The sequence below is a fragment of the Terrapene carolina genome, unplaced genomic scaffold, assembly GCF_002925995.2.
Source record: "Terrapene carolina triunguis isolate 2854851 unplaced genomic scaffold, T_m_triunguis-2.0 Scaffold58, whole genome shotgun sequence".
Taxonomy (NCBI): Eukaryota; Metazoa; Chordata; order Testudines; family Emydidae; genus Terrapene; species Terrapene triunguis.
Genome location: NW_020664409.1, coordinates 98,661,039 through 98,714,952, shown reverse-complemented (window position 1 = coordinate 98,714,952; position 53,914 = coordinate 98,661,039). Strand labels below are relative to the sequence as shown.

The window sequence follows — 53,914 nt, the reverse complement described above, 5'->3', positions numbered from 1 at the left end:
TAAATCAGACTAAAAGACGCCTAAGAGGTGACACTTGTTTACTATTTCATGAACTTAAACATTTTCAGATCGTTCACTGTTCCAAATCCAGAGATCGCCCTTATTCCATGCTTTAAACTGATGAGCCATGTGAGCAGGAGAATACAACCACTGCATCTTCTTCTATAAGAAATGTTTGTACCTACTTTCACTGCTATGCTGAATCTATATTAGCTTATGCCGATTCATAGCAAGTACTAAAAACTCCTGTCCTTAGCCTGCTCCCTTCACTCCCTTTGTCTATCTTCTGTGAACTAACAGCTCTCGCTAATAAAAGCAAAAACAGCAAAACAAAAATCACATAACACTCGTGTTCCGATGTAACCCTAATGCTGCCGTGAATCAAAAGTATGTCATCCAACTATTCACATTTCAAACAAGGCAAAAATATTTTCCCTGTTACTGAGTACAAATTTAACCCAGATATTTTAATAAAGAGAAGAATATACTAACTAATACAATACCAAAGAAGAAGAACATCACAACTGAGAATCACAGAGTAGTCTAGAGCAGTGGTTCTCAAACTTTTTTTTCGCGGACCACTTGAAAATTGCTGAGACCAGTTAATGATCTTCCCCTATTCCCTCCAAAGCCACCACCTCACCTTACATGTGCGTCTTCTCCAGGGTCCAGGCACCTAATTAGTGGGTTGCCTGCTCGGCTCCACTAATTAGGTGGGTCGCCCTTCATTCTCTAGTGTGTGGCTGTCCAGGCACGCACTTTAGAGGGAACTATCCGTGGACCACCTGAATGGAGCTCATGGACCACTGGTGGTCCGCAGACCACAGTTTGAGAACCTCTGGTCTATAGGCATAACAAGGGTTTCTGGTGCTCCTCTTTCAAAGCGTATGTTCACCCTAGTACCTGGTGGCAGAGGGCAAGTGCTAAGCTATCAGCTTAGTGATACAGCTGGCCAGTGCTTTTTGCAGAATTAAAAAACAGAAACCACCACCACCCACCATTTAAAAAAACTTCCCACAAAAAAAGTTTAGAAACTGAAGCTGAACATTTTGGGATTTTTGGAAAACAAAGAAATTTTTAGTTTTCCTCTCCTTCCCCCCTCTTTCTCTTATTGAGTGGCAACATGGGGAAAAAAAGAGGAAAAAAAGGGGGAAGTGTATGGAGAAAGATTGAGAGAGAGAGAGAGAGCAGAAAAATAGAAAACTGGAAAGCAATTTTTCAGTTTTGGGTGTTTCCCCAGTTTTCACTGAAAAAAAAAACAAAATATTTTTAAAGAAACAAACATTTTCATTTTGGTAAACAAGCCATTTTCTGTGCAAAAATGCTGGACAGAATTTTTCCATGACGTCTGATTAAATAAATGCGCTGACAAATAAGGGGGTGCTGGCCACCTGTGGCAGCACCCCCCCACACACACACCCTGCACCACACCCCCAATCCTGGCCCAAATGAGAAGGGGAGTGGGGGGGCGGGGCTGGAGAGTGAGCCCACCACACATTTACCTTGGGACTGGGCAGCAGTAGCTCCTGCTTCCCACAGGACTGGGCCTACCTCCCCACTCTGGGCCTTGGGACCTGGAACATCAGGTCTCAGTGCCATTCAGGGTTTGCCTGTCCTTCCCCCTGCATCAGGACAAAGGCACAACCAGGCCAAACCTGAGTGGCGCTGCACCAGGAGAGGGAAACTGAGCCCAGCCTCGTGGGGCAGGAGCCACCGCTGTGAAGTGAGTCATGGACAAAAGGGAAAGTCAAGGTCGCTGTGATCTATTTTCTGTTTCTTGAGAAACCTGCAGCCTTAATTATCAGTCACCAGCCTAGCTCGACTTCCATTACAAAGCTGAATATTTCCAGTAGGCTCCCAAAACAAGCCACCACCAGTAACCATGCTGCTGCGCTGGATGGAAACCCGAGCAGGAAGTGCCAGCATTCATACAGCTGTGGAAATGAGAGATTCTTATTATCATGATATCACTTTAGGGGGCTTTACTCTGCTGCTGGAAGCTCCTCGGTAGCACAATGGCACGTTTTTTGAAGAAAAAAAAAATGTTCTTTTTTTTTGGTCAAGAAATGTTGAAATAGAAATTTTTTAACCCGCTGTAGTCTTTACTCTCTTGCTTTCTCTCCATTGCCTAATTATTACTGATGTGGACCAGCTCCACAGCCCTTTTTACGTACCTTTTGGGCCATTCCAGCCTCCTCACATTAATATGTTGGACCAGATCATCAGCTGGTATAAGTCCATTGATGTCAACTGAACTATGCCAATTCACACCACTTGGCAAGGTGGCCCATTGTAAATCAAAGACACCTCTCTGGGCTGCTGATTTCAAACTGTGGCGCCATCTGCCTCCCTGAGGAAACAATTACTTTACTCCTAGCTCATTCAGACCACCCACAGAAGGTTTCCCTGACTCCTATTTTGCACATAGCCCAGAGCCTAATGACAAAAGGGGAATCACCATAGCGGTCCTTAAGCAGTTAATGTGAACTGACAAATTAAGGTGAAGACAAGAGAATGGTGTTATGAATCTTAGCTGTAACTGCCTCGGTAACATACAGCCTGGCAGAACGGTGTGGCTTGGCTTGGCTTGCTTGAAAGGGGTCAGCCTTTGCTTCAGTCCAGTCATTATGGTAGAACAAGTTGCAGTCAAGGATGCTTTGCTTTTGGTTCTCATGAGCCTCAGCCTCTACTTTGTTTTGCTACAGTGTCCCAGAAGAGTGCAGCTGTCTCTGAGGGTCATGGGTAGACAGGGAGTCTTCTAGTCTAGCTAGGTCTGATCCTTTATGGCCTTGTACATTGAGACCAAGGCCTTGAAATGACACTGTGACTGAACTGAGGGTGCGCAGTACAAGAGTAATGTGATCTTGACGGCTTGCCTCAAGAGACAAATTCTGCCACGTAGGCAAACTGGAACGCCTGGTGTTGTCAGCCTCAACCCCAGATACAGTGACTTATTAAAGTCCAAAATGGCAAAATATCCCAAACTTGCAACTAGCTTTCACTACAATTGTGCGTCTGAGATGAATAACCATTGTCCTTTGCCAATGGTGACTTTGAAGACTAACTGCAGTTGGTATTGCTACAAGGAGTACATATTAAACCAAGAGAAAACCTGGTCCAGAGCCCATTGCAATCAGTGGACACCTTTCTATTGATGCCCTTAAGCTTTGGATCAGCCCCACAGAGATCAGATAAAGGCAGGGTTTTCAACACTGGTGGGATGCCAAAGCTTGTAATGTTGTATAAGTTTTCAGTAGTCTTTCATCACTGGCCACTACCTCTTATTAAGTTATTAAAAGCCATAATCACATGACCCAGAGATTTGGTAGAAGAGGGAATACAGTGAAACAATTGTTATTTAATTACAGCAGCATATTAAGTCAGCGTGCAGCACAGTGGATGCACCTGTAGAAAGGCCTCTTAATATAGATCCTTTACATGTCCCGTGCTATATTATTAAGCTATGCAGTAGGTATACTGACCTGCAGAAATCTCATGAAAGGACTAATTAATAAATGTTGAAGTAGGGTTGATAAAGGAAGTGATCACATGGGTAAAGTACACGTCCAAGGGGGTATAAATCACTTACTACTGACTGTTGAAATCCATTTGTCCTCCATCCAACTACCCTTGAATAATATTCCTCAAGGTAAGTTCTTTTTCATATGCTCTTTATTGTTAAAGAATTGCACACAAAGAGAAAACTATTTAAGATAAAACTATTTAAGACAGTGAGGATGCAGAATAAAGAGCAGGCAAAATGATTTAGGATATTGTACTAAACCAGAAATATCCCCCATTATATTTATATCCATTCATCTTGGTAAAGCATTACAAGAGAATTTAGTAAATGTGAATGTCAGCATTATGCTGGTGTTAAGCATTATAAGCAGTATTTCGGGGAAAAGACCGCGAGGCGTAAATACATGTTTGCACATTGGTAATTAAATGTTCATTTGCTTATCTGAAAATCTTGTAATGTCTGATTTAGAAAATTAAAACCTAGGATAAACCACAGCTGGAGACAGCAACAGAGAGATTGATTTTTGGTCCCTTTCACATCAGCAAAACTCCATTGACTTCAGTGGAGTTACTTGTCTTTGATATTGCTGTTAGTCAGAGCAGACTCAGCCCTAGACCTACATACTGTATGATTTACATCAATATGAAAATATTTTACACGCTACATCAGTATATCTGTAAAAGCTACAATTAATGTTTGACTATCACGGGGGCAGTTCCTCTGGTGGTTTAAATGAAGTCAATGGAGTTTACACCTGCTGCAGATCTGGACTACTATACAATGTTTCATTATACATGTGCCATATTTAAAAGAAGTGTTTTGATTAAATATTCCTTAAAGACATTAAAATTTATTGCAGACTCAAAACAAAACAAACTTCAAGTTCACCATTTTGTTGCCAGTTATGGCTTCCCACTAACAGTATTTTGGAATAGTCCATTTACTCACCTCAAATGGTCCTGTAGCAAATATTGTTAATCAAGTTTAAATAGTCATTGTATCAATTAAGATGTTGGGATACCATGTGAGACTCAGCTTTGCTATAATATGTGCATTTCACAAGTGTTAGTGGGTAGCTGCATGTCACATCAGAATGAAATATGACCAGGCTACACAAGTAATTCAGTCACAGCAAATGACCCCCTATAACAAATGTCTTTTTACTCTTACATTTAAGACATAAACATCCTACATAACATTTTACTTAATTCACCAGGCAAATGTTTCTGCTGTGTGACTCTTTCCATTCTTTGGATTAAAACAATGATTGTAATTCTGCTGATGAATATGTTGATGGTATTATACAGTGGTAAGTGACTGCATATTTCTATGTCTATTTAACATTTACACCTAATACTGACCATTTCAAGTGGACTAGTTTTTGAAAAAAGTATTTGGATTGCCACCCGGTCTCATCACTAGAACATACTGAAAAAGGCATAATCATCAGATTAGTGATAAAATGTGTTTTTGCAGGATGTCAAAGACATTATAGCAATGCAAGAAAACTTTTAAATGGGTTTATAATGTAAACACAACACCAGTGTTTTACTCATTAGAAAAATCCTACAAACCAGTTACATAAAAGGGTTCCAAAATATCTATAAATGTTTTTTAGTCTTTGGATAAATCCATATTATCCAAATACTCGGGACCATTCAGACATACATAAATACAATGAGGTTCAGCTAAACCATCTTCCTGAGCTTTTATCATGGATGTGATTCTCTTCCTTTTCATACGATTGTTTTGTTCTTGTCACAATGTGTGGAAGGAGTTGCTCTGAAGTTAGAAAGAAGTACAGTAATAGAGCTCACATGAAGTCAAATTCTGCATTGACTTACTACACCGGCCTCATCTCTCGAATTTCAAAGGGGTTGTTATGGTGTGAATGTCAGTGGAGAATTGAACCAACACAAATCACAGAGGAGAACTATATTAATCAAGCTTAGCATTAAGAGCATAATATAACAATACCAGTCATCAAGAACACCATTGTGTTCTTTTTTCTAATGTCAGAGAATCTATATAATAAGATTCCAGGAGAGAGAGAGTGTGAGTGAGTGAGTGAGTGTGTGTGTGTGTGTCACTCTGAAGTTGGTCCTACAATGACTGAAGTGATGGAAACAGCTACAAGCGTGGTGCAGAGAACTTCTTGTTTAGACTATCACCAGGTTCAAGCATCACTAGATTCGCCGTCTGTTACCATCCCATTTTGAAGTTCTCAGCCATTTTGACTTGATAAGTTATCCCCATTTGACAGCACGGGGCTTTCAGCTACTAGTACAGAAATATCTGCTACAATGTTGGGTTTAGAAAGTCAGTGTGTATATCCAAAAAAAAAAGGTAAAAAAGACTTTGCGTATTGATCAAAATATACTGCTAAAATCTTTAAAATGCACCAGCCAATAAAAGCTCAAACCTGAGCGCCTAAGGTCAGGCACCCAGATAAAAACTGCCATTTAGTTGCTTAAAAATAAATTGGAATGTTTAGGACTGGGATTTCTACAGGAGCCTCAATTCAATATGAAATTCCAGGGTTGTTGAGCACCTAACTTCTTCTTGAGCGCCTTTGCAATCCCAGCCTAAACACCCAGTTTTGAACGTTTTAATTAAATAAGAACACAAGAGCTGCCATACTGTACGTCCAGTGTCCTATCTCCAGCAGTGGCCATACCAGAGCTTCAGGTGGAGTTTACAGAACAGAGCAATTTTGGAGTGATCCACTCCCAGCTCCTAGTAGTCAGAGGTTTAGGATCTCCCCAAGCCTGTGGTTGCATCCCTGACGGTTAGGATTGCCATCCCTCCAGGATTGACCTGGAGTCTCCCAGAATCGGCATGGATCTCCCGGTGACTATTGAAAGCAATCTGGAAGATTTTAATAGGATATTTTAAGAAAATGACATTACATCATGTTGGGAAAAATAATTTCCCAGAATAGCTTCAGTCAGAGTTGGCAACCCTACTGACCATCTTGGTTAATAGCCATTGCTGGACCTATCCTCCATGAACATAAGGGGTTGTTTTCTGAACCCAGTTATACTTTTGGCAGTCAGAACATTCCAGGACAAGGAATTCCATGGTTAGCTGTGTATTGTGTGAAAAAGTACTTCCTCTTGCTTGTATTAAACCTGCTGCCTATTCATTTCATTGACTAACCCCATGTTATTGTATTGTTGGAAAGAGTAAATAACACTTCTTTATTCACTTTTTCCACACCATTCATGATTGTATAGACCTCTGTCATATCCTCCCTTAGTCGTCTCTTTTTTGAGCTGAACAGTCCTGATCTTTTTAGTTTTTCCTTGTATGGAATCATTCCACCCCCTCGATCATCTTTGTTGCCTTTCTCTGATCCTTTTTCTGTTCCACTATATCCTTTTTGAGATGGGGCAACCAGAACATAGTGTGGGTGCACCATAGTGGCAATATGATATTTTCTGTCTTATTTTCTATCCCTTTCCTAATAGTTCCTAACATTCCATTAGCCTTTTTGACAGCTGCTGCGAATTGAGAAGAAGTTTTCAGAGCACTATCCAGGGTGACTCCAAGATCTCTTTCTTGGGTGGTAACAGCTAATTTAGACCCCATCTTTCTGTGCATCTGGGTGGGAGTGGGGTGGGATTATTTTTTCCAATGTACGGTACTTTGCATTTATCAATGTTAATTTTCATCACCCATTTTTTTTGCCCAGTCACCCACTTTTGTGAGATCCCTCTGTAATTCCTTGCAGTCTGCTTTAGCCATAACTATCTTGAATAATTTTGTATCATCTGCAAACTTTGCCACGTCACTGTTTACCCCCTTTTCCAGATCATTAAAGAATATGTTGAAGAGCACAAGTCCTAGTATAGATCCTTGGAGGACCCACCGTTCACCTCTCTCCACTGTGAAAACTGACCATTTATTCCTACCCTTTTTTCTATCTTCCATCCAGCTACTGATCCACGAAAGGAACTTTCCTCTTATCCCATGGCTACTTTCCTTAAGAATCTTTGGGGTGGGACTTTGTCAAGGCTTTCTGAAAAATCCAGGTCCATTTTGGCCTACAGCTTTTCTCGTTTTGGAAAAGATGATCAGCTTTGATTTATTCCCTTATTTGTTGAGCTCCATTTTCTGAGTGGGAGCTAGGTGGCTTTCAGAGAAGTTGCTGTAAGTTTGCTTGATGGACCTGGCTTGTTAAACTACTGAGTATATAAGCCCAACTGAGCTGTCTGCACCAAAAAGTTTAGGGTAATTTTGACATAATTGTGCTACATTCCTTGTGCCACATTAAGCAATTTGAAATAGCTGTGATTATAAACACACAAGCTGAGGGCACACGCTTTCTCATTGCTGGACTCTGTTAAGATTACACTTCTTGAAAGCATGATCAAAAGAGCAGCATCAATTATATGATCTGAATACCACCTCTGTCTTATAATAACAGCTGTAAGGGGGGAAGGAGGCCTGGCTTTATCACAGAACTTCCTGTGTGACAAAGGGCAAGTCTCTGAAGCTTTCTGTACCATCTATAAAATAGGACTGTTAATACCTGCTTCATGGGAGTGTTTTCAGGTTTAATTAATTAATATTTGTAAAGTGAACATTTCTTGGCTGGAAGGGAAGGTGCCATATACATGTGAAGTATTAGTATGAACACTCAAAGACATGATGTCAGCCATTTAAGTCAATGATTTATCCAGAGTCTTCTCTCATCTTTTGTTTTCCTAATAAACAAACTTTTTCTTTCTTTACATGAATCACATGTAAAGTCTGTAAGAGATTGTGAGAGTTACTTTTTCAAATAAAAAGCATCCATTTGCTTTGAGAGTATTTTTGAGCTCTTTTATTTACTTTTGCAAATGTCTGTACTTCTTACATTTTGTTCGGAAGAACATGTTTAGGAAATTGGAAATTATACAAAAACCTTGTGCAAATGCCAGTGGACACGCTGGTTCAGGAAATACTAGACATTTCGGAGTCATTCCCCAGACTTAAGAAGGGGAATACTTCCAGAACCAGGAATCCCTCTACAGATGGCAATCACTTTATATTCATGTGACTATATATTAGAACAAGCACGCATGCAGGAAGTGTTTGTGGTCCTATTGAAAGCAGTTTGCGTATTTGGAATTCATCTGATCAGGGTGCAGAAACTCCACTGTTTAACTTGTGAACAATCTCACAGCACAAATGTCAGGGAACAAAGAGTAAAGCAATGCTTGCAACAGGCAGTTCCTGAGTAACTGACAGGATAAACTATCTTTGCATTGGCCCAGATGTTGCAATGAATGAAGTCAATGGGATTCCATATGGGCACCTGCGTGGAGCTCATTATAGGATCAGTCAGAGCCTTCAACTATTCACTGAACAATTCAGAATAACTACATTCTGTGACACTGTAAGCTTTTTGGGGCAGGATTGTCCTCTACTACATGTTTGTTTAGCACACAGCATAATGGGGCCCCAACTCAGTGTGCTTCTAGGTGCTTCTGGAATAGACGTATTAAATAACAAAGTAGTAAAAAAATCACATTCTGCTTGGGAAAAGGGTTAACTTTTGTCAACTAAATTGTTGACTGCGAATCCTGTGCTCTCTTGTATGTACTAGGGAGAATGTGTGGGGAGCTCCTTTCCTTATATTTTGACTGTAAACCAGGTTCTCTCTTTTTGTTAACAAACATTGGCCTATTGATACTAACTGGAAATTGGAAATGTCATTACCGGTCATACAAAGAAAAGGAGTCAAATAATTACAGGGGGGCTGAGATTATTATATAACGTCTCCAGCAGGCTGCAGATATTCTTGTGCTAGTAATTTTATGCCAATTAAACTTGTTCAAAAGAATTAAGTCAGCTATGAAACATGCTTGAGCAATTGCCTCTGCTCTCCATGAGTTTAGGGCTATTGTTCTCGCTCTGCATAAATTCTTTGTTTTCAGATTCAGAATTATGGATTTGGTCTGGGCTGTACAAAGGACGATACAGCAGTTGGGTACCCATAATCCATTGACAGTCAATGGAAGTTGGGAATCAGACTCACTCTCTTAGACTCCTTGGAAAATGACGGCCTTAAAGTATTTGAGTGTGATTTTCAACAGGGCTTAAGTGACTTAGGAGCACAAGTCCCATTGAAAGTCAATGGGATAAGGTGCTTTTGAAAATTTTACCCACTGATCCTCAGCTGGTGCAAATCAGCAAAGACTACACCTGAACAATGCCGATTTGCACCGTCTGAGAATGTGGCCCAACATGTAATTAACAGTAACAACTTGACATGGCAAAAGGATTTTTATCGTTGTAAAGGGAGCACAGGGAGCAGCCTGCAAATCAATGATAGCTTTGCTTAACTGCAAGTCCGGGCCAAATCTGTTTATGCATGTGCAGTATTAAATGACACTCCTGCTAATGGGTTCAGATCATTTTAGTCAGTGATCTGAATTCCTTGTAGCTATCAAGGTGCTGCTTCTCTTTTCCTGCAAAGGTCACATTTTATAAGACGGACTTTTCTGTTTGGAGAAAAGCAGAGGCTACAAGCAGAATGACAATCTTGCTGGGTCACTGTTTACCCAAAAGCCTTTCACTGGGGCTCAGAGGAATACATGGAGCTCCTGGAGATTAGTGCAGAAATAAAAATAAGTGGCTCCAAGATTCTCCGATGCTACCTCCTCCCCAAGCACTTCTGAAATTTTTACCCATCCTTAAGGAAGCAAAAGAAACCCAAAACAAAAACACAAACTCTGCAAATTACTCACCACCAGGTGGAGAAATGCAAGAAGCAGCAGAACAAATCACCACCTTTTATCCCAATGCAGAATTTTGTGAACAGAAAAGTAAACGTGGGGAAATTTTACCTTGGCAGCTTCAAAGGGAGGCAGCAATAATCCAAATGAAGAAGCAGAAATAGCCGATGGGGGTAGACAATATAAATGAGATAAGCCAATCTTTGGGGTAGTGGCCTACCACAATGGGGCCCTGACCTGGTTGGAGTCTAGGCACAATAGCATTATAAATGGTGAATAATAATAATATGGACTTCAAAAAACTAAACAAATACGTGCCAATAACCAGTGCCTAGGCTCCCCAGTGAAGCAATCAGAAATACAGCAAACAAGAAATCTCTCAGATATCTCTTGCAACACACTATTAATATATTAATAGATTAGGTGACCTGTTCTGATAAGATACATTGCTAAACTGATAACTGTCTAATGGTGCTGCTTCCCTTGAGCCTGATATGGTTTGAGTTGAAGCCCTCAAGCACTGAGGGAGTTCCAATGAGAATGAAAGTTGGGACTGAATCTGAGGGAGCATTAGGAAAAGAATTCTGTATTTGAAAGGGCCATCCAAGCACAGAAGACACAGGAAAATAGGGGGTTTGAATTAGCAATGGAGCTTCAGTGCAGATTCTCCCTAACTGCAAATCAAACAAATGAAGGTCAGAGGGATTTCCGGACTAAATGGCACAATGGAAGAGGCCAGCTTGTCATAGCTCATGTGAGTACCCCCAGTAAGGGTAAGGTTCAGCAAAGCACTTAGTATGCGTGTAAGTCCACCCCTATTTAGCAAAGCACTTAAGCATGTGCATAACTACTTTAAAATCGAAGTCAACATGACTTAAGCATATGCTTTGTTGAATCAGTGCATTAATGGTGCTACCAGGGCACTCCGGTATCTGGCTATTCAATAAAATACGCACTCTCTGTCCTTATGAAGTGTATATATATTTTCTTTTTCTTTTCCATTTTAAAATTCTTTCTTCTTGAATATGTTTGGTGAGACAGGCGGACAAGAATCGGAGCCCCCAGCCCTTCCACCAGAGCTTCCACTTGCACCTCAAAGAATTCTGAGTAAGAATTTTTAAGCTTTCCTTGTTACAATATTTTCATGCATTAAGAGGAACCATGGTGCAACCTCTTTGGGCAAGGGACCCAGAAAGAATTTTCCAGTAGTGTTCACAGATCTGTCCCTCATTATACTGGACCTTTAGCAGAGGTTAAATAACCTCAGAGCCCTGAGTCACCTCTTGCTTGCACTTATCTTACCTTTATGTAAGTCCATTGACCTTGGTGGAGTTCCTCCTGATTAACATCAGTGTTAAGAGGAGGATCGGGTTCCTCTGTCAGATACTGCATCATTGGTGTTGCTGGAGCACAAATCAAAAGCTACAGAGCCAAAACCATCTCTCCTATAACCTAGGTGAGGTCCCTCAAGTTGACTAGAGAATAATTTGTACCACTGATCCCGAGTTTATTGTTGCAACAGGTTTATAGCTAATGAACTAGCTAGGAATTTACATTTGAAACTATAAAATCTTACCTGTTTCTCAAAAGAAAAGTGAGTCTGAAAACGGAGGGTAAGTGAACCTCCAAGTTTCATGGTCTTAACCATATCTTAACCATTGAGCCAAACAAACTTCTTTTTACATCTTAAGTAAGATGGGGTTTATTCTTATTCTCTGGGGTTTATTCTTATTCTTAAACCCCAGAGATTATAAAATGGGGGAATTTCTGATGGCTGTTTGGGGTCTGTGTAGTTGAAAGACAATCTCACTCCAGTCCCCAGCACACACATATTCACATAAAAAAAATCACAACCATAGCTGACATTTTTGGCAGTCTCAGAAGAAAGGATCGGATGAGTACAGAGAATGAAACATATCAGTTCTACTAGAGGTGTTCCTTCAGAGCTGGGTAACAATAGTGTAGTGCCCCTATCCACCTGGTTACCTCCTTTAACATTAAACTCCTTAGGGGTTTTGATGGACAGGCCTGGGTTCATCTGGATCCCGCCTCCAGCTCAGCAGGGTGTAACGTCCTTATTTTCTTCCCATAGGAATGTATTTAGCGATGCCTCCCGCCCCTCCTCGCTCCTCCTGGCAGGGTCATCAGGGCAGCTTTGAAGGAAAATTCTAAGCACAGGACAACGCCCACTTACTTGCCAGACAGTTGGAGGCTCCCACGAAATAACACAAGCGCACAGTATATTCAGGAGAGTAACTATATTAAACAGGAAGTAAATATAACATAATAGGGTAAACCACTGCTTTCAGGTGCCCATGCTGATAATACCCATGAATTTCCCCAGTCACGTGACCTGACAGAGCAAGGGTAAAATGTACTGTCCCGTTGTTACATGTACTTTGTAGGGGGCCTTCATGACCTGTGACAGCAATAGCTTCTGTGGAGCAATTAGTAACTTGGCAGACTTGGCTCAGCCCAAACGACTCACACACGAGTCCCTCCACAGGTTCGACAGGCAGCAGGTAATAAAATCCCCAAACCCCACCCCTGAGCATGAGGACACAGTTCAGAGAATAGGGGAGTCTTCCAAACAATTTCCCTAACTAAAGGATGGCGCACTCACAACTCCATGGATGATCCTCAGGTTCAGAGCTGGAGCTGAACTCCTCGGTCACTGCACTGCAGAGGGGCTGACAATCACAGTTGGCAGGCGTCCTCTTCATGCAGGAATCAGGCTGATTCTGTTCCCCGGGGGGCAGGAGGGTGCAAATTATAACAACCCTACTAAAATCCTAACTCTGATCTCCTGCCCTAGCGCTCGGATACAGTCACAGCAGGCTGGCAGGCCTGGGCTAGCAGCCCAGTACTTGCCACATGGTAACTGATTTATCTAGGGAGTTGGAGGGCTAACTCAGCTGGCTGGGTAGGGAGTTTTCCCAAGTCACCTTGAGCAGGAAAAGGACCGAGTTTAGGGATATTGCCTCCAGGCACCCGGATGCCAGTTCTCAGCGGGACCCTGCGTTGCAAGCTTGGGACTCACAAACACATCACACACCAAGTCCTTTCCTTTCTGTGGCTGGCTCCAGACTCCTCCAAAATGGCTTTTCCCTTCTCACAGGGCTCCCAGGAACAGGCATCTCACTTCCTATTGGTCAGGCTAGTTCTTCTTCCTGGGCTTTGACTTGTCAACCATTTGACTCTGCCCCGCTCCTTTCCCCCAGACACTGCCCCTGCTCTGAGCAGGTGGGCTGGTGGCCATCCACAGGGCCAGCTCCAGGCACCAGCTTGGCAAGCAGGTGCTTGGGGCGGCCACTCCGGAGAGGGGCGGCAGGTCCAGCTATTCGGGGGCAATTCGGCGGACGGTCCCTCACTCCTGCTGGGAGCGAAGGACCTTCCGCCGAATTGCTGCCGCAGATCGCGATCGCGGCTTTATTTATTTTTTTTTTGGCTGCTTGGGGCGGCCAAAACCCTGCAGCCGGCCCTGGCCATCCAGGTACACCTGCTATCCTCCCCGGAGCTGACAGGGCCCCTGTGCCTCGAAACAGTGTCTCTCCTCTCTCCCTCTTGGTTGCCTAGCAGACGTTGAGTCTGCCCTTGGCCCCCTTCCTCCCAGGGACAGACATGCCCTCTCCCTGAGTTACAAGCACACAGAGACCCAGGAACCAAGGTAAGTTCTTTGGGGGTGAGAATGAGAGAGAGCTGGGAGGGAAGCTTGCACAGCTGTTGCATATGCTATACTTCTTCGAGGGATGCATAGACTTCAGTATCCAGGGCCATCAACATAATTTTCAAATGGCTGTACCAAAACGAGTTAAAAGGCCTGAAAAACAGGTCTTCAGATATCTTTACAAAAGAATGCCTGCATACCTCCAAACCTGGCGACGCCATCACTGACCATTGTGTCATATACCTTGTGGAATTTTCTTAAAAACCCAGCTCCTGGAGTCAGGGGATTCTATAAGCATCTCATCTTTCAATTTGTCTGTTAAAAATTATGTTTCTAGCCCTCACAGCTGCAGAGAAAAGCGTGACAATAAGATCCTGAAAGGCTCAAAAACCAGGAGGCAAAAAAATAGATTCCCAAAGGTATTATTTATTAAAATCTCATGATTTGAGGGGGGCTTGTCTCATAATTTTTGAACGCTCAGGATTGGCTATACTGCAAGAGTAATATCATGCCTGCAGCTGCATTATGCCTCCCATTGAAATCAACATACTGAAATCAATGGGAGCGACATATGTTTATACAAAGGCAAACATTTTTCACCATTTTTATTATGCTTTTGGTTTAGACAATATCACGTTCTTCAGTGGGGTCTTTCAAAATGTGGACAGCGTTGCATTGTTTTTTGGTAAGTGCAGACTCATGGTTTGGTATTTTTGGCAGTAAAAATAGCATGGAATTTGTTTATAAAAAAAGAGCAGAAAAAAATCCTGAAATTACAGATTTCCTTTAAAGCTAATATCTAAGGATTAAATTGGCTGCAGTTCCTAAGGCCCCCAGAATGGCTGCTGCACTATGTCAGTCCTTAGACCAGAGGTCCCCACCCTCTGGGGCGTGTGGAGGAACGTTCGGGGTGGGGTGGGGGGGAGACAGAGGAATGTTCAGGGGCATGTGGCACGGCCCAGGCCAGCCCCCACGGATGGTGGGGAGGGAGTGCCACCCAGCCCAGCTCCACTCCCAGTTCTGCTTTGGCCCTGCCCCCAGCCGTGGCTCCGCACCTGTCCTCAGCCCCACCTCCAGCCTTGGCCCCTGGCTGCAGCTCCATTTCCAGTCCTGCTCCCAGCTACAGCCCTAGCCTTGGCCCCCTTACCCCACACTGGGGAGCCACACTGGGGAGCCACAGCCCCACTCCCAGCCCCGGGGAGGGGGACACAGATTGGGTAAGCGGGGGTGCGACCCTGAAAAGTTTGGGGACCTCTGCCTTAGACCCTGATCCTGCATTTGAATCCACGGAGGAGGACCCCAGCAGCTACAGTATCATCCAGGTCTTTCCCAGCTCTGACTATCATCCTCCTATGTCTATTCTCTCTTAGACTGCCTGGGTTCTCACTTCACTTGGCTACAGTCCATATTCACTAACTTCCCTGCACTGCTCCATTTCGTGAACAAAATGAGGTGTGTAACTGGACTTTGCCCCAGGGATTTCGAAGACTACGGCTGCTCTTGCCGGTTCGAGATGGAAGGGCTCCCTGTGGATGAAGTGGACAGGTGTGTTTTGTTCCTGGGAGATAGTTCTCCTGGGGTGGATGGGTACGAGTGGGGAGTAACAAAGTGTGGTGGGAGGTGCAATGTTGAACTCTTGCAGCGACAGTCTGAAAGTTAACACTTGGCTAAACTGCTTATGGTCATAACTAGGGGACCCTTAGCTTTACAAATGGATGATTGGCTCACATGCTAATATCCAAGTATCCAATCTGTGCTTACCTGTAACCGCTCATCCTCAACCAACAGTGTCTCCAGTGACCAACGAAACATAGGATATAACATCGGTTATCCTGGCCTCCTAAACGATCATTGTCCTTTGATGGTGCCATCCATTTCCCAGTCACCAGCAATAACAACAGCTACTTGGCAGCACAACCCTGGAACCACACAGAGCAGTAGCTTCCCGAAAGGCTGTTTTCAGTGGTCTAGGGATAATTTTAGAACTGGATAACCCCATCCCCTGGTTCTTCAGGCCTGGATAGTAACCCCACGTGTTGTGCGTCTCCCTTGCTGTCCACAGATATTGGGATTTATCATCCAAGCCTTTATTTCCCTGTATACTCTCAGCTGGCAAAATGTGGACCCCTCTGCCCCTGAAATTAAAAGCAGGTGTAGTCCACACCTCTACACCCATATTTCACTGTAACCCTGGCTGTGAAGCTGGGCTAAACTGGTTGCAAAAGGAAACCACTCCTGAGAGGCAGCGGATTCTCTCTATGTACATGCTCATTGTCATAGTACCTGACCATCTAAAGACATTCATAGGTTACAGACCATGGTAGCACAAAGCTATTCTCTTCATTTTACACCTGGGTAAACTGAGGCACGGTGTGATTAAGTGACTTACCTCAGATCACACAGGACATTTTTGGCAGTGTTGGGAACAGAACCATAAACTCCTGACTCCTAGCCCTGGGCTTTAGCCTCTGTCCCTGGTGGATGGATCCTTGAGGGTAATTCAGTCCGTGCTCTTCCTTACTAGGCCAGTAAGGTAAAATATAGGACAGGAGGCGTCAGTGCTGAGAGTCCTGTTTTCTCATGGTCACTTGAGTGGGGAACACCGGGAAAGAAATGCAACAAGGGCCAAGTCCTGCCCAGGCGTAGGTGGGGAAAGAAGGGATTTCATTTGCGAAGTGAGCAATGTTGTCATGGCTTAAAGAGGGTTAATGTAGATTTTTGCCTGGCGATGAATCCACTGCAATCCCATATCATCTGAAGGGGAGGAAAATGGAATTTTTATCTTCCCAGCTGCGAAAAGCCACACAAAGTCCTCGTGAATGGCTTGGCGAATTGCTCTCTGAATAAAGGTGCTGACACTCTGAAATCAGAGCTCGATCCAGTTCAATGAACTGAGAGCTGAAACAGCTCTACAGCTTAAACAGCCCCTCCTCACTTATCATTTTAATGAAAAGCTGCGTAAATACAGACGCCTGAGAAGCCGCGGGACAATCTATCAGTCTTTAGCCCGAGAAAGATTCACAGACACGGCCTTTTCAAGCAGATGGATTTGAAATGGGTTAGCAGCATCTCTCCCATCAGTACAAAACCCACTGTACGATATAGGAGATACAGATGTTTGCTTTTCCATATACATATACAAGCTACTGTTCAGATTTAGAGAACCTCTTTAAAGAGACACTGACACTGAAAACATCCTGCTAAAAGAAACAGTTCTGCCAGTGCCAAGATCTGTATTACGTAGAAGTTGGTGAGTTGCTGAAGTCCATTCTCCATCTAAATTCCTTAACTCCTGATCTTCTAGTCCGAGACTGGAAAGGTGAAGCAGAGAGCTCAAGAAACTTGCCCAAGGTCAAAGAGGCAATCAGTGGCAAAGCTGGCTTTAGAGTTAATGGGCCTGATCTCCATTCTATTACTCCAATTCTATATTAGTTCGATTGCATTGAACTTAATAGAGTTACACTGGTATTAAACTGGTGTGACCGAGGATCCTGAGATTCCAGCTGGGGTCATTAAAGTGAAGTAGTTAAATAATACTTTGCTGCTCACGGACAGCTTCCACCAAAGGATCCCAAAGCACTTTGCAAATATTCATGAATTTAGCTTTTCAGCACCCCTGTGAGGGAGGGAAGTAGCATCATCTCCACAGTCTGATTGAGCCAATTCAGTCTCGATGAATCTAGGCCTCAGTCTCTAAGGTACTTAAGTGCCTAAATCCCAGATTTAGGTGCCTAAGTGGCCTGGGATCTCTAAGAGATGTGGGGCTTAGCACAGTTCTGCTCATTGGCCAGCTCCCCGCCTCTACTGGCTTTTATGAATCACAGTCTAAGGTGCCTATCCATCTCCATTCATGGTACAGGAAGCCTAGGCGCCATGTGATGCTGAGCATCACAGCACTTAAGTACCTTTGTGAATCTAGGCCTGTGACATGCCAAAGGTCCTGCAGGTCACCTGTGGCGGAGCAAGGAATAGGAACCATTTCTCAATGGTCTCAGTCCAGCACAACACTTAATATTAAATTAAGTGCTTTGCTGGATCAGGATCTTAGTCCTGTATCTTAACCACAAAACCAAATCACCCTCCACTAGCTTTCCCTTCTCTGATGCTAAGCGGCAAACCCCTTAATGTTGCATGTTCAAATAATTCCACCAGCGAGAGAGAAATAAAGGACCAACTATGTAGGATGTTTCCTTATATCCCATGAAGGATTCCACCTATAAAGACCACACAGCGCTCTACTTTTACCCCCTTGCTCTTTCATTCTGCAACCTGCGCCTTTGATGCTGTCGGTCTGCAGGGCGGGGCTCTAGGTTTTGTACATGGTTTGAATTTACAGCACTCAGCATGGTCTGTATGCGTCCCAAACCTTGCCAAGAAGCTCCGGGGAGGATTTCCTCGACGTGTTACTGTAACAGGCAGTTCATCTTGGCGATCACAGGCTGTAGCCGGATCTTGGAAACTGGATATAATTGTAATTGTCAAGCTGAAGACTATGTCAAGGCTTTTCTATGGAATGCTGTCATTCCCATCTTCGTTTAATATCCCCCTGGTACAACGGTGATGCTCAAGTGCAGTCACACCATGGAAAGGTTCCAGCAGAGATAGCAGATGGCTACCAGTGAGTGGAAACAATAGACAGGTCAAACATTCACCATTTGTTAGAACAGATGCTTCCTTTTGTCCTCTGCCCCTTTTAGTGCTTGCTCGTATTTTAAAGACAGTTACACTATAATACAAAGGGTGGCTATCACTTGCTCCTGTTCTGTAGAGAACGTACATGGGATCAAACAGTTGGAGTCCACCCAGTGTGGACACAATCCAAGGCCTCCTAGGGGATCCCTGTTCAGAAGCAACCCCTGGGATTCTCATAGCCTCAGACATAAGAACGGCCATACTGGGTCAGACCAAAGGTCCATCCAGCCCAGTATCCTGTCTACTGACAGTGGCCAGTGCCGGGTGCCCCAGAGGGAGTGAACCTAACAGGTAATGATCTAGTGATCTCTCTCCTGCCATCCATCTCCACCCTCTGACAAACAGAGGGTAGGGACACCATTCCTTACCCATCCTGGCTAAAAGCCATTAATGGACTTAAAATCCATGAATTTATCAGACAAATCTTTTATACCAAGACAACAACATCCTAGGCACAGCCCATATTAGGAGCCCTCCTGCTTGCCTTGCTGCTGAGAGCCATGACAACGTCAGAAGATGGAGATTGTCTTTGCCTTCCCAGGCAGCACAGGGGCAACGGAACACACTTGGAATGGGGTAGAATGAAACAAACTGCTCACAGGGTACAACCATCCGTGGCCCAAGACAAACACCAGCCTATTCCATACACGTGGAGGAGGATATGGTGCTCATGTCACAGCCTTAATAATCCCTCCGAATACCTGTGGCAGAAAGATATGTCTGATTATCTGTTATGAGGAGGCAGAGGACCCAACATGCAGAGAGATTAAATGAATTCCCTAGTCCCATGAAGGAAGTCAGCCGTGTTCAAACACAGCAACTCCAAGTCTGGTGTCTTGCCCCAGGACAGTGGGAAAGAGGCTTGCACCTCCCTGAGTGATCTGGGGGGCTGCCAGGGGCTGGGGCTGCCCCCAGCACTGGGATGTCCTAACTTGAACTCTTTCTGCCATGGCTTTTGCAGGAGCCAAGAAATAGCTGGGGCATAGAAATGTCTCCTGTTGGCCCCTCTGGGCCAGGGAATCTGGAAAGAGGAACTAGCAGAGCCAGCTCTGTGCTTGGCAGGGAGACTCTCTGTGCCTTAGGGCTCCTTTGCACTGACACAGTGCAAGGGGGCTGCAGCAAAGTGGGGAGAGGCAGACAGATTCTCGCTGTGCTCAGTCTATTAGGCCTAGTCAGCCATGAGGGGGAAAAGGACCACACGCCCGTCCTCTAGGGGCCAGAGGAATGAATGCTCCTTACTGACAAACTAGTCAGAAAAAAAGGGACACCCCCTTTTCTCCCACAGCATCCTGTACACCCGCCTGCTGCCCAGTGCGTCACCACCCCAAAGGGGAGGCAGGCAGTGAAGTGAAAATGAAGGTGTGCATCCCCGGCATTCTTCTCGTTGTCTTTTTTGTTTCTGTGTTTCGTTTCTAAGCTGCTGTTTCCAGCACCGCAAATGCTATGAAGAAGCCGTGGAGCTGGAGTGCTCATGGGACCCTGCCAAGATATCTATGGACATCAGCTGTCTTACGAAAAACATTACCTGTGGTAAGGTTCAAAGGGGACTGCTGCCTGTTACCAGGGCTTTGTACTGATCGGGGAGAAGGGGAGTTGCTTTTGCATTTGTACAGCGCCTAGCACAATGGGGTCCTGGGGCCATGACAGGGGCTGCAATGATATAAATAATAAATAATAATAATTCCCATTAATTTACTGAGAGCCATGTATAGACCAGGAAGAAATCACCCATGATTGTCTTGTAGGTCTAGGTATATTTAATCCTGCCTCGGTGTGGAGGTATGGCCTAGATGGCCTCTCAAGTTCCCTTCAAGCCCTGGGTTACAGCTCTCTGGATTCCAGATGGAATGGCTGTTCTTGTCACGTACCGATGCTAGTCAGAGGTATCAATATTCAATTGGATGTAAAAACAAAAATCCAGGAACTGCTACAGGAAACCCGGTGCTGGGCATCCCCGATGGCAGGATCGCTCTCTTTGGAGGCCATTTAGCATCGTTTGGTGCATCTGTGCGGCTCACACATGTAGCTGACTGCCCAAGAATGTGGAATGACATGTTTTTAAAGCTCTGTTTGTCTTTATTGAACCTCAGCTAAGACTGTGAGGCACTCAGTTACTATGGCAACGGGGGTCCTGCCAAGTACCTAAGAGAGCAAATTTATTTTATGGCCAGAAGGGACCATTGTGACCATCTAGCCCAACCTTCTGCCTAGCACAGGCCATAAAAGTCCTCCCAATGACTCCTGCATCGAGCCCAATAACTTGTGGTTGAGCTGAAGCGTCACTTTGAGTGATGAGGAGCTTATCACGTCCATGATAAGGCATGGCGATAAATATTAGCATTTCATAACAGTGTCAGTGTATTGCATTGGTTGTCTTCATACGTGTTCGAAAAATACTTGGTAGTCTGGCCAATAGCATCAAGTGGAAGATATCCATTGTGAAAGCCGTATTAAATTATTATTAAATTGTGCAGTAGCACAAGTCAGGCACCTTCTAGAGCTGGTTTCCAGCTAAAGATCAGGCAGGACTGAACGGGAAGCCTCGGAGGTCACTTTAAAGAGGTTATTTAGACAAAGACACTGACGGGTCAGAAGGGACAGGGCATTGCGTGCGGTCCTTGGTGTCAGCTCCACTCGCTCACACAAGGAGTTTTATTTCACTTTATGGGAGTGCTGCACAGTTCCCCACACAAACTGGACCCAGCAAGGAAATAAGGAATTATGTCATTCAGCCTCCTAGCTACCCTCTGCTCATCATGCCCTTTGCTTAACCACAAACAATTCCCTTCGACCATCCAAGCCACAGCCCCATCTCATGCCAAACAACCAACAGGCAGCTTTCATTTCCACCAGAAATATAATACACCAGCTGAGAGGTGGTCTGATCAGCAAGACGTTAAAAGTGCTGATGAGCCCAGCGTGAACCAGGACTCCCAGCACTGATAATATTGGAGCTGCTCCGGTATTAGCAACCATGGAACAATTTTACAAAACACACAAATAAGCCACACCCTCCGAGTCTGTCAATCAGCATAGAGAAAAGCAGACATGCCAAACCCGTGAAAAAAACGCAGAAATTGGGCTCGTTTTTGGCTTAATTGGCTTGTAGCTTGTTTGGCTTGTTGCTTGTTGTAGCTTGTTGCTTTTTTTTGATTGGCTCCTGACAAGCAGGGGCAAGGGGTGGAGAGAGTCAGGGGTGCACAGTGGGCTCACCACAGTCCCAGACTGCACGCTGGGGGATCCAGTCACAAAGAGTGCTGGGGTTCTTACGGATTGGCTTGTTATGGCCTTGTTTTGAAATGGGATTAGCTTGACTTTTGGCTTATTGTGAAAGTCGGGGTTCTTATTTACCACGTGAAAGTTGGCAACTGTGGAGAAAAGGGGCACTGAAATGACTTTGTAAGGGGAGGGAGCTCCATTCAGCTCTGGTAAAATCTGAGCAGATGTTACCCTGATGTGCAGAAGTGATTTTTCACTCCTCTATATGGTTTCTATTTAAAACAATTTCCCATCAAGCACTAGTCCTCTGTAAAGCCCAGGGGCCAGATTTTGATTGCTGTTACACCAGTGTAAATGTAGAGTAGCTAACGCATTGATAGCGCCACTCTGGGTTAAGCTTGGTTGAACTAACAATCTGATCCCACAATCCTTTCTAGTCTCACACCAAAGCCATTTTTGCTTTAGCTCGGTCTTCAAAAAAGCACGTCACAATGGGGAAAGTGTTTTTCTCCGTCCCCCTTTACTGGAAAATGGCAAAGGTATTTTTGTTCAAACTGGAAAAAAAGAATTGCCCTTGCTTAGGGTGTCAGCCTGGAAATAAACATTCTTCTCAAAAGTGAATTTGTCAGAGTTCTCAGTGTGGGAAAACAGAAGGTTGTGATGGAAATTGTTTGGCAAACTGTACTGTAATGCAAAGCACGTTCTGTAATATCCCCTACAGTAAATACAATGAGAGCTGCACCAAGTACTATCCCTAGCCAGCAATAGCCAGTGGTAGAATGGAAAAACAACAACATTTACTTTAAATGTCACCATGAATTTCCCTAGGATAATTCAATCTTATTGTTTTGTAAAGCCGGAGTTTATTTATCCTTGGTACTTGCAGAAACACAGTATAGGTTTATGTTCTACAAAATGAAATGGAGCTGTCGATGGAAAGCCGGAGAGGCAAAGGCAGATGGTGGAAACAGATATTTCAATGGTACCTTGTCTGGATTTTTGTTTTTACTCCAGAGTCTGGGGATCCTTGTGAACGGCTTCTCTGCAATTGTGACAAAGCGGCTATTGAGTGTTTTGTCCATTCACACATTAACTCTTCCTTGAACGGCCTGGATGTCTCCTTCTGTCCAGGTCAGGTTACAGGTAATAATAAAGGGCCTGATCTACTGACCATTCAAGTCAATGGGAATCTTTCCATCGGCAGAAAGGGCACCAAATTGGATCCAAGGAGAATAGTGCTGCCGCTGGTGTCTCGGTTTCTTATGCTGCAGATGGCATCAGTGTCTGTCCTGTTCTCTGTTTCCTGAATCTTTTCCATTTACCATGACTCAGTGAATCCTAGTGGTAGGAGGGTGGGGATTAATTCAGGTGATTTGACTAGATGGCCAGATCTACAGAGCAAGTTTGTATGTGTATGGGGCCGGACTGACAGCCCTGAAGGCTGAAGTCCTCTCTTTGCTCACAGTAAAGGTAATTCATGGGTGAGAGGGGAGACAAGCTTCCCCACTCTGCTCAGCTTATGGGACCCCTCCCTGGCATGGCAGAGTGTAGGGTGTCAGTATGAGAGGGGTATTCATCTCCATTGCCATTCATTGACCTCTAAGGCTGCCCAAAGGGTGGCTAAGCTGGGCTATAATTTTATTGCTATGGACACTTGTTTAGTGAGATCCCCCAAACTCGTTTCAAATAGGTCATCGGACAGATTATGAGATGGCGACGACTTTTGGACACTCTGGCCTTGGGCTGGGTTTGAACTAACAGGGGCAGCTTCTCAGCCCAGCTCAGTGGCCATGTTTCCAAAAGTGCTTAGCAGCCTGTGTGTGTGCTTGCAGGAGTCTCAGGGAAGCACCGGAAACATTAGAGTGCCTAAAGGTTGCTACACTTAGCTCATTTCCACAGCCTTCTTTTTTCAATCTGCCAAGTACTTTACCAATATAAACTACTTAAGGTTCTTGGTAGAGTTACTCCTCCTAGAGCCCTGCAAAGCTGGCAAGTGCCATCCCTACTCTATAGACAGGGAAATGGAGGGTAAGTGACAGGCCCAAGAGCCAAGATGTGAGCATGGAAGAGGGAAGTTCACCTCTATTGAGAGAGACCCAAAGCAAAAAGCTCAGGGTTTGAATATAAAAATGGTTGTTTCAACACAATTCCATTTCACAAACCCGCTCAAAAGGTTTTGTTTTACAACTGCACCGAAAGAGCATTATTGTCCTGCCGACCGCTCTGCTTAGTACTGAGGTTAAAGATAGATTCTCTCGGAGGTCAGTGATCCCCCCGACTAGTTTGGGATTCAAAGGTTCCCAGTTATATATCTTGGTGGAACAGAGCCCGCATAAATCAAGAAATCTTTTCATTTGATGGTCACCATGATGAGGCTCCACTCACCACGCTGGTGCCTCCTACTGGTCGTCTTAGGAATTAGCTCCGCAAGTCGGTACACCCACTCCTAGTGGGGCCTCAGCCGCTGGGACTTCTGCTCCCGGACACATGTCACTCCAAGGAAGGCAGTGTTCTCCTCATGACACAGCCTCCGGTCATGTCAAGATCTGTGCTCCCCCCTTCCGGGGGCAAGTGCTGCAGTCCAACTGTCCCACCACTTCTCCAGTGATGACTGCAGCCAATTGTCTGGCCACTTCCCCAGTGGCCCCAGCACCCTCTTTGCCCTTGCCTCAGGGCCTCAGCATGCAAATCCCAGCAGCCAGCCAGGAGCTCTTCTCTAGCTCCCCCATCTCTGCTAGCAGCACTGCTCTGTCCAGGGAGTTAGCTTCTGTCTGCCTACTAGGCACCCAGTTCTCTCTCCTTTAGCTCCAGGGTGTAACTGCCCCTGCTCTGCCCTGTGGCTCTTCTTATATGGGCCTGCTGAGCCCTGATTGGCTGTTCCTCGCAGCTCCTCTCCTATTGGCTGCTTTCTGCATAGCCTCCCTAGGGCCCTATTAACTCCTTGCATGCCAGTGGCCCCATCATAGTCACTCATTTGGTTACCTTCCGGTATAGCTTCACTGTGTGTTTCAGACTTTGAAAAAAATGCTTCCTAACAGTATATCACCTATGATCTCTCTTCTTCTCAGAAACAACTAGCAAGAAAGGATTGACAACACTTCATATGGAGGGTATGTCCTGAGCTCTACAATCCTTTGCCTTTAACGTATTCAATTTATATCAGCTTATTGATCACAAAAAAAGCTAGTGCACACTTCAGCAGAGGGATTCTTTACAGAAAAGCAAAGTGCAACACCTCTGTAGCAAGATGCTAAAATACAACGGGGAAAGTTGTCAAATGTGCTTAAGGAGCCTAAGTCCGATTTTCAAAAGGTGACTCAGGCAGGTTCCTAAGTCACTTTTGTAAATGGGATTTAGACTTCTAAATCATTGAGTCACTGTCACAGGGTGACTGGCTCCTTTAAGAGGGAGTGGGGTCCAGTGCCCATGTGACTAGTTGTCTGCTGCCAAATGGGCTTCAGAGAAAGCACCTGGGCCTTATAAAGGGGTAAACGGCAGCTGAGAGAGAAGAGCTGCTGAAACGGTTTAGGACGGATATAGCTGAGAGCCCAATGCACACAGGCCCAAGTAAGGGCCCGTGAACCCCTGAACTCAAGAGGAGGGACTGACTCAGCAGAATTTGGGAAAGGCTGATAACTTTGCGGAGACAGACCAAGGAGGAGGGGCTATGCCCCATAGGAGTCTTGAGTGGAAGAGAGCTACTTTGGGTGTATTTCATATTAATAAACCAGTCCCCAAGAATGTTGCTTGTTATTAGACATAAAATCTCTGTGGATTATTCCGGGGAACCACTGCAGGAGAAATTGAGGAAGGCTGATGATGAGCCATACTTGGCCAGCAGGGGGCACTACAGGCAGGCATGCCCTTTGAGAGGTGCTTTGAAAATGTTACCCACAATGCTCATAATTTTAAGAGGTAGTTCTGTGCGTCCAACTATGGAAGAACATATTTATTAAAAAAAATATAGACTGGTTCAAATATCCAAATTCCCACGTGTGTGTGTGTGTGTGTGTGTGTGTGTGTGTGTGTGTGTGTGTGTGTATCTAATATACATATTCAAACACCACTGTTTTAAAACAGGCTGCCTCCCACATGTTAAAGATAGCAATGATAAAAGGATCGGATTCATGCCATTTTACATGCACACTCTTCTAACTATAACATCTTAGGCCCTGATTCAGCAAGATACTTAAGCAAGTGCCTAATTTTAAGCATGCTCATGTGTTAAAGGTAATGATGTTCTTAAGTACCTTGTTGAATTGGAGCCTTAAAGAATAATGATCATGAAGGAGTTTCAGTAAATGTTTTCAACTGAAAGCTCTGTCGGGCAGGGCCTGGACTTTGTTCATGTTGTACAGCACTGACTACAGGGTAGTGTCAGCACTGAACCAATAGTACAGCAATAATGAACTGAAATAAATCAGGTTCCACTTGCACCAGTATTGCTAATGACTGTAGTCATGTTACACTCAGTTGATGCCTCTTGAATTGCCCATGAGCTGATTGTGTTTTTATGGCTAGTGCATTGCTTTGAAATGAGACCTCCTTTATTTTTGCAGAGCTTCTTTACCACCGGGGTGATAAACCACTGCTGACAACTACTTCCATGACAGAAGGTTTGTGCATTGACTCTGCAGAAGAAACATTTCCAACAAATTTCAGAACCAGTGAAATAAATAATCCAGGGAAAAGACTGAAATATGCTCTGAGTTAACCAAAAGGGCTAATATAAAAGAACCTACTATTGGTCCTGTGAGCCAATACAAGACTAAGTCCCAGAGTATAGTGTTTTGGATTTGTAGGTGCCCTCTGCTGGGAGGACTCAGTTTAATATTTATACACAATACAACACACAATGACAGTCTCCAGCCAGAATCGTTTCAATGCACTGGAATGTGCCACGTGTCATTCTGACGTCCAGGATCAAATCGTGAAGTCACTGCTTAGCTTTTACTCGAGGAAATTAGTCAATGACGTCAACGGGAGACTTGCCTTAATAAGGACTTCAGGCTTTGACTCATAGTGAAGTCATTGCATTGTAGGGTGACCAGACGTGCCAATTTTATAGGAACAGTCCCGATTTTTTTGGTTCTTTTTCTTATATAGGCTCCTATTACCCCCACCCCCGTCCCGATTTTTCACACTCGCTGTCTGGTCACCCTATTGCATTGAGATGGGGGAGGGGACAAAAAAGATTTCACTGTAAGAGGACTTCAACTTTAGAGTGAGCCAGTAGAACAGACTGCTCCTTGAACAGACCTTTCAAGGGAATGGGTCCAATCTACGTAAATCTGTGGGGTTGTGTGCAGGGTTTTACCTCTGCCCTCCATGCAGAGAACGTATGCTGGGCTGTTGCGGGGGAAATCTAACGCTCACCTTAGAGAAACGCAGAAGAGAAGCCAGATTAATGTATTTCTCCAAAGCCAAGCGCGTCACTTGTGGGGAAGAGGAGAGGCTGCTGCTTTGAAGGATTTTCCCCATAGCAGGCCGGCCATGGGATTTCTTAGTAGGGACATGGGAATGCATCGTCTGTTATTGCTTTAGGTATTAGCAAGAAGGGGAGCTGGGCAAAGCAGACAGGCTAGACAGCCTCTGCACTCCCAGGCCAAATACACTGTCACCAACATGCCTGATCGCCGCTTGGCAGAGCCCAGGTGCCTTTTCTGAATCTAGGTCCCTGAACAGTGGGGTTGCTCTGAGCCATCACACCAAGCATGAGTCTGGAAGAGTAGAAAATCCCGAGGTCGCCTGTGAATGTTAAGACAATACCGTGTGGTTTTTGTTTTTAAAGGAATTCCACCTGCAGCCAGCAATACCAGCTTGAAACCCCCCACTTCCGAGTGTAAGTGAGAGTGTTACTTCATAGCTGTCCTACCCCACATCTCTTACTTTATCGTTTGCAGCTTGCTTTTCTGACCGCACAACAACTCCAGTCTCGGTTTGTGTATTTACAGTTACTCCCAGAGAGCTCAGCAGTGCCCGGGGGAGAACGCCCAAAGCAGAACGTGAGTGGCAGTTTCTGTATTTGCACATCTGTAATGATCCTTTTCAAAAAACATAACGATAATGAGGCATATGTAATTAGCACATCAGCATGAGACCAAAAATAGCTGCAGCAAATATAAACCTTTATTAGGAAATTCACAAAGTTGGAAACACGGCTTGTAACATAGCTAGTAAATATATCTGGTAAAAGGAGGGTGGGATTCTGAAAAGCACTGAGCGTTGGACCACCTCTACTCCCATTGATATCTACTGGAGTTTTCCCATTGACCTTATTGGAGCAGAGTTAAGCCAGTGCTGAGTGCTTGTCATTAGAGGGCATCTATGCTTTCTTACATCAAAACATCCCAGAAGCGAACGCTAACTACTATGGTATAAATATGCAGACACCAATTTTAGGGTCATTTATGATCTGCATTTCTAAATGATTAAAAAGCAGGCGAAAAAAGCACTTCTCAGGATGAATTTAGCATGCAAAGGTAGTGCTGCCTAATGGTTAGGAGAGGAGAATTGGGTTTCATTTCCAGCTCTGTAAATGACTTTCTGGTCAACCATAGACAAACACTTAAGAATCCAACCCAGCTGTCCACTAATTATGGGTGCACATCTTAAAACTTCCACAGGGACACTATTGAAATTTTGGGCCTTAACATCTTAGGTTTACTCATCTGTAAAATGGGTGTGCTATTATATTTCCACTTTAGAGTAGCGTTTGTGGGGCTTATTAGTAATGTAAAAAGCATTGCGAGCACCTAGTGACAGGTGTATTTTATAATGGGATCAAAACCATTTATCATTTTATCCACAAAACACATTTTCATCTACTGCAAATAGAGGAGAGAGTACAAACCTCCAGTGGTGACATTTTCACTTTTCCCACCCTATCACAAGGCCTTGTGCAAAGGCTGCGTTCACCATCTTTGCATTTCACCAAGGTCTGTACTTCCTTACAGTTTGTTTTCTGACAAACGACTCACATTTTCTGTCTTCAGTAGCTATTTCTGCTGAGCCCAGGGACTTGGTCCCGAGGACTCCCAAAGCAGGAGGCCAGGAGGTTTTAGTGGTGGTTGTATTTTTCTGGCAAATCAGTCACTGTAAGCTCCATGTGGTCGTACAGCAGCATTAGCAGTACTCAGCTGATCTTTGCGAAGCTGCCGACTCACTGCCCCTGCCCCGCAGCTAACGAGCAGTTCAGAGCTCTAGCTCAAGCCAAACCTGAAGTGGAATTCTCAAACAAGTCACTGTGTTACCAGCATGGCCTGATCCTGTAGCCAAGCTCTGAGCATGCCTAAGACTTGGCTTCGGTGCCTCACTCCAGGGAAGGGTTCAGGCCGAGGATCCTGAGTGGAGGGAAGATCCTATCTTTGACCCATCCGCCGGGTGCACCAGCTCAGCTGCATAGGTGCCTAAACCCCTCTCCCTGGCATTTCATCCTGGCTACCTTCGATTGCTCCCTGCTCAGGTTACTGACTCCTGAGGCTCGTTCTCTTAGGCCATAACTTGCCCATGCATTGTATGGGGAGCCTGGGCACCTAACTCGGGGCTGAAGATTTCATTAGCAGGCAGGTCGCCTGGGGTTTAGGCATCACAGCACTGAGTGGAACAAATGCCTAAATCTCTTTGAGGACCATTGCCTTAGCATCTCTGTGCCTCAGTTCCTCATCTGGACAACGAGGTAATGCCGACGGTTGGTTGTTCTTTGAGAATCTCAGATCAAAGCCACTAAACAAGTACGGTTTGTTTGGTTCACTACCCTAATGCGTCTGCTTTCCGATCTAGTTATCGCAAGAGATCACGAAGGCATATCCACGTCCTTTGTGGATCCCACACTAACAGGTAAGTGAATCTTAGAGCTTGACTATATGGTGTCACAGTGTGGACAGGGTGAGAATACACCTGCAGATGTGTGACAATAGCATGGCACTTGGTAACACAATGGTATTTGAAGTGATTACTATAGTAATATTATGGCTCACCTGCTTTGAAATCTTTTTTTTTTTAAATCATCTTTCCTGGGAGAAAAATTGTTTTTTTTTAAAGAGATAGCCAAGTTAAAAATCTCACATGAACTACAAGTGTTAAAATTGAATTGGGCATTTCACCATTTTTATGCTGTTTATTTTCTGCCTTTCACTGAATTTGAGCAATGAAACTAGACTTGTCATTTCCACTTCCTGCTGGAGAATCTTTCAATCAAGGCAAAGAACCATTTTCAGTGAACATTTTTTAAATTTCATAAATTATTTCTAGCTGCAATTTCAAAGGCCCAACCGGGAGTTAATTGCCCTGTGCGCCTTGACTTCAATGCACTTTGTGCCTTTGAAAATCTAACCCTCCGTTAACATCAGGTTTTCTAATACAATGATCCTTTAAAGTACATTCATAGATATTACAGCCAGAGGGGACCATTATAATGCTCTTTTCTCACCTCCTGCATAGCATTGCATAGAATTCTTTCATGACCTAAAAGCTGCTTAATATTTTGCAGTTACTACAGTGAAGATCACAGCCACGCCAGCAGCTGCAACTGAAAGTAAGGAGACAGCACCACGACCCCTGGTTTAATATCCTACAGCACCCTTTTATTTTCAGTTGACCTTTATGAGGCTAATTCAGATGAACTAAACTGGACCAGGGAAATTTCAGGTGACACTGAATATGGGAGGGAGCCGTGGGGGGGAAGAAGCAATTTTTCATCTGTGCTATCTCTGACTCAGGTATTAGAATTATTTGTACTGCAATAGTGCCCAGGGCTTCCAGTCAGGGATCAGGGCCCATTGTCTTAAGCCCAGTACAAACACATACCAGAAAGATGTGTGTCTGCATCAAAGAGGAGTTATCCGCCAAGTTCTTGGGCGATTGCTCCAGTTAACAAGCACCTTCTGAGTTCTAATCCTGCCTCTGAGACTGGTGTACTCCAAAGCTGTCAACAAGTCATTTTACCTCTTGGCCTCAGTTCCTCCATCCGTGCAATGGGGATAATACTACTATTATTGATAATGCTATTTTTCTGTACTGAGAGGGGTCTAGCACACTTTTGGGTACTGTATAATAAACAATAATATTAATGGTTTCAAACCATTTCCCAATAAACGTGGGTTGCACAAACTAACTCCACCACTTCAGGAGACAGTAGTTAGTGACCCGCTGGAAGACAAAGGACAGAATGAGCATGGAGACTGAACTACCTTCTCACCCCTGGGAATTTGGATCCTGCAGGTCAGGTGTGAGGCAGATTGGCAAAGCAGTGAAGGGCAGCCAGTGTTGTCTGGTCTGTGTATAGAAATATTACTTCAGTCTTGATGGATCTCAGTGCAGCACCTTTCACCAGCTCTAAGTTTGCTTAAACACAGAAACGTTAAAGGTCCAACACACACATCCCAAAATCTCTGGGCATCGCACATAGCAATCGCTGTTGTCTGGAATGTGAAGTGTTGTCGCTGTTCATGGCGAGATGCCTGCAAAGTAAAGCATCCTAACTCTGGTTATACTGTCTATGATGATTGAGCATTGCTCACATTTCACTGCGTCACAACCAACAGCCCCACTAGCACTGAGCAAAGCTTCTTGGATTAAACTTGGTTTCCCCCTGAAAAAATGCATTCTTGGGTTGACCAAAACTGCACAAATTCACATGCAATAAACCAGATTGGTTCAGGAAAAGAAATTCTGAAAAAAAGAAAAATGTTTCATTTTGGCATTTTAAAAATTAAACATGTCAATGTTTTGATTTGAAATGACTTTTTGTTTTGAATTTTTCTTGTTTTATTGAAAAGGTAAAAAAACACCAGCCCTTGAAAATGAAACAAAATGTTTTGTTTTGGGTTGAATAAAATTTAATTTGACCTGAAACAACATTTTTTTTTACTTTTTGTTCTGCCAAAAAATGTTCATTTAGTGTTGACCCAAAGCTTTAAAAAAATGTTAAAGTTCAGCCACTGAACCAAAAAATTAGTTCTTCACAGAGCTCTAAGGCCAACCCACTTGAACCCCACTAAGCAATTGGTAAATACTTTATTGTCAGTTCCTTTCTTCACATGCCCTTCTGTGTGCTTTCCTTCTCACGGAAATCTCCCAGCCTCATGCCAAGGCTATCAGTCTCCAACAAAACTTGCTGAGCTCCATAAACAACAATAGCGTGTATGCAGGGGAACTACAAGAGAAAATAAGTGAATGGAGCCACTACTCTGCATTCTACCTTTCACAGTCTCTTCATGTTCTCCTGACTCACCCGCCAAACCTGAGCTAGAAGAATGTGCCACCACCTCTCATGCTGCTATTCAGTTCAGCACCACTGGGCTACTTTGATGAGGTGATGGACCGAGAACAGAGGAGTGATGAACTCAGGAAACAAACACTGACCTGCACCTTTTCTGGTTGCCCAATCACCTGGTTATGTCATTTAGCTACCTGGGATAATCCTTCACCTTCCAAGTGTGACATGCATTCTTTTTAACCTGTAATAAACACTTACCACCATCTTTAACCAGCATGACTCTAAGATACATAAGAAATGTGAAGAAATTAACAAGAGTGGGAATTTGGGGTTTCTTTCTATGGCTGGCAGTTTAAGCCAGTTCTGTCTGGGATTATTACTCTCTCCTGCTATCTAGGAGATCAATTTACTTCCCATTTAAATGGGCATGTTGTTGGTGATTATCCTGCTAGTTCTCCTTCTTGCTTTTCCTTTTCTCCCCATCAGTTCAGAGGGGGCAGGAAGGCGATTTAATTGTAAGCGTACCTTCAGGAGTTACAGAGGATGCTTTCCCGACGGAAGGGCCAACCACAGCCACAGCTGGTATTAACTCAACAGGGCCAGACGTGATACCCACTGAAAACGATCCCACCATGACAACAGAACAAGGTGAGTGTACAACAAATGAAATTCATTTTCTGTTTCAACTTAAACCACGTCCCTATTCCTGTTCACAGCTACCCAGGCCCAGTATTTCCCCAGGCCATGTGGAGTGGCACTATTACCTCCCTAGATTTATGTATTATCCACATATGGACCTCCTAGAATAACATTGGCTTTACTCACAGCAGCCTGTCACTGTGCAGAGCATAGATCAGAAGAGGTTATTGACCAAGGCTATAAGCAGGTCTCACCCAGCCTATTCCGTTTGGAACAAAACGGTTTGTCCACCCATGAAGGGCACACGTTTTAAAGGATTTCAGTCACATTGCTGGCTCAGCGCCTATGCTTGTGGAGACGCTATAGATAGTGGAACGAGGAGAGCATCCTCTTGCCTTTGTGCGACTCTTTCTAATGCGAGTTAACATGTATATCGTGTGATCTGCAGAGACAAGCTTTAAGATAGGAGAAGCGAGCACAGCTTCCTCTGCGATATCCCCAGAAGTGACACTCGCTGAGAGGGGGCCTGATGAAGCTGTCAGACAAGGTAGACATAATGGTTTTCTCAGTTACATCTAATGAAAAATGGGTCACGCTGTATAGCGAAGGTACGTTTACAAATGGTTAGGCTGTTATAAGCATGTTACAGACACGGATAGCATGTGTTATTGATGGTTATAAGCGCCTCAGCCGTGATGTAATAATTTCGCTAATACCTTCCGCTGAGGCGCTTATAACCATCTGTAACAGTGCTGGACTCTAACGTTCTATGATTTCCCATTTATTAACATATGTAGCTGCCATTAACCCCTTATAAACCATTTGCAAATGTACCTTTAAATTAAAAGGTGGATAAAAATGGACTCGGAGAAGGGATGTTCACTTGCTTTGTGTTTTTAAGCAAGTTTAATTTCCAGTCTAAATTACACTTTATTGCCTGCAAGTATCAGAGGCAGCAAAAGGACTTTTTCCCTCCCAGACTCTCTCTCTGCTCCTTAACAGCTCCACTGTCCTCTCAGGCTCCCCATCTCAATCTTATTTTCAGCACCTCGGTGCAGAGTTGAAAGAGTTCTCCAAGACGGCTAAGAGCTGTCACTGTTGCAGGCCTCAGCATGCTTCGTCAGGAGATCTCCCCTGTGTGTTAGACGTGGTGACGGGAATGGCCCCAGAGCTAGGGGCTATGGATAGTCAGGAGCCAGAGGGCAGGGGCATTTCTCAAATGGTTGAATTATTTAAGTTGACTTTTAGATAATAATTACTCATATTCTATTAGTGCCCAGAGTCCCCAGTCTGGGATTGGGGCCCTGGAGTATGAGTGGAACCGGAGAAAGAGGGTCACATTTCAGAAGAGACATCGTCTGGGGTGACACCAGAGGCTCAGGAATGCAAGCTGGGGCCAGGCTGTACATTTGGCATGTAGCAGCGAGAAAGATTTCTTTCCTTCAATTCTGACTGCTTGCTGCCTCACTAATTACTAAGGCCCCATTGTGCTGAGCGCTGTGGAAACACACACTCTGCCCCCAAGGTCTCTCAGTAGAAATAGACAAGACAAAGGGAGTATTATCACTGCTTTACAGATTTGGAGACTGAGGCATATAGGGATTAAAGTAATTTACTGAGGATCACACAGGAAGTCTGTGGCAGAAGTGGAGATCAAACCCAGATCTGAGTCTTAGTCCAGAGCCTTAACTGCAAGACCATCCTTCTTTTAAATAGTCAAGCAACAGGTTGCTCGCTCGCTCTCTCCTCTTAATTAGGAAATTTTTTAAAGTGGATTATGGAGGAACGTCACACACACATATCACCTTAGCATTAATGGTGTGCATGGGTTAATTGGCACAAATTCCATTTTGAAAAATGCTCCTATTAGAGCCCTGCAGGGGAGTCTTTTTTTAATCCCGCTCTCGTCCTGCCCCACAATATCCACTCCCACCCGCTCCCGCATTGTTTGGTGAATTTTTATCCTGCTCCCACTGTTACGGCAGTGAGTCCTGCGGGACCCACGGGATCCTAGTCCCGCAGCAGGGCTCTAACCCCTATTGTTCCTTCCTTCAGACACAACCTAGCCATTGTCTTGCTCCTAATTCTTTCCTCTGAGTGAGCTCTGGATTTTAATCCCTTCATTTTCTGAACGAGTGCATTGCATTCTTATTTCCGACCATCTTAAAATGGCTTTGAGAACCTTGGGAGAAAGGTAATGTTTCAGGTTAAATTGGGTCTAAGTGCAAAACATTAATATCACAACCCCTTTTAATTTGCATCTTACACTTGCAGAGCAAAATAACTTCCCCTTCATGAAAGTCTGTGTTCCCGTTTTGACTATTCTCTGCCTCTCTTTGCTTAATTATGCCCAGCTGGTTTAACAACATTTAATTACTCGCCAGTGCTTTGTACGGGAGATCTCATTTCATCTGCCTTTTCCTTCTCCACAAAGAAATAGTCATTAGAATCTATTCTAAGCAAAGGCAATTTGTGCTCAATGTAGAACAGCCAGTTTTAAAACAATTACATGGAGATAATAGGGGAGTAACCGAAGTTTGGGAGTTACTTCAGCTAGGTTTCAAGATGGTCATGGTTTTGGTTCAAGGATAGAAATATTGGGATGGTCTTTAAGAATACACAAAATAAAATAACTAAGTAAATGAAGGAAAATCTAATCCTAATGAAAAAGGCAGATGTGGGATTTCTCAAGTCATCTAAAACTACAGTGGTAGTCCCATGGGTCTAATTTGATTGAACACATTTGACCTCCTTTAACAGTGTGCTACTACAGCTGTTCTTATTTCTGTTATGGTAGTGCCTAGAGGTCCTAATCATCATGCGATGCTAGGCACTGAACACACATAGCAGAAAGACTGTAACATTGTATAATTATTTATTTGTATTACCATAGTGACTTGGGGGTCCTAGTCATACATGTGTTTGACCTGTACAAACACAAACCAAAAAGCTGCCTGAAGAGGCTTACAGTCTTGCATAAAATTTTGCTGAAGATCCCTTGAAGCATGTGGTATGTGGAAATACATACAAGCTGTAAGTCACTCACCAGTTTTATGAAAATCAGCTGGTAAATTCAGACCCATTCCAGAGGACCCGGTGAATTTAGAGAGACGTTCAATAAGGTTCTGAGGAGAGACATGGATTATGGAAAGCAGAAACTATGTAAAACGAGTAAGAATTTGAGAGAGAGAGAGAGAGTTTGTGGTAGCTCTGACCGTTCCAAACAAAGAGAAGACATGGTCTCTGCCCAGAAGAATGTCCAGTGTCAAACTCTGCATGTTACTTAATAAACAAAATGTCTCTCTTTACAGTCTGTGACAGATTCACCTTTCTGCAAATGAGAGGGAACGGAAAGGTGAAGCGGGAGCTGCCTCGGCTAGGAGAAATGCTGTTTTGCTTGACTGATCGATGCCCACAGGAATTTGAATCTTACGGCTGCTACTGTGGCCAAGAAGGAAGAGGTTATCCTACAGATGTACTGGACAGGTGCTGGCTCTTCAACAACCTGCTAGTTAGCACTGTCTGCTGTTAATCATGTTTATTACAATGGTGCCTAGGGCCCACCCAAGATCAGGACCCCACTGTGCTAGGCCCTGCCCCGAAGAGCTTATCTAAATAGATAAGACAGAAATGGTAGGGAAAAGGCTAGACCAGAGGTTCTCAAACTGTGGGTCATGACCCCAAAATGGGTTGTGACCCTGTTTTAATGGGGTCATCAGGGCTGGTGTTAGACTTGCTGAGGCCTGGGGCCAAAGCCCGAGCCCCACAGCTCGGGGCCAAAGCCGAAGCCCGAGGGCTTCCACTCTGAGCTGTGGGGCTCAGGCTTTGCCTTCAGCCCTGGGCAGTGGGGCTTAGGTTATAGGCCCCCTGCCTGGGGCTGAAGCCCGTGGGCTTTGGCTTTGGCTCCCCTGCCCGGGGTGGCAGAGCTCAGGAGGGCTGAAGCTTCAGTCCCCCACTCCTGGGGTCATGTACTAATTTTTGTTGTCAGAAGGGGGTCACGGGGCAATGACATTTGAGAACCGCTGGGCTAGACTGTTCAAGCATAGCAATCAATGGGATGGTGACAAATGTCATGTTAACGTCTCAGATTTGAGGGGTGGAGTGATTAGGAGGGGCAAGGAGGGCACCATAGGTGAGGAGAGGGAGGGGAAGAAGGTATGAGGAGCAGGTGTGGAGCGAGGCTGAGGTAAAGCATACTCAAGGAATGGATGGGTTGAATAGTAACTTGCAGATAGACAAGCTAGCCTGTTAATATAGATCTATGCTGCACTATCCTTTGGAAGGATGTAAACACCCAGCGTGAAATCCTGACCCCACTGATGTCAATGCAGAATTTTGCGTTTACTGGTGGATACATCTAAGAATGAGATAAAATTAGAGAAAATTCACACTAACTCTAAGAAAAGGGAAATCTCTTTCAGGGTGAGTTCCAGTAGCATGTCAGAGAGTCTCCCTAGGGGAAGTGATGGAAATCCTTAGCACCTGAGCCATCTCAAGTTTGACTACTAGAATATACATCATAAGGAACTAGCAGGAGAACAGACTCTCTGAGTATAGGTCTTCTCCAGTCCTAACTTATATGACTTATTGCATGGAAGGATTTAGCCATAAATATCCTCACGCTACTGGCAGTTTCCAAGTTGTCAGTCAACTAAAGTCTTAGGGAATATATGAGAGACAGATGCCCAGTTTTTGAAAACATAAGAACAGCCATACTGGGTCAGACCAAAGGTCCATCCAGCCCAGTATCCTGACTACCGACAGTGGCCAATGCCAGGTGCCCCAGAGGGAGTGAACCTAACAGGTAATGATCAAGTGATCTCTCTCCTGCCATCCATCTCCACCCTCTGACAAACAGCCATTAAATAGCCATTAATGGACTTAACCTCCATGAATTTATCTAGTTCTCTTTTAAACCCTGTTATAGTCCTAGCCTTCACAACCTCCTCAGGCAAGGAGTTCCACAGGTTGACTGTGCGCTGTGTGAAGAACTTCCTTTTATTTGTTTTAAACCTGCTGCCCATTAATTTCATTTGGTAGCCCCTAGTTCTTATATTATGGGAACAAGTAAATAACTTTTCCTTATTCACTTTCTCCACAGCACTCATGATTTTATATAGGATTACTTATGCAATTTATTACATCAGACAAGTTAAAAAAAAAAAGTCCTGTCTCTCTTCCAAGGAGCTCACAGTTGAATAAAGACAAAAGCAAAGGACTCTGAATGAATAAGTAGAAAGGCTGTAATAGTAAGATGATGAAAAGTTTTATTTTACAACTTGTTTGGATAAAAAAAAAAAAAGCTTTTCATTAAAGGTTAAAACAAATGTTTTCCCAGTTTCAAGATGCAATGAAAACAAATAACTGCAAATACTGTGTGCTCCAGGTAGATGAGTGACTATTAAGAAAGGTAAACATTTGTTCTTTGTTTTAGGTGCTGTTTCTCCCATCAATGCTGTATGGAACAAGTTAAAAAACTTGGGTGCCAGCCAGAGGGAAGTTTGAGATCTGAAGTTGTATGTTTAGATCATAAACCGAAGTGTAAGTTTGGTCAGATGATTAAATGTATGACATTCCCTTTGAGCAAAATTGAGATCAGTATAGAAGCACACAACTAGAACAGAATCACAGAAGTTAGAAAATGGAAAAAAATGTGTTATATTAACAGTGCTCTGTGAGCCATTTGGAATTGGCCTTGCGTAGGGAAAAAAGTGATCAGGTTTAGATCAGGCTTAGCTAGAATGCGCTAGCTAAGCTTGACCTAAACCTGAGCACTTTTCCTAGTTAAGCAAAACCTTGTTGTCCACAGAGCACTGGTGGATCTCAGGGTATGGCTGGCTTCTATCAGTAGGTGGGCACCTGAATGTAAACTGGTCAGTTTCAGAGTGCTAACATCTACAAGTCCCGCTGAAGTCAATGGCAGCTGCAGTTGCTCAGCATCTCTGAAAAAATCAGATTACTTACCATATATTTAGATGCCGAACTATGGATTTAGCAGCCTGAGTTTGAAAACTGTTGTGATAGGCTTTACTATAAGTGGTGTAGCTGACTACATATTTTAAAAACTGCTTACACCAATTACAATTTGCTTTCAGCCATTTTCATCTTTAAAACCTCCTTTTTAAGGCATTGGCTGGAGCATGTGCGAGAAGCTCCTGTGTACCTGTGATAAGACAGCGGCTGAGTGTATGGCTGCCGCCTCTTTCAATGAAAGCTTGAGGTTCCTAACCAGGCAAGCCTGCCAAGAGAACAAAGCCTCATGTCGGAGTGGAATAGCCGAGAGGCCTGCAGGTGACACTGGAATAGGCACCAGAACCTCCAGCTCGGAGGAGAGCAGTGAGGAGGCAGGTCCGTGGAGGAGTGCTTTAAGAAGAATAAAGAGAGCTGCACGACACCCCCGGGGAAAAGCCAGAGCCACACCACAAGAGAGATAGCCAAGTCTCTATAGCCAACTGGGAAATGGCATGGAGGGCTCCAGAGTCAACCACTGTGTGTCCTATTTTATCTTATCTTTGTCAATTCTCTTTTACATTTTCTTGCAGACCCCAGATTGAATTACAGACTAGGTAACGGGTTATATATGTTAGGATATAGAACTCTGTTCTATAGGGAAACCTGCACTAAGGACCATTTCCACCTGTCTTACAAGATTATTTGAAAGTATCCAGTATAGTTTCGTTCAGCTTTTATGTAAAGACCCCTCTGCCAGGTGACTGATTTTTGCTAACACCTCTGGCAGTTGGTTACAATTTATTTTGTTTTGTATTGGAAAGGAGATGTCTCTCGCTGAAAAAAACAAACACAATTGAAGGGTTGGAATTAGAATGTGATACATTTTCACATTACAGGCCACTATATGTAGTTAATACAGAACTCCTCCATGATATTAAAATAGTAAGCTATAAGATGCTATACTAGTTACGTAACTATGGTAAAACATGCTGGTCGATATCCTTCTTGAATATTCAGGGACGTGGTGGGAGGAGATGAGGAACATCTGTCAAGACACGTGTCTCCAAAAATTGTGTAATATGTGCAGATGTCTGCAGTACCTCTAAAGAGGTCACCCACCTAGGCTTCAAGGTGTCACAGAGCACACGTTCTGCCTTCAACAACATGGAGCCCCTTCCTATTACATTTTTGGCCAGCTGGGGCCTTAGTTTCCTGTTCATCCCCATTCTCTGAATTATTTACTTGCCCCACCTCTTACTGGCTTTGCATGCCAATGGGCAACTGTAACATGCTGCAGAGTTTTACAGGTCTCCAATTTCCCTTTTTGTATATTATGTAGAAGGGAGCATAGTGGCATCTTCCGATGAGAACCAGCACACATGGGCCAAATGATATGGGGAAGCCTGCATCTCTACTGGCCATGCTGTGACTGTTCTTTGGAGAAACAACTTCAGCTTCCAGGAATATGGCATGATACCAACAGGACTAATGTAATAGATTTCTCAAATTAAACTACATTTTTCCTTCCTACGGCCCACTGTCGCTCCCATTATGCCATCTGCATGGACTCAGTGGAGATACACTGTCAAACTACAGCAGCAAATCAGCCTCTTTCCTGTCCCGTCCTCCTTTTAGAAAACAAAACAAAACACACCATTGCGAGCTGTAATGAGACCTTTGAGGAGGGAGTGGGAGAAAATTAAAAATCCTTATTCCCAGAATCACTGGAGAATTGAACTGGGACCTATAGTAAATCTAGAGTACTCTGCACTTTTTGCTGCTTTCTGCAGCAGCTAAGATTTATGATGATGATGATGGATGGTTCCAGCCCTTTGCATTGCAGAGTTTTTTGGAAGACTTGCTTAATAGGACAACACTGATTTATATAGGTAAGGCTATCGCTACTTAGACAGCAGCAAAGCAATGAAGGCCATGCAATGAGGTGTTAATTTCAAAGCTTTGATGTGACCAGTTAAATGTTAATACTAGGGAGCAAATTATCTACTTTGCATGTTGTAACCAAGTGGGCCTCAAAATCAAATCTCACTGGGAGTTAAATCAACAGCAGCTTCATTGCTTTGGATGATGCCATATGTTCTGGCACCAATTTTAATCTCATTGCCTCATCTCAGTTCTGACTAGAACCAACAGTGCAATGGGATCAATAGATTTTAAACCCAGAAGGGACCACAAACATCTCCTCTAACCTCTTGCATAGCATAGACCATAAAATGTCAGGCAATGGGACAAGTCAGATGTTTCAGAATGAGTAGGGACGTGTGTATGTTTCAAAGGTCAGGGTCTTGAACAGAACAGGCCGTTCCCTCCAGTCCATTCCGTGCTTTGCAATTCTTGGTGTCCTAAAACTCACGGTAGACATGGAGTTGTGAACAAGAAATTCTCCCTGGTGGCTAAACACACATTTAACCAGTTTGCATGAAAGTGATTTTTTTTTTTAATTCTGACTTTGAATTGTGTATGAAAATAGAAGACAGGTTGCCTGGGATATTTTCTTCATCATCCAAAAAAATCTAAGCAAGTTTTTAGTTTGGAAGTTAAATGAAAACAGTCTCACACTTTTTGATTTATGACCTAAAATATTGACTATAATCTCATCCCATATAGTAGAGTAAATATTTCATTTTTAAGTATTTGCAGAAGATTTCTGGTGCTGCTGTCTTATTATGCTTTAACTTAAATAGATCTATAAAATGACTGACAATCTTTACTACAACTGTTGATTTGATTTTACTGTAAATGTGTGAAATGGATCTTCAAACAGAAAATTAACTTGAAGTAAACAGTTGACAATGTAATAAAACCAAAATGTTTTCAAATGTCACCCCTTTTGAGGCTCCTCTTGAAATGAATGAAGAATTTCCACTAACATTTTTTACAATAAAGACACTTGTTACTAACTTATCATTGCGACATCTTAGCCTTATTATAGTGATTTTTCTGACATTGTTTCAATATTTCCTTTCTAGATTCCTGTTTTAAGGGTCTGCAACTTAATCATAAGAACTTTGCTCTGTGCTGAGTGCAAGGAAGTTGTGTGGTCCAACAATCAGAGCAAAGGCTCTGGAAGCAGAAGGCCTGCGTAGGTTCTTCCACATCATGGAGTTGTTTGACTTTGCCCATGTCATTTGGTCTTTTTGCCTTAGTCAGTATTGTGAGAACGTTAGGTAAATATGCAAAATTCCCTTAAAATCCAATGCTGCATCTGAATGTTCTTTGATAACTAAATATCACAAAACTGAGGTATATATGATCCTTACTATCTTTTTAAAAGAGCAGTACAAGATTAGACCACTGTGAAAAATGCCTCAGTGTGGGGGGCTGGACTAGATGACCTCGCAAGGTCCCTTCCAGTCCTGCATTTCTATGGTAATGATTTACAACATGGAGCAAAACCAGTAGAGAGAGAGCTTACTTCAGTGACAGAGCAGAGGATTACTATGGGTTTGCTGGAGGTACAAGTTACCATCACAGTTCATAATTAAGAAAGCAGCTAGCAAATGTTTAGGGAAATGTCCCACACATAAGGAGTGAAAATCCTCACCTCACAGATGTTAATGGGAGTTTTTCCATTGAATTCTATGGGACCCGGATTTCACCCCAGGACTTTTAGGAAAAGCCCACAAAGGAATAGCAACATGAAAAACTGAAGGGAGGGATAGTATGTGGCTGTGAATCCTCCCTTTAGTGGAAGGAATCACTTCCCTCATTATCAAGTGAGGTATGTACACCTCCTTTTAAAATACAAGATTGGTGAAGAAAACTGATAGAAAGGTCTAAACCTACAAACCCGCACTAACATTTAATCCCAAAAGGTATAAAGGTTGGCAAAGTGGAGGGGTGGCGAAGGGACTTGAGAAATTACATCCACAGGCAAAACCAAACGAACCTCACACATTCCTTCAAGATGCTGGGTCCAATGACCATTTAAATATCCACTTCAGCAAAAAACCAGGATTAATCTACAAAATGTCACTGCCCGTTCTTTTCATCGGACGCTGAGGATGAGCTTTGATACTAAACAATAGGCATTCGTACTCATTTCAGAACTGGACTTTTAGAAGTTATCTTAACGGCCATTTTGGCAGAATGACTGCAAGTTGTTTTCTACCCCACATTTATAAATAAAAAGTGATAACAAAAAGGTCAGTCCGCTAATTAGCTGAAAGGAAAAACTGGCCTTTGAAAGAAATGAAACTGACAATTAGCAAATTCAAATGAGCACAAGCTAATTCCTCTAATATAGATTGATGCTGCTGCTCTGAAACCCTCAGATAAAACTAACGTTTCAAAGGAAGTCCTTTTTGGTAACTGTTAGGATTTAATATTAGATGCAGAACTCTCCAGCTCATAGTGAACACAGTATGTTCATTCAGAGATAAAGTTACATGCCAATAATGCCTCCATCAGCTTTATTTACCTTCACAGACTGCTCCATTCAAATGATCCTTACCGATCTTATGTTAGACAGACTATATTATAAGCGTGTTGCTATTTTACCATGACAGTTAGTAAAGTCACGAATACTTTCTGCGGACATATTCCCCACCTCTGATATTTCATGAAGTATTTAACAGTCACAAAGTCAGTTAACATTACTACTTATATCTAAACCTGTACAAATTATGTCTCCAATCCTGAAAAGAATTTACTCACATGCTTAATTTTACTCACTGAGTAGGCCCACTGAAGTCATTGAGATTATTCAGTGTGTAACGTTAAGCACATGTATAAGCGCTTGCAGGATCAATGCCTATAAAATGAAATCTTAACTGAGCATCAATTGTATTTAATCATCGTTGGAGTTCAGCGAACAGAATCTATCTCCATGATATATATAAACAATTAAATGAAAGCAGAAATCTGTGAAAGGCATTTCTATTTAGGTCCAAACCACACAGTAGCTTTTTACTCTACTTGTAACTGGTAAGGGGTATGGCTGGCTAAAAGCACAGTGTCTCCCCACAGTAGGCAGTGTTAATGCACTTAGCACAATGGGGTCCTGGTCCATGAAGGGCTCCAAAGTAATTAAGAGCTAATGACTGCTTACTGCCTCTGCTAGATAATTAGTCTGGCATGTGATCTGGTTGCTGTAACCATTTAGGCACACTTATTTTTGCCTGTGGCCTAATCAGTGGCATAGACTTTGGAAACGAGTTCAATCAACAGGCCCAGCGGAGTTTGGGAACCCAAACTACATTCAAAGTCCTCTGGCATGTCAGGAATATGGTAATCTTGATAAAAAAAAAATCTGTAGGACTAGCTTTATTTCAAAGCACATTTGCAGTACTGTGACCCCCAAATGTAGATTTCCCTGTGCTGGTGTATGCCCAGGCCGCAACAGTCCTGTGTTCTTGGGTAGTCTCTAAACTGCTAGGGCTACTCTACTACCCAGAATGAAGTTGCTGTCATAGGGTTGGATTTGTTCTGGCGGCTGCTTGTTCATGCAGGGATGGTCTATATTTAAAAGTTAGGTTGACATAACTACAGTAGTCCAGGATGTGAAAAAACCAATACAGCTAACCCCCCTGTGTAGACGCAGCCATGTTGTTGGAAGAATGCTTCTGTGACAGCTACTTTTGTTTAGGAAAGTGATATTCCTACATTGATGGAGAAATCCCTTTCTGTGGGCTAGGCTGGGTGTACACTACAGGGTGACAGCTATGTCAGATCCTCCTTAGTGTAGAGACAGGCCCCCCCCAACCCCCGGCCAAATACAGATGGTCCAGACAGCCATGACATCGTCCTGCCAGTGGGCAGAGCTTGACCTGGCCCAGAATTTGCCCTCATTGTTCAATTTGACATTATAAATGGACAGAAGCCTTTCATTTGTCTTCACCTTGTTGACACATACCACCTCACTCAGAACGTAGCTAACCCTGTCTGCCCTGCATTGCTTCTGGGCTGTCCCACCAACATCCATAAGCTAGTAATCACTGCAATCTGGAGGGCCAGTAAGGGCTCCATGATGCAAAATAGTCACTATGATTTGAGACAGAGGATTATGGGATTTGTGAAAGAAATCCTAGGCATAAAGAGGGGGCGGGGAGGATGGTTCTTATAGATACCATAGTGCAGGGGTCGGCAACCTTTCAGAAGTGGTGTGCCGAGTCTTCATTTATTCACCCTAATTTAAGGTTTTGCGTGCCAGTAATAATGTTAACGTTTTTAGAAGGTCTCTTTCTATAATATATAACTAAACTATTGTTGTATGTAAAGTAAATAAGGTTTTTAAAATGTTTAAGAAGCATTTCAAGAAGAAGAGGGGGAGGGATAGCTCAGTGGTTTGAGCACTGGTCTGCTAAACCCAGGGTTGTGAGTTCAATCCTTGAGGGGGCCAGTTAAGGATTGGGGGCAAAAATCTGTCTGGGGATTGGTCCTGCTTTGAGCAAGGGGTTGGACTAGATAACCTCCTGAGGTCCCTTCCAACCCTGATATTCTATGATTTAAAATTAAATTAAAATGCAGAGCCCCCCAGACCAGTGGCCAGGACCCACACAGTGAGTGCCACTGAAAATCAGTTTGCATGCTGCCTTTGGCACACGTGCCATAGGTTGCCTACCCCTGCCATAGTGCTTAGGCTATCCAGAACGTACCCCTAAAAAAGTTTAAAAATGCTAGGTCGGGGATGAGGGGGGGGGCAAACAGGCTGTGATGGTAGAAAAGCTGTATTTGGACAAAACCTCCAACATATTAACCTGTAACTAAAAGTTGACCATAACTCTAGCTGGTTGCAAAATCATAGTGTAGTGTGGATAGTTTCTTATGTGTGGCTATCAGCCAAAGCTACATTATTCCCTAAAATGACTATAAGAATGAGTTAGATACATGGATGCCCTAAACCACAACAGAGAGACATGTTAGCATCTCTTGCTTGTAGTATAAATATGAAATTGCAGAACTACTAATGGTATCTATAGTAAATAGCATTCCAAATGTGTCATACGTAAAGTGGTTCCCCTCCAGTAACTCTGTATACACGTGCCTGGTTTGAGATGGGGAAAAAAGCTTATATACCTTAAGAGGCTACCCAGAGCCTTAAAGAAAAATCCAATCTACATGGGACGTTCTGCAAAACCGTTCCAGATGTTAGGTAAATATGTGGGATGTTCTAAACTTATTGCTTATGACTCTGTGTGCTTAAATCTAAAACTGCAGTGTTAAATAAGAGCATGCTTACTTGCATTTAATCTTTGATCGGACAGAATTGCGGTGTTCCTACTGATTTATTCCTGACACCGCCTGGAGTGAAATAGTTAAGTTGCCCCTGCTGTGGGTTCTGAAAACCCTGGATAACACATGCTCTGGGTGTCCCTAAACCTCCAACTGCCAGAAGCTAGGACTGGATGACAGGGGATGGATCACTTGAAATTGCCCTGTTTTGTTCATTCCCTCTGAAACATCTTGCACTAGCCACTTTCAGAAGACAGGATACTGGGCTAGATGGACTGTTGGTCTGACCCAGTATGGTCATTCTTATATGCCCTGAGGAATACAATTTAAGTTTTGCTGCTGCCTAATATTTTGTTGAACTTTTCCAACAAATCCCAACTTTATGAAGAAGTGAAATGTTTTGGGTTTGCAAAATAACTATGTCTGTATTAAGTGAAATTTTGTTTTGCTTCTCAACAATAAGCAAGTACTATATTTAGGACAGCACTGATTTCTTAACCTCAAGTATCATACAGTAGTTAATATTGTAACTGTTAAAATTAATTTGTAACAAACTCAGCTATTTTAACTTTTTGGTTTATTTTATTGCTGAAATGTACATTGCACAGTGTATTCTTACATTTCATGAAACTGGCTCAACACTAACAGTACAGAATGTATGGGCATCAATAAAACAGACAAATTAGCCTTACTCTGAACAGGCTAATTTTGTTTCTTCTGAATTAACAATTTTAATTTACCTTAAAATGAACTGCTATCAAAAACCATAATTACTCAAAGTGACATTACATTTAAAAGAATTTAAAGCACAAGCTGGAATACATACAAATGTCAACTGGACATGAAGTGATAAACATTCAAACAGTATTCAAACTGTCACAGACACTACAAGCCCAGTATGCACACTTTGTATTCTAAGCTCTGCAACTCTTTTCAAGACCAGAAAGAAATAAGGGATTCAAAGCAACTGTATACATAAAAACAGCATTCTGAACAATTTGATTTCAAAATACCTACAATTTATTACTTACAGTAAACTATGAGTACAACATATTATGCAGCAGATTTCCACAAATCCTCAATTCTCATCTGTTCAAAGTGGCCACAGTACTCAATTTGCAGACTCTCTGCATTTTCAGCAGGAAAGAAATTATATATCAGGCAAAATTCCAAAAGATTACAGATCTTTAGTTCCTTAACATCTGCACATCCTGAACAAGACTAGTCTGAATTTAGGACATGTGGGAGCCTATCTTGTGATTAAATGAAAAAAATTCTTCGTCAATAGACTTCAAATGAATGGTACATGAAATGCTGAATATAATTTTTCACATGCAGTATACATGCAACAGAATTTAGTTAATCTGAGAAAATTCTGTATTTACACCACAGTCTGCGTACTACAAGAGTGCAAATGAAAGTACATTCTTTATTTCTTATTCTTTAGACTCTTTAATTCTATTTCTTTTTTGTACAAATGTGCACAGTGTTACTTTATAAAAATCACATCAGTGTGGATGATGATTGTTTTACATTGCGTCCCTAGCTTACATCTAATTAAAAAAAATACACTCTGTTTATATAGGTCAAAATCTAATATCTTACCTTAAAAAACAAAAAGTGAAAACTAAAAACTAAGGTGACAACGAGTTCTACTAATGCTGTTGACTCTGGTCTGATCAGGATGATACGTTGCAGCAGTAACAATCACAACGGAATGCTGTAGGTAAGAGGTTGTTTCGTCATCCACTAACAGCTGTGATTGCACTGTCAAACTGAAAAAAAGGTCTCAATTACCTTTCTGAGTTTTGTGAATGCTTCCTGAAAGTCTTGATGTGTCATCTCATAGGTCTAAATAGCTGAAATTTCTCTGGAAATGTGCTATTTCACTCCTTTAAAGATAGTTTAAAGGAACATTGTACTTAAGTTTAAAAATCCAGAAGCCCTACATTTTGCAGCAAGTGTGGAAATTGCAGAGGACAGTTAACATATTGACTAGCTTCCTAATAAATTTATAACAAGAGTTATTAGTTTATTACACTATTCATCTCAGCCCTGACCCATTCAAAGACTTATTAAATTCAAAACCATATATTTAAGTATTGAGAATGTAAGTTGATTACATTAGTTGCTTCAGAAAATCCAGCTAGACCTAGATTACAAAGCTCACTGCTCGCTCATAGCACTGGACTATTAGAACTTTTCATTTTTATGCATAGAATTTCGCAATGGGTCATGAAGACAACATTGTCAATTACCATCAAGGGCCAAGCAACTTACTGTACAGTACAGTTTTATGTACTGAGCTAACAAAAAGTTAGGTTCTGTGTATCTATTTGAAATTTATACTCAGGTATCTAAACCTACGAAAGTTAGCACATCGGTTTTCAATAATCACAGGAAGACTTGTCAAATGCAACAAAAATGTATACAGATATAATTGCAAAATGCTTTTGCTTGAAAACACATCGAAATGTATAACTTTCAAAAGGATTCATCCACAGTTTTCTTTCAATTTGCAAAATATCATTAAAAACCTATTTTACTAAACTACACAGAGCAACATTTCATATAATCTTATCTTCTGTGTTTATAATTTCACAAATGAACTAGTCTTTAAAGTACTTATCCATTTAAAATGCCCTCAGTTTGTTGCTATACTAAATATATATTTATTTGTTGTAATTCAGACAGCAAAATACGACTGCATTTTCAAAAGCATAGTCTGTAAACTATACACACAAGACATGAAAAATATTGCACAAGTCAGAGCTCCAAGAGGAGGGATTTACATCTCTCAAGCAGAACATTGCAACTTTCGGCAGGAAACAGCACATGTGCTGGTTTTCTAAAAAGCACATTATGTTAATCATTCACCAGGAACAATATTTAACAGTTGTCTGGCCAGTCATATTTATTAGTGAAACTGAACAGGTAAAAGGTTGCCTATTTAATGTATTTCAAAATAATGGAATAAATAGCTACTAGACAGCAACAATATAGGGAGCTAAGATATTGCTCCACTGATACATGTGGTAACAGTAAGCACGCCAAATCTGGAAACCCAGGTGGAAGGAAGCCACCAGGCATTGCAGATATAGCCCCCAATTCTAGGAAATTGTATTTCTGTAAACTCATTTTTTAGGTCTCTGAAACACTAGAACACGCTGGCAAAAGAAGAGGAAATATTTACTTCTGACTTTTAAACCTACCAAAATATGAAAAATGACTAAGTGAAATAATAAGGTAACATAACAAACATAACATCAAATATTAGAGAATAGTTAAAAAAAAAACCTGAAAGTTTGGTTAAAAATCATTCCTATGTGCTGTAGGTCCACCATTTTTTCTAAAAAGCTATTTACTTAATCTAAATTAACAAAGAACTTGAAAACTCATCTTGGTCTGTTTATTGTACTCTACTCTAAATAATGTCCTGCAGACTTCAGAAGACACTTAATACACACAAAGATCTGGAAACTTCATCTCATAGACTGGAACGGATTGGTAATGAGCATGTCCAGCAGTAATGGTCATCGTTCCCGAGGGGCTAGGAGGAGGACTGTAAAGAAGGAACGAGAAAACAAAGCCACACAATTGAAGCTTTCATAAAAATATACTTATGTAATCTGTTATTACTTTTAACTTCATAGAGTACCTGCTTGGAAATTTGATATTAAATTTCTTTCCAGCCTTACTGTATCCTTTTCCTACATTTCTAATGAAGCCAAATTATAATGGCTGATTTTTGTTTGTATCCTTGCCTGAATCACCAGTTTCGTTGATGTCAACATAACTATCAAGATAGGGCTTTTGATATACAATATTACTTCAAATGCAGAATAGATGTACATGGCACTTCACAATACAGAGATTGCTAGCTAATTCCCAGAGCACATGCAATAAAGGGAAAATTCAACATTTTTGTAAGCATGACAAATATATATATAAAATACAAATATAAAAATACTCCAGCGCTGTGTTGCCAATATATATTTTCACATCTTTCAGCAAATATTTTTCAAACTTACGCCCAATTCGGTCCACAGTTACATAGGTGGAACTTCCTTAGGGACCCAATTAAACCCTAATTAATGGATACAATCCTCATGGAAGACCTTCAATAATTTTAATGGAAAAAAACAAGTTTTATCCTTAACAACAATACCTTTAATTATATGGTTTGGATAGAAAACAGGGGTTGACCTTTTTAAAACAGAAAATATTTGATGGGCTAATTGGCTAATCTTGACACAGGATATTTGCCTCTAAAAAAAAAAAAAATCAGAATAGTAACAAAATCAAATGCTTTGTAAATGAGGCTATTTCAATAAAGTACATGAGACTAGCATCTTAAAGTAGCACAGAATTTTCTGACAACTACCCCTACTTTTAATTAATTCCCTTTTGTGCATAAAACCTTACCGAATGGTGAGCTCCAATATCTGTGCAAGTCTATCATGAAGAAAGTTTGCCTACAAAGAGAAAAAATTTAAATATTTTAATGATATCCTGTAAAACCACTGTACACAGAATGACTACGAAGAAGAAGCCTGGACTGGTTTAGTGGAATATACTCCGAATTTCAGAGTTTTGCTTCCCTGTTGCAGCAAGGACTCAGTTGTGTGAAGGCAAAAGAATAGCAACTGGGAGTTTAGTAACAAAACTGAAGTAGATTTTTATTTCTTAAAAGATGAGAAGGGGGGAAAAAATGACCCTTCCAGTGAGTTAAAGCATGTTGGCATGATCCAAAAGTTGCATTTACTTGTAATTCCACAATGAAATAATCATGGCTCTGAACCCAGTCTCAGAGGTAGCAAAGGTAAAAGTGTGTGTAGTATGTGTGGGGTGGAGGACAAAGGTCTGGTCTACACTAGAGTTAGGCTGACGTAAGACAGCTTACGTCAACCTAACTCTGCCAGCGTCTACACTACAATGTTGCTCCACTCTATGCAAGTCACCCACTACATTGACTTAACTCCACCTCCGCGAGAGGCGTAGCGCTTTGGTCAATACAGCTGGAGTGTGGGGCACTGACAGCCGCATAGGGCTGATAGCTAGAGTCCCCGACCCCAGTGCTGAAAGTCTAAGCTGTCACCCAACCCCCCCGTCCCCCATCTGCCCCGGGGCTGACAGCCAGAGCTGTCAGCCTGGTGTAGGGCTTAATTTCACAGCAGAGAGCCTACCAGCACTGAAATTGACAGTCTTGTCAGTTTCACAGCTGCTATTATTTCACATTTCATCTCCAGCTCCATCTGTCATCCTTGGGGCTGGAGGCTCCAGCTGTGAGCCCCACGCAAGGCTGACAGGCGGAGCCGGAGAGGAAATGTGAAATCATAGCAGCCAAAAAACTGACAAGAATGTCAGTCTGCTGGTAGGCTTCCTGCTGTGAAACTGAGCCCTGCACAGCTCACAGCTGGGGCTGTCCGCCCTGGGGCAAGGAGCTCCATCTGTGAGCCCCATGAGGCTGTCAGTGCCCACACAATGCCCTACTTCAGTGGGTGCAAGTACTCTTGGGGAGGACGTGCACCATCGGCAGAAGGAGGGCAGTGTGGATACCAACAGCTGATTTAATTGCTACGGTGGTTGTAGGTCCTGGTCTATAACTAGGGTCCCTGGTCACTAAAACAATACAAATAATAAATAGTAATAATAATAGCTCTGTGAGATGTAGGGGACCCAACCACTCAGGGTATAAGTAACTTTGATTTCCTACACAGATTAAAAATTCAGAGCACAGATGAAGGCAAAAAGGCAACAATTGTTTTCTTTTAACAGTAAACACTATCATAAACCACCCTTTATCCTTGTGTCTCCATCACCACTTGTACGGAAGCCTTTGAAACAATATAAAATGTACCAAGTACTCACTTTTGTTTCACACTGTGCTGCAATTTCTTCAAAAGGTGCTTTTTGGAACTTTTCAATCACAAGACGCCTCTTTTCTTTCTCCTGCTCTTCAAGTCCAGTATTATCTTTTAAAAAATGAAGACAGTTCTAATTTATGCTTATATAGACTGCCTACAATAAGTGAAATGACAATACATTTAGAGGTTTGTGTGTCTTCACTTTTTATTACTACTACTTAAAACGAAGACATAAGACTAGAATATTTTAAACGAATAGTAAAAAGTAGCCACAGCTTAGGCAGACTTATTGAATAAAGTTCTAGTTAGTCAAATTCCCTGTAATAATGGAACATGCACTTGAGAATCAGTGTAAAAAAGTCAACACAACATCATATCCTGTGGTTCCAACTCAGTTCCCACTCAGCCCATCAGTAGGAGTTTTGCCCGAATAGGGACTGCAGGATTTGCCCAGTAAGTTATTGTTTGAGCACAGGAGGTCACCACAGATGCAGTGGAATGTGGTCCAAACTTCATCCAGTGGCCATGTTCTTGGGTTTATAGTATTAAACTATGCAATCCGTTATCCATCTTTTGCTATTTTCTTGCCCTTACACTTGGGGGCAATAAGCTGAAAACAGGTGCTAAGTCTTTGTGCAGCTTGTTTTTTTCAATATACTTGAATTAGTACCGATTCCCAGTTTTTCAAGTGTACACAAGACCATCAACTCCATATACTATTCTTTTTTTTTTTTTTTTAAATAGTCAGCCTAACAAATTTAACCTGAGACCAGAAAGTCAACTTGGACTCCTTTATTTTCATGCATCATAACCAGCAGTAAAGAGTTTGCACACCAAGTTATACCCTCAGTAACACCCTGTTGTCTTGTAAGTATGTTCCAAGTTACACTTTGATATGTGCATGGGCATAGTTTAACTTGCATAATCTTTATTACTGGTGGTGAGGGTTAGAAGGAAGAACTCAGCTGCATTTTCAGACCCTAGGTTAAGTTTGCCGAGTTGGCAGTTGGAAAAACACCTTTTTAATCATAAATGGAGCGTATCTGACAACGGAACTCCTCTGAATCCCACAATGCTAATTTCACACGCTATACTCAGAGAATTCCCTTTGAGGACTTGACCATTTGTCACTATATTAAAGGTGCTTTACAGATATTTACTTAACTGAAATTCACACAGACTAAGGATAAAACTATATGTGAATTGCTTAAGTGTTTTTCAAGCCTTGACCTGTAAAGGGAAAGTTCCAGAAACCATTAAAAATAAGAATTCATTTACCAGCTTTTCAGTAAGTCACACCAGCTATAGGTAAAGAGAAGAGTTCTCTAAGAAATGCTGAAGATCATTTAAGGGGTTTGTGGTTTCAAATCAACCTGCTATATGATGAAAAACTAATATACTATTTTAAGTATGCTATGTTAGCAAAGCTTTTTTCTGGCAAATATTTCATGTACTGGAGAAGTGTAAATGTAGTATTGCAATAAATCTCACCAATTGCTTTCTTCAAAGCTTCAAAGGTGATTTCTTCAGTATTATTGACCTAAAGGAAATAAGTGATTTTTAATTCAGTGAAACAACACAAACTGCTGAAGAATAAGTAATTTGTCTATACTCAACTATAATTTCAAAAGGGACTTAGGAGCCAAAATCCCAATGGGCACCTAAGTGCCTAAATCTCCTTTGAAAAATGAGATTTAGGCTCCTCAATCAGTTGAGCATTGCAACATTGAGTGCAGCAACACCTAAATACCTTTTAATGTTTTTAGCCTAACAGAGTTTTTATTTAAGAGACAGATTACTGTGAATACATAAAGTAGTCTTATATTTCTTCACCATCGCAATGACTTGCTGTGTGATTGCAAATCTTTTGTCTTCTGCATTATATTAATGTTTAGTGATTCACCTATTTTATTATAGACAGAGCTGGTAGTTGCAGCCATACTTATGGTTGCCTGACACTTCATTAAGACACATTTTTCAGTTGCCTATACGTTTACAAAATTAACTATTTGTGCTGAAATGCCTCAGGTTGATTTTATTTATTTATTTATTTAGGTAAATTTCAGCAAAAAGAATTCAGCAGCTTCTGGGAATGAGAGTAAGGAAAAATACATTTTACCTAGCACCTTCAGGCTTTGTAACACGGACTTGAAATTTGCCACAGGGTGGCCTGTGTGTCAGTATGTGCTTTTTGCTGCTGGGGAAAAAAACAAAACAAAA

At 42.5% G+C, this 53,914-nt stretch overlaps 2 protein-coding genes across 5 annotated transcripts in view; one reads left to right on the top strand and one right to left on the bottom strand.

Annotated features, from left to right (window-relative positions):
• The first annotated feature begins 10,163 nt into the window (after positions 1-10,163).
• OC90 (otoconin 90) lies at positions 10,164-39,118 on the top strand. Its single transcript, XM_029913394.1, has 13 exons — positions 10,164-10,338; positions 11,290-11,355; positions 14,541-14,600; positions 15,286-15,460; positions 20,025-20,137; positions 22,841-22,969; positions 24,895-24,936; positions 27,618-27,668; positions 29,609-29,665; positions 32,532-32,693; positions 35,996-36,170; positions 38,119-38,225; positions 38,811-39,118. Exons 1-13 carry the CDS (start codon positions 10,164-10,166, stop codon positions 39,116-39,118), a joined length of 1,620 nt encoding a protein of 539 aa, XP_029769254.1.
• Positions 39,119-46,389: 7,271 nt separating this feature from the next.
• EFR3A (EFR3 homolog A) overlaps positions 46,390-53,914 on the bottom strand; it is a 136,560-nt gene continuing 129,035 nt past the window's right edge. For 3 of the 4 annotated variants that reach the window (XR_002907910.3, XR_003899966.1, XR_003899965.1), the window contains 5 exons: positions 53,186-53,234; positions 51,699-51,802; positions 50,253-50,302; positions 49,125-49,389; positions 46,390-47,602 (listed from right to left, as the gene is read on the bottom strand). Coding sequence is in view for 1 of the 4 variants with exons in the window: in XM_024196739.3 (XP_024052507.1) it covers positions 47,598-47,602; positions 49,295-49,389; positions 50,253-50,302; positions 51,699-51,802; positions 53,186-53,234 (303 nt within the window). In the remaining 3 variants the exon portion in view is untranslated. The remainder of the gene's footprint in view (positions 47,603-49,124; positions 49,390-50,252; positions 50,303-51,698; positions 51,803-53,185; positions 53,235-53,914) is intronic. The other variant, XM_024196739.3, reaches the window with a different exon arrangement.

What these genes read in the sequence shown, in the direction of transcription:
- OC90 (XM_029913394.1), top strand. Translation starts at nt 10,164, where the DNA reads ATGCTACCTCCTCCCCAAGCACTTCTGAAATTTTTACCCATCCTTAAG. An exon ending in CTGTCCAGGTCAGGTTACAG is followed by an intron (nt 22,970 to 24,894) that starts GTAATAATAAAG and finishes TCTTCTTCTCAG; the next exon opens with AAACAACTAGCAAGAAAGGA. An exon ending in CACCATGACAACAGAACAAG is followed by an intron (nt 32,694 to 35,995) that starts GTGAGTGTACAA and finishes CTCTCTTTACAG; the next exon opens with TCTGTGACAGATTCACCTTT.